At 48.2% G+C, this 72089-nt stretch overlaps 1 protein-coding gene and 1 non-coding gene across 2 annotated transcripts; one reads left to right on the top strand and one right to left on the bottom strand.

The window, feature by feature from the left end:
* Positions 1-34385: 34385 nt before the first annotated feature.
* Trnas-gga lies at positions 34386-34458 on the bottom strand. The gene has a single exon. It is a non-coding gene; the product is annotated as a tRNA-Ser (tRNA).
* Positions 34459-65028: 30570 nt separating this feature from the next.
* Positions 65029-69136, top strand: LOC8039638 (proclotting enzyme-like). Its single transcript, XM_029979126.2, has 2 exons — positions 65029-65166; positions 68963-69136. Exons 1-2 carry the CDS (start codon positions 65029-65031, stop codon positions 69134-69136), a joined length of 312 nt encoding a protein of 103 aa, XP_029834986.2.
* The last annotated feature ends 2953 nt before the right edge of the window (positions 69137-72089 follow it).

The raw sequence follows: 72089 nt of genomic DNA, 5'->3' as shown, positions 1-72089 counted from the left end.
GTCTGCATTGAGGCCGATACGATGAATCCGAAAGTACAGTGACATTTTCAGGAGGTCTAGATTCAGGTTTGGCCCTGGCTCTAGTGCGTCATTCAGAGACAGACAGCCTGGTTCTCTTGATGACGCATCAAACACGACTCTGACCTTGGTCGAGAGGCTGTCAGGTCGTAACACAGCACGGTGAGGCATGTAGTACACTCGGTTCTCTGCCTTGTCTGCACTCTGTGAAATTTTTTCTGCAAATCCTTGCTGGAGAAACTTGCGAATTGTCTTATCATACTCAGTCAGCATCACATCGTCTTTAAGCAACTTCTTTGTGAGGCTCACTACACGCTTCCTTGCAACTCCTTCATTGTCTGCCAGCTGAATGTTCATTGGCTTCCTAGGTAAACCACCTCGTACCGTCCGGTAGTTAGCTTGATGGATGATGTAAACCCTCGGACAACTTCATTCTCCTTTTGTGGGAGGTTAGGATCGGAATGCCCATGCTTTCCAGCTCCCAAAATGACCGGAGCTCGGTAGACAATGAGCATGTGCTTCCACCCACATTGGCTTTCAGAACTGCCGCAGTAGAACAGGAGGCAGTCAAACCGCTGTGGACACCAGGTCCTTTAAGTGTCCATCCAAAGTCTGTTTTGACAGCGACTTACACTTTTTGGACCTCACCAGAGACGACAGTCCAATAGTAGTCAGCACCGATAAGAATGTCAATGCCATGTCTTGTTAACTGGGCTTGTGGCAAGGTGACGTCTGCCAGCTCAGCTATCTGTACTTGGACTCCTTGCACTACACTCTCAGGTAGAAGAAGATGATCGGAGCAAATCTCTGATATCTCCAGAGCTTCTAGGCAGTGCTTCTTTTGGCTGTACTGTCTCCTTAGCCAGACTCGTACCCTTCTGTGTTTTTTTTTTTATGTTGCTTCCTGCTCCTCCAAAAGGGTAGATAGTAATGTCTTCTTCACCAACAACCTCGAGCTGCAGCTTACCTGAACGTTCTTCCATAACAAAGATTCGTTGGCTTCCTTCATCAAAAAGGATGCGCGTGAGAGCTCTTTGCTGTTTCCCTTCTGCCCAGACCTGAGCTGTTTGAAGTAGTACAGCAGGTGTTTTATCGCTCTTCCTGCCAGTCGAGGAGTGTAACTTTGCTGCGGTGTTCTTATTTTTCTTCCAGGATGGGTCACACATTTGAGTTATGTGCCTTCGACCGCATGTTTCCCACATGATTCTTTTGTTGCGGCATTCTTTGGAGGTGTGTCCCTTGATCGAACACCGGAAACATCGTCCTGATTCTCGAAATCTTCGATTCTTCTCCTCCAGAGAAATTGGTGTCTGACAATCTCGTGTAGCGGGGTTCTTCGTGGCACAGAATGCGCACGCTTCAGTCTGCTTGGAGGGACTAGTTGAGGAAAGAGAAGCGGCTGATCCCTTAAGGCTGCGGTCCCACGGCAGCCATCTTGAACAAGGCGTTAGTTCAACCAATAGATGGCGACACGTACCCGTGGGGTGGCCGAAACATTGGTTAACAGTGGGATGGCTCGAGCACCATCACGTTCCCCTCGTGGCCTTGCTCGCGCCGCTGCCAGCTGTGCTCAGCTATACTTCGTTTCAGCTTCGGTCCAGACGCAGCCAAAGCTACAAGCGCGAGCTCCGGGCTTTCAGCATCCCTGCCAAGCACGCGCGCTCGTGCAGTGCAAGCACTGTTCTGGGCCACATGCTCACGCTTGTAGCATCGGCTGCGTCTGGACCGAAGCTGAAACGAAGTATAGCTCAAGTAGCGTGGCCCAGCAAACGGATGTATGCGAGAATGTCAGGCTGGGTATAAATTGTTCTCTGATATAGGAAGATGCGGTTCGGCGGTTGTAACGGGCTTTCGCAATAAATCTTACCAAGAAGGAATCAAATGTTGATTGACGTGTCAATATTCTATCAATGAAAATTTCTTCTGCAGGAATGCACGCTCGGTTGACTCAATCTTCCAAGACTACAGTGGAAGCGGACGTCTAGTGAACGGCTTCGCGATTTACGGTACTTACCTCACCATTTTAATGACGACTAAAATAACGTCACGATATATTGTGTTTCATGGGATTCGGCAGATGTTGTAAAGGTTGTTACATTACAGGGGGGGGGGGGGGGGTTCCCAGAAAACAAACGCCGTTGCAATATGTTCGGAAGTACCGACACACATAATGTTGTAAGTACAGTTTAGGAGGAATATGATGAAAACCATCAGAAGAAATAGGGAGGCGTTTATTTGCAATGATGACGCTATGAATGAATGGCGTTTAGCGACGGCAAGTTATGAGCGTTCGGGAATTTATAAACTCACGTGATTGCTAACTATGGACATGCGTTTTTGTCGGGAGATGGTGTTGCGGTGATGACCTGATATCGGAGGACTCGTGGCAGACGAACAAGCACGTTTCGTCTCAGCGAATGGTAAGTGTACAGTGCCAAGCACAACACGTGACTACCGACGTTGTCGACGTTTTCGAACACTTGCCGCTTTCGACAAAAGTCCGGGCACCTGGGCTAACTTTGTGGAAAGACTCGAAGTCTTCCTTGAATCCAACGCCATCATGAACAGTAACTGAAAACGATCCACTATTCAGTCGGTGGGTGGCGAAACGTATCCCTCTACGGAGTCATGGGCGATGCGTGCTCTAAGTGGCTGAAGTTTACACGATGCCTGCCACGACGTCCAAACACGTCATTGACGTTCTACGGTCTCTTTTACCTACTTTGGCCCTACCGAAAATACTTTTCTCTGATAACGCGCCAAATCTTGCTTCAAACAAAATAAACAAGTTTTTGAAGAAAAAAACCGGCATCAGGCATCACATTAGTGCACCATACCATCCTGCAACTAACGGGCATGCAGAACAGATGGTGTGCGAAACAAAAAAAGCCCTTTCGAAGCTTACGGAACAAGCAGTTCAGTGAATAATCGCCAGGTTGTTGTTCCAGCAGCACGCGACGGTCTCCTCTTACACGGTAAAAACACCCGCCGAAGAAATATTCGGTGGACGAAGAGCCACACCCCTCGATCTCATGATACTATGGCTTACAAACGAAGATCGAGAGATTCCCAGAATCGGGAGTAATTGCAGTTTATTCGGTCGGACAACTCGTCTACGTAAGGAATTTCAGCGGAAGTCGGGCCTTCCATGTAAAACTTGAGTAGAAAAGGCTCTATGTTGGTTGACCAGAAGGTGTCATCTCTCTGTATACGTTGGATATCAACGTCCTTGAGTGTAAATATAACTAAATCACAAAACTCTCTTTGTGTATTGTGTAACCGCCCTTGTATTTGATAGTAGAAGCCATGGTGGGTGATTTGGACCTTTCACACCAGGCTCCTTTTTACTATTTTTCGCCTCATACTTCTTTGCGGTTTAAGTATGCTTCAAGAATCTTTTGTAACGGGGACACTTTACATCAATGAGGCCATTTGTTCCAAGTAATCAATCAGGGAATGCTGCTAGAAATCTGTCCCTCTTATTAACGAATTAGCCGCACTTCTGCACAGTGCAGTTTTCCTGTTCCACGTGCAGTTGTAAAGTAGCATCCTCATTGATTCTACTATATTCTGTTGCGGGAGAAGAAAGTCTTTGGGTACACGATACTTGAAACAAGTATGGCACTGTACGTTGTGGTTCGACACTCACTAATGTCGTCGTCCTTATAGAGCCTCATCATTTAATCATTACCTCGTCACCTCATATTGCTCTTCATCAACAGCAAGTACAATAGGCTACGGCCATATTACAATCCAAGAATTAAAAAATTGAGTCGTTGAGTCCTTCAACAAGTTTATTATTTATATAATGTTATTTCGTTACATTACCTCGAGACGATCGACGTCCATCGTCGATCTGCAAATACTTATACATTTATATAAATTAGACGCACAAGGGGTGGGGGGGGGGGGGGGGGGGGGGTCGGTGGCCGAGTGCATAGTCTAGCGCACACGCTCGGAGCACTTGGAGCGAAAGCTCGCGCTGCAGAAGCCACCCCGCACCTGCCCGTCTCGATCTGGAAGACCATCTTTCCGGCTTGCGGTCGTGTATCACTACTGCGTGGTGCACGTTAAAGACCCCAGGTTTGCGGTTGTACCGCACTGGCTAAATTGCTCATCTACAGCTGAGAGTCAGACGCCCACTGAGGCGGAATAACTTCCGGCTGTATAAACATACACACAACAATTTGCAATTAGACGCATAATAACAAAGAGCACAGCGTGCCGCCTCTTTTCTTTGGATGCCTTTTTTTTTAAACCAGCGCAAGCTCGCGCGTTCTCTCTTTCGAGACGGTGAGAACGGTCGCACATAAAACCCGCGTTTCTCCTACCTGGCCGCTTCCTCCTCTTGTGCAGAGCAGGCGCAACAGCCGATCGTCATGATTCAAAAGTGCGACATCCTCAGCATTAGATTCGGTGTTAGGAAACTCATGTAATGTTGCTTCGCTTTGTCGCACACTGTTTAAAGTGGAAGACGGAAAAGCGTTTCTTGTGATTTCAGATAAAGCTTCAAATAACTGGCAACCATGATTTTAAGCCACAATATGGCCAAGTGTCGCTACTCTGACGCGTAGCTTATTTAATGACACTATTCATGCTCTTGTTCAAGAGGCTTCTAATACCTGGAGGGGCCGAGACGTAAGCCCCGTAGATTCCACAAGCCACTACGTTTTGACACCTGCCTCTTCTTCATTGTTCCCGCTTGTGCCAGTAAATTAGCTACGGTTCAGAGTAACGACACGTGGCCATATTGTGGCTTAAAATCATGGTTGCCAGTTACCTGAAGCTTTATTTAAAATCACAGGAAACGCTTTTCCGTCCCCCACAAATGTTTAAACTACCCGCGACAGAGCATTGCAATATTGCATCAGATTCCTAGCACCGCATCTAATGCTGAGGAAGTCGTGCTTTTGGATCATGACGATCGGCAGTTGCGTTTGCACTGAATAGGACCCAAAATGGTGGCGCCCAAAACAATTTTGGGGAACGGAGTGCCGATACTTTAAAGCTCATTCAGTGACTCTAGGCATGAAGTCCTATGTTCCGCGCTGTTCCATTTAGGCATGAAGTGAACTCGGGTGTATTATTTTCCTCTTCGTCTTTATTGTTTATTGATTTCAATCATATCGAATAATTAACACATTATATCACGCTACGCGTGTGTAATTATTTGTCTTAGATTTATTAACCTGACCCAGTACTTAAACCATTCATTTATCGATAGTAAATCTTCCAATATATTTTTTAAATTTTAAGGTAAAAAGACACGGCGATTGATGATGATACAGACGCCAACGCCGCCCTCGGAAATTTTTCGAACACTAGAAATCAGCACTTTGTCAGCCATCCGCCCGGTAGCGCAACAAAACACCCAAACAGTTTTTAATTGTTTTTAAAATTACCTAAGCTCTACACCTATTATGAAATCAAAGCAAGATCATTATGAAAATTTAATACATCGCAATGTATGTCTATTCCAAAGAATAAATGTTATTAGATGCCAATAAATCTGTTTGATGTCCAAAAAGATATGCGTCAAAAACAGGTAAGTTTGAAGGGCTCCTGGAGCGTTATGACTTTGAAAATGAAAAAAAGCCATCGTCCACCTCTTGGGCAACCATTGTAGCTCTAAATGTTATAAAATATTTCATCATAGTTTAAATATTTCCTCAGCGGCATTTGAAGTACGATGACTCAAAGCACAAAAAAGTGCTACGCTTCATATAAAATATCTAAACAAAAACTTTTTACACAACATTAAATTTTTTTTCTGCATATTACCAATTATAAGCACTACATCTGTAGCTAATTTCATTGCCCTAGCGCTTGTCATTAAAAACATATTTGTGCTGAAAAATGTCAATTTTAGGGCAATATTTGGAGGTATGAAAAAAACAAAGTAGTGCAAATATCAAAAAAGTGTATCGTTACATTCTGCTCCGACATCATCTTAACAAAACTGCTATATTGGAACCGTGTTATCTTTAATAGATCGTTCATAAAACATGAACTAGCGGAGCAAGTGAGGGTCCGCGCCATCATATTCGCAACGCTACAAACGCGCATGAACAGTAAAGTCCAACACATACATAATATTAAATGAAAGAGGATTGCATTACCTTTCGAATGACATCAATCCCACAAAACAGTATTTATAAGGAGATGAGTAATGACCTGCCAAAAAGTACCTAAACTGCCACATTCAGTGGGACCGTGGCCTTAAGAGAAGCCTTTCCGCCTTCCGTTATCTTGGTATGGCTCATACTCGTGGCTTCTCGCTGACGAACTTCGTGAGCCTCTTCACGGCTCTCCACTTGGAGCTTCAGGAAGCGTTGTAGGCTCTCTATTTTGATGCCGCTGTTTTCCTTGTCCGTAGGACGTCGACACCTGTGGTAGTCAATGACGAACTCTCCTGACAGCATTCTCAGCAGCGCAGAGCAGAGCATAGCTCCGTATGAGAGCGGCCATATTACGTTGCAAGTGGTCATAGAGATGTCGCAGTTCGCTCACCTCGCTCGAGTGTCGTACTGCTGGCAAATCAAGTAGCTGGGAGAGGTGTTCTTGAATAAGAACGTCAGTGCGACCGAAGCGCTCCCTGAGAAGCTCAACGACGTTATCGTAGTTTTCTCCCGTTGCTTGAATGCCGGCTATCGCTGATGCTGCCCTTCCCGTAAAAGCCGACCGCAGGTACAAGAACTTCTCAGCGTTAGAAAGGCTGTCGTTGTCATGTATTGCTTGCGTGTACTGTTCCTAGAAGGGTTGCCAATCGGTAGCTGCACCGCCAAACCGCTGAAGCTCCAGTTTCGGCAGCATTACCTTCGAGGGTGCAACGTGTCAGTCGCTGTCGTTGTGAATCCGCGTTGTACCGGCGTGGGGCCTCTCGGCGGGGTTCCTCTACCTCCTGTGCGATGGTGGCGATGTACGTGACGATCTTATCGCCATATTCAATCGCGCGGGCGTAGTTTTGCTCAACGTCTCCATCAGGTACCAGTGGTTCGATAGATGCGTTCACGTTGCTCAGCTGTATTCGCAACTCACTGAGCCTCACCGATAATACGTTGAGGCTTTGCTCGTCGGAGTGGCTTGCGATAGCTGCGTCGATGTCTCAGGCTCAGTCTCGTTACTTGAGACCTCAGAGCCGTCCGCTTCTGCTTTAATCGTTCCATGGCGTCTCTGGGTCTCGCGGCGTTGTTGGCGTTGCGGCGTCAATAGGCCTCATTGAGCGATAACGTCGGTAGCGTCGTTGGGGCTCGCTCCCTTGCGGCGTCCCTTGGCTCGTTTCGTTGCGGCGGCACTAGGCCTCGTTGAGTGATAATGTCGCTAGCGTCGTTGGAGCTCGCTCTCTTGCGGCGTCCCTTGGCTCGTTGAGTGATAAGGTCGGTAGCGTCGTTGGAGCTCGTTCTCTTTCGGCGTCCCTTGGCGCGTTTTCTTGGCGCGTTTCGTTGCGACGTCACTAGGCCTCGTTGAGTGATACCGTCGGTAGCGTCGTTGGGGCTCGCTCTCTTGCGGCGTCCCTTGGCTCGTTTCGTTGCGGCGGCACTAGGCCTCGTTGAGTGATAATGTCGCTAGCGTCGTTGGAGCTCGCTCTCTTGCGGCGTCCCTTGGCTCGTTGAGTGATAAGGTCGGTAGCGTCGTTGGAGCTCGTTCTCTTTCGGCGTCCCTTGGCGCGTTTTCTTGGCGCGTTTCGTTGCGACGTCACTAGGCCTCATTGAGCGATAACGTCGGTAGCGTCGTTGGGGCTCGCTCTCTTGCGGCGTCCCTTGGCTCGTTTCGTTGCGGCGGCACTAGGCCTCGTTGAGTGATAATGTCGCTAGCGTCGTTGGAGCTCGCTCTCTTGCGGCGTCCCTTGGCTCGTTGAGTGATAAGGTCGGTAGCGTCGTTGGAGCTCGTTCTCTTTCGGCGTCCCTTGGCGCGTTTTCTTGGCGCGTTTCGTTGCGACGTCACTAGGCCTCGTTGAGCGATAACGTCGGTAGCGTCGTTGGGGCTCGCTCTCTTGCGGCGTCCCTTGGCTCGTTTCGTTGCGGCGGCACTAGGCCTCGTTGAGTGATAATGTCGCTAGCGTCGTTGGAGCTCGCTCTCTTGCGGCGTCCCTTGGCTCGTTGAGTGATAAGGTCGGTAGCGTCGTTGGAGCTCGTTCTCTTTCGGCGTCCCTTGGCGCGTTTTCTTGGCGCGTTTCGTTGCGACGTCACTAGGCCTCATTGAGCGATAACGTCGGTAGCGTCGTTGGGGCTCGCTCTCTTGCGGCGTCCCTTGGCTCGTTTCGTTGCGGCGGCACTAGGCCTCGTTGAGTGATAATGTCGCTAGCGTCGTTGGAGCTCGCTCTCTTGCGGCGTCCCTTGGCTCGTTGAGTGATAAGGTCGGTAGCGTCGTTGGAGCTCGTTCTCTTTCGGCGTCCCTTGGCGCGTTTTCTTGGCGCGTTTCGTTGCGACGTCACTAGGCCTCGTTGAGCGATAACGTCGGTAGCGTCGTTGGGGCTCGCTCTCTTGCGGCGTCCCTTGGCTCGTTTCGTTGCGGCGGCACTAGGCCTCGTTGAGTGATAATGTCGCTAGCGTCGTTGGAGCTCGCTCTCTTGCGGCGTCCCTTGGCTCGTTGAGTGATAAGGTCGGTAGCGTCGTTGGAGCTCGTTCTCTTTCGGCGTCCCTTGGCGCGTTTTCTTGGCGCGTTTCGTTGCGACGTCACTAGGCCTCATTGAGCGATAACGTCGGTAGCGTCGTTGGGGCTCGCTCTCTTGCGGCGTCCCTTGGCTCGTTTCGTTGCGGCGGCACTAGGCCTCGTTGAGTGATAATGTCGCTAGCGTCGTTGGAGCTCGCTCTCTTGCGGCGTCCCTTGGCTCGTTGAGTGATAAGGTCGGTAGCGTCGTTGGAGCTCGTTCTCTTTCGGCGTCCCTTGGCGCGTTTTCTTGGCGCGTTTCGTTGCGACGTCACTAGGCCTCGTTGAGTGATACCGTCGGTAGCGTCGTTGGGGCTCGCTCTCTTGCGGCGTCCCTTGGCTCGTTTCGTTGCGGCGGCACTAGGCCTCGTTGAGTGATAATGTCGCTAGCGTCGTTGGAGCTCGCTCTCTTGCGGCGTCCCTTGGCTCGTTGAGTGATAAGGTCGGTAGCGTCGTTGGAGCTCGTTCTCTTTCGGCGTCCCTTGGCGCGTTTTCTTGGCGCGTTTCGTTGCGACGTCACTAGGCCTCATTGAGTGATACCGTCGGTAGCGTCGTTGGGGCTCGCTCTCTTGCGGCGTCCCTTGGCTCGTTTCGTTGCGGCGGCACTAGGCCTCGTTGAGTGATAATGTCGCTAGCGTCGTTGGAGCTCGCTCTCTTGCGGCGTCCCTTGGCTCGTTGAGTGATAAGGTCGGTAGCGTCGTTGGAGCTCGTTCTCTTTCGGCGTCCCTTGGCGCGTTTTCTTGGCGCGTTTCGTTGCGACGTCACTAGGCCTCGTTGAGTGATACCGTCGGTAGCGTCGTTGGGGCTCGCTCTCTTGCGGCGTCCCTTGGCTCGTTTCGTTGCGGCGGCACTAGGCCTCGTTGAGTGATAATGTCGCTAGCGTCGTTGGAGCTCGCTCTCTTGCGGCGTCCCTTGGCTCGTTGAGTGATAAGGTCGGTAGCGTCGTTGGAGCTCGTTCTCTTTCGGCGTCCCTTGGCGCGTTTTCTTGGCGCGTTTCGTTGCGACGTCACTAGGCCTCATTGAGCGATAACGTCGGTAGCGTCGTTGGGGCTCGCTCTCTTGCGGCGTCCCTTGGCTCGTTTCGTTGCGGCGGCACTAGGCCTCGTTGAGTGATAATGTCGCTAGCGTCGTTGGAGCTCGCTCTCTTGCGGCGTCCCTTGGCTCGTTGAGTGATAAGGTCGGTAGCGTCGTTGGAGCTCGTTCTCTTTCGGCGTCCCTTGGCGCGTTTTCTTGGCGCGTTTCGTTGCGACGTCACTAGGCCTCGTTGAGTGATACCGTCGGTAGCGTCGTTGGGGCTCGCTCTCTTGCGGCGTCCCTTGGCTCGTTTCGTTGCGGCGGCACTAGGCCTCGTTGAGTGATAATGTCGCTAGCGTCGTTGGAGCTCGCTCTCTTGCGGCGTCCCTTGGCTCGTTGAGTGATAAGGTCGGTAGCGTCGTTGGAGCTCGTTCTCTTTCGGCGTCCCTTGGCGCGTTTTCTTGGCGCGTTTCGTTGCGACGTCACTAGGCCTCGTTGAGTGATACCGTCGGTAGCGTCGTTGGGGCTCGCTCTCTTGCGGCGTCCCTTGGCTCGTTTCGTTGCGGCGGCACTAGGCCTCGTTGAGTGATAATGTCGCTAGCGTCGTTGGAGCTCGCTCTCTTGCGGCGTCCCTTGGCTCGTTGAGTGATAAGGTCGGTAGCGTCGTTGGAGCTCGTTCTCTTTCGGCGTCCCTTGGCGCGTTTTCTTGGCGCGTTTCGTTGCGACGTCACTAGGCCTCATTGAGCGATAACGTCGGTAGCGTCGTTGGGGCTCGCTCTCTTGCGGCGTCCCTTGGCTCGTTTCGTTGCGGCGGCACTAGGCCTCGTTGAGTGATAATGTCGCTAGCGTCGTTGGAGCTCGCTCTCTTGCGGCGTCCCTTGGCTCGTTGAGTGATAAGGTCGGTAGCGTCGTTGGAGCTCGTTCTCTTTCGGCGTCCCTTGGCGCGTTTTCTTGGCGCGTTTCGTTGCGACGTCACTAGGCCTCGTTGAGTGATACCGTCGGTAGCGTCGCTGGGGGCTCGTTCTCTTGTGGCGTCCCTTGGCTCGTTTCGTTGCGGGTGGATGCCCCGTCGTCATTCCGTCGTGACTATATCATTGTCATCCCGGGTTTCCGCACCAAGATGTTAGAACTCCACCGAGAGGGACGAGCCTTACGCCATGTTTTGACAAAAACCAAAACCGAAGATGACGATGTTTATTGGGATTGCGTAATGTGCGATGGCTGTACAAGAAAAACGAAAATTGAGTTTCTTCATGTTACATATGGGACAAGGGGTGTACCCCTATACATTTCCTATATCTGAGAATGTAAACGCTGCTGTCACTGCCAGCTGTCAATGACGGCAGTGGCAGCGCCGTTCTGCATTTGCGTGGCAACAGCACCAAGACCAACCGCAGATGCATCGCTGGTCAACGTAGTGAGCACTAGAGGTACAAAGTACGCCAAGGTCGGTGCTGAGGTGAGCTGAGGCTGTGACGAATCGCTTGGAACGCTGACTCGCACGCGGGTGTCCAATAGAAGAGCCCCGAACGCATAATCAGCTGAATAGGGGCGGTGACTTTGAAAAGAATCACTGATGAAGCGGCAATAAAATTATGCTGTTTGGACCCATAATAAGACACGCTTCGGTGTTTGAGGCGTACGGATCCGGTTTAGAGCCTCCACTTTTGCAGAATCTGACAGCTTTCCTTGCTAAGACAGTATGAACCCTAAGAATCTGATCGACTCAGCTCTAAACTTGCACTTGGGGCGGGACACTTTAAGTCCTTTGCTTCATTGAGCAGATTGAAGAATTCATCAAAGGTCATTGCAAAAGGCAGGACGTCGTTGAGGTAGACTCTCGCTCCGCATTTTGGGTGGCGTGGTTTCAGGCTTTCAAAGATGGTGTTCATAGTCCTTCAGAAAGTGGCGGGGGCATTTTTTAACACAAATTGAATTCTTGTTAATTTTTAGTCTCCTTAACAAGTCAAAAATAGTTTTTTTTTAAATCTTTTGGGCGGAGGTTTATTTGCCAGTAGGCGCACTTGAGATGTAAGAACGCAAACAAGCGACCTCCTGCGACGTCGTTCATGAGATTGTCAGCGACTGGAAGGGGCTGGATGACACTGATGGTCATTTTGTTGAGCGGGATATAATTGGCACAAAGGCGCTTTTTCTTTCCGCGAGTCACAACAACAATGGGGAATCCCCAGGGGCCAAGCAATGGTACGATGCTTCCCTTATTAAGAATCTGCGCTGTTTGCTCTTCGGTGAAGGAACGGTCGCCGGAGGTACAGCGGTATGGCTGACGCCCGTAAGTCTGCGCTCCTTACACATGATCGATTGCGTGCTGCACGTTGCCGCAGAGTTCGAGGTCATCGTCACCCACTTCAAAGAGGGGAACGTGTTAGCCCTACAATTTCTCGAATCTTGTCTCGTCCTGTGGCGAGGAGTTGCGTGTTGATTATCACGGCCTGCAGTAGTAGGTCCTACATTGTAGTGGGAACTGGATGTTGGTCTTAATATGGGGCACTGCGGAGTGCGGGCATGACTAATTGCTTCCATGCTGACTGCTCCTCGGGAAGGCTCGGGGAGGTTTGAAGCGCGTCAGGAAGACATGGCGCGGTAAGCGTACTGAGCATGGAGTTCTGGAGCGGCACTGCGCAAGCCATTAGCGGCAAGTGCTTTTGTTGTTGTTGTTGTTTTTTTCAGTGAATATGGAGGACGGACGAAAAACTCTACCTGTGCTACAGATAACCATCTTTCACCCAAGATCAACGGCAAGGCATTTCGGCTCAACACCGCTGCGTCCACCAGGTCGAACGTTTCTCCGACTTAGATGCGCAGGCAAACGAAGCCAATCGCGGTTACCGAAGTCCGTCCAACTACCACGATAGATTGTTTGCCCAGTGGGAATAGATTCAGATAAATGGCAAGGCGCGATGATATGATGGTAATTTTTAAACCGATTTCCGGAAATGCGTTCACCGCTCCGACACCAGCGATCGTGGCGGGGATGACCGTGCAGGTGAATTTAGATCCTGGGAGTTCTTCCCAAGAATGGCTGCTAAAAGATGTTGTGTTAGGCTGTTGGCTTGACTGTGTTTTGAGTTCGTGTGTACCAGTAGTTGAACATCAGCAGAATCCATCTCCTCTAACTACATCAGGAATAACTCCGTCTATAAATGTACGTTCTGCACCTCCAATTCTTTCAGGTTTGTCATTGTTAGCTTCTGTTCAAGTTTCTGTTCGTTCTTCATTAATACTGTCAGCTGGTTCATCACTTCCACAGGTTCTATTTCTCCCTTATTTATGCCGGTTGTCGGTCCGTCGCCTCTGCGAGCATGTTCATATGCTCGATGGACTGATGCTGCCTTAGCAGCATTGGCGAGAATCAAGCTCACTATTCCTGAATACGTCACAAACATCCGTGTAGTCATCCATACAATATATACATCGAGAACCAGAGCTACTATGACCCAGGCAAGGAAGACCATAAGATATAAAGAAATTTTAGATAGATAAAGGTAGACCCCTCGTGATCAACCAGTTGATGATGAAAACAGTCCACCTCCTTCACCTATGTAGTTATCCATAGATGCAGTCTATAGATAACTACACCGAGAAGGGAGGCTGACTTGGCACCAAAGTTCCTGACCATTAGTGGAAATGAATTTTACATTTTGACTATCACGTATTGCAAAACGGAGTTGTAAATTTCTAGCTGTGCAGACATATCGTTTTTAAGCCTATCGAATCAGTTCAGAACCGGGCTACAGGAATCATCCTATCTGACTACAACCGCAACTTCAGCGTCGCCGCCCTAAAAAAAAAAGCAGCTAAACCTGCCGTCATTGCAAAGTCACCACAAAATTGCTCGCCTTTCAGTTATTCGCGATATTTACTACTATTATCCAACGCTCTGCATCCTCCCATCGCGTCGTCTGCCCGGCTCGGCGAATCCCGAACAATCGTCCGTTTATCTGGTAGCATTGCACATTCAACCGCTCCTTGACTGGAACGATCTTCCCTACTCCCTTGCTTCACAAGAAAGCTCTGATGTCTTTCGCTCAACCCAAACAGCTGATTTTCATTAAATCAGAAGGTGAAATCCCACTTATCCGCACACTGTTGTTTATATATATATATATATATATATATATATATATATATATATATATATATATATATATATATATATATATATGTATATATATACAGGGTGTCTTTTTTTAAGCTTAACAGATTTGTTCAAAAAAGGCCGTGAAAGTTACACCTATGCCACTTGTGAAGGTGAGTTATACGGCCAGGGGAATATATTATAGGTGGCTAATCGTAACAATCAGTCGACTAATTAACTAAAATTGGTTAATTAATTTTTAATTAATGAAAATAGACATATGGTTCCAATTAGAAACTTGCTCAGCGTCATCGAAAACCCCTAAATCAGTAATTTTCAGAAAGACTTTGAGCGCGTGAGAAGCGTAGTAGTGCACTAAAGTTACCACTCGTGGAGCAGGCAAAAAGCTAGCGGTTGCGATAAGGCGCCCGCGCGACTTTTCTGACTCTTATCTAGCCCCAGCCTTGTACCTGCTCCACGAGTGGTAACTTTAGTACAATACTACGCTTCTCACGCGCCGAAAGTCTTTCTAAAAATGACTGATTTAGTGGTTTTCGATGACGCTGAGCAAGTTTCTAATTGGAACCATATGTCTAATTTTCATTATTTAAAAAGTTAATTAACGAATTTTAATTAATTAGGTGACTGATCATTACTGACGTTTCGGCCAGAGTCCGGCCAGAGTCCTGACGCTTCCTGACGAAGGCCGGACTCCGGCCGAAACGTCGAAGATTAAATCGTCCGTTGGTGCTGTTTTCACTGAGGGTTTTTTCTTCTCAGTTATATATATATATATATATATATATATATACACATATATATATATATATATATATACACATATATATATATATATATGCATATATATATATATATATATATATATATATATATATATATATATATATATATATATATATATATATATATATATATATACACATTTCAAGTGTATATCCCCGCTTACTCTATTTCGGTTTTTATCGTTTTATCTTTTATTTATGGAGAGAGAAATATATAAAACTAAAACGTGTCATAATTCTACAATGGCCATCTGTCTGTCTGCTGTTCATATATATGTATACATATATATATATATATATATATATATATATATATATATATATATAAAACTGAGAAGAAAAAACCCTTAGTGAAAAACAGCAACAACGGACGATTTAATCTTCGACGTTTCGGCCGGAGTCCGGCCTTCGTCAGGAAGAACTTTTACAGATGAACGCGGGTGGTATTTATACAATGCTACGGTCGAGTCCAAATTTCGGAGGGGTGACGGTTGAAGCTTTCGAGAGAGGGAAGCGGAGGGCAGTTCTTATCCGGGTGAAGAAGCTTGACGGTCGGTGCCAAGTTTCAAGGACGGCGGGATGACGGTTGTAGCTTCTTGAGAGGGGGCGCAGGGTGACTTTGTGTCCGGGCCGGCAGCGGTGACCTAAGAACTGCCCTCCGCTTCCCTCTCTCGAAAGCTTCAACCGTCACCCCTCCGAAATTTGGACTCGACCGTAGCATTGTATAAATACCACCCGCGTTCATCTGAAGTTCTTCCTGACGAAGGCCGGACTCCGGCCGAAACGTCGAAGATTAAATCGTCCGTTGTTGCTGTTTATCACTAAGGGTTTTTTCTTCTCAGTTTTATACCCACGCCTTCGGCCTCCCGCCACCATGCCCGTTATATATATATATATATATATATATATGTGTATATTGTCCTAGTTACTACGTTTTCCCTGTCAGTCCTTACGTAGAATTTTACTGTATGCATTTTTACTCAACTTAACAGTGTTGTATTGACTGTACGCCTACACTGCAGCCCCCCCTTATGTAAAGCACTTCTGCGAGCCTTTGAGGGAAAATTTATAAACAAAAATAAAAGAGAGCTAACGGCTTATGTCTTGGGGTATTCCAATGTGATTTTTAGGAGATTGATTGTTTTAAATGTCTGTGTGACATCAACAACGGACAGTAGACACGCAAAGTGAAACCCAGACCAGCGTTTGCAAGAGGTTTGTTTAATCCTTAATGCCTGTAGTCACCGCCAAAACAAGACACGCACAGCGCGTCTTTTGTTGCCCACTGCCAGACGTTGGTCCCGCGTGCACACTCGAAACTCACGAGACAACAAGATGGATCAACATCAGGAAGTTGCGTTGGAGGCAGGACAACTGAAGGAGCTCCCTGTCTTTCTTATCTTATCAATGACTTTACTCTATCATGGACTTTGGTGTTTTCTATCAGAGGAAGGTTAAGCCAATAAACTACACCTACCTCTTCCGTGACCTTTTAGCTCACGGGAGAGGTTGGCTTGTCTTGTTACTAAGTAAACAAAAATACTATGGCAATTAAACGAAGTCCAGAGGTCTACTTCAGTCTCGTATATTTACGCATCATTTGGCGTAATCAAAGTCTGTCAATGTGCTTCGTTTGCAGGGCATCAACTGCAGCGCTTTCCTGTGCTCTTCTCCTGCTTACGGCTCCTGAGCTTGCAACACCAAAGACGTTATCCCGTGAGTAATTAATTATTTAAACAAAAATCAAATATTTCTTTCTGCTTACCAAGTTCGCGTATTTTCTTTCTTAACTTCAGGGAAGAAGCAACCACCACAGCTTTTCTTCAAAAGATGTATGCCTCCTTCAATACTTTACGCCTCTCTAAATTAGACAGTCGTTTGCCGGTTGTCGGTGGTTGTGCTCCCTCCCGGTTGGACGTATCTTTAAAACGACCCGTACTCGTCTGTTTGCCAGAATATAAAAATAGGTGTGAATTTTTATTCTGTCTTTCCGTCCCAGATGGCGCGGTGAATGGGCGTTTTAGAGCGCAGCTCTTACCCCCCCTTCACACTGGAAGCGGATCCGCGTTCGCGAAGCGGTTGCGAAAGCGGTTGTATAAAGATCCAGTGCAATTGCACGCGCATTTGATGTCATCGTGTGCGCGTGCAATTGTACTGAATCCTTATACAACCGCGTTCGCAACCGCTTTGCGAACGCGGATCCGCTTCCAGTGTGAATGAGCCCTTAGGGGCCCGTTCCCGGCTTGAGCGGCGTCGCCGTCGCCGTCGCCGTCGCCGTCGGCGTAACTAAGGTCATCCCAAGGTCACTTGACCCCCAAGGTCATCCCAAGGTCACGTGACCCCAAGGTCACCCCAAGGTCACGTGACCCCTCCCCAAGGGTCATCGGGGTCACGTGACCCCCAAGGTCATCCCAAGGTCACGTGACCCCTTCCCCAGGGTCGCGTGACACCCAAAGTCACGTGGCTCCCCAAGTCACGTGACCCCCGGGGTCACGTGACCCCCGATGACGTCATCAGTGACGTAACTGATAACGTCACCGGCATCCGCATCGTCATCGTCATCATCACTGATGACGTCACCGGCATCCACATCGTCATTGTCATCATCACTGATGACGTCATCAGTGACGTCACTGATGACGTCACCGGCATCCGCATCGTCATCGTCATCATCACTGATGACGCCACCAGCATCCGCATCGTCATCGTCATCATCGCTGATGACGTCACCGGCATCCGCATCGTCATCGTCATCATCGCTGATGACGTCACCGGCATCCACATCGTCATCGTCATCATCGCTGATGACGTCATCAGTGACGTCACTGATAACGTCACTGGCATCCGCATCGTCATAGTCATCATCACTGATGACGTCACCGGCATCCGCATCGTCATCGTCATCATCACTGATGACGTCACCGGCATCCGCATCGTCATCGTCATCATCGCTGATGACGTCATCAGTGACGTCACTGATGACGTCGGCGGCATCCGCATCGTCATCGTCATCATCACTGATAACGTCACCGGCATCCGCATCGTCATTGTCATCATCACTGATGACGTCATTGGTATCCGCATCGTCATCGTTACTGATGACGTCATCGGCATCGTCATCGTCACGTGACCCCCCTAGGTCACGTGACCCCCACCCAAGGTCACTTGACCCCCCCCAGTACCCTTCCCTCCTCCTCCTCAAGAGCTGCGCTCCAATTCGGCGTTACAGGGAGTTGTAAACGGCTTTCACTTTTTTTATGTATTGAAATTAGTGAAGAAAATACACTCGATATTTTATTTGCGCACATCAGTTTGTGCTGCCTGTTTGATATCGGATGGACAAGACGAACGCACCCCACAGAGGGAGCTACCATAGCCAAGGTACTATGTGGACACGTCCGAAACTGTAATACACTTCCTTAGCCCTCTCTCACTTTTGGATGGATTGCACCATGGTACCGGAGTCAGCCCTGTCGCTAATGACAAGGAAATTGATGCCCCGTGCACATGCAAAACGAGCTTTCTCAAAATGACTCGTTTCCTTTGCTCAGTTCGCTTTTTTTTAATCCTAAACAATATTATTATACAAGAAACATTTTGCCAAATTATTTTTAGATCAAGCTGCTCTCGCAACAATGTAAACGAGACCAAAACAATATCTTGACTTCTCTAAGTGTGGGACCAAAGTAAGCACAGTTCAAAAAGCACAGGCGATAGGAATGTGTAAGTTCATTCATGCGTGATTGAACCATGCATTTCTTATGGCCAACTATAGTAAAATTTATTTTATTTAAAACTAGTGTACTATCGCGGACATTATGCCCTGAAACACTCTTTCGCGCTTTCTTTGAGTACGGACCAGTTTTTGAGAGCTATGGTCAGAACTAGAAATGGTACGCGAAGGTTTGGTCCCATGTTTTGGACAATTTAACATATCGAGAGATAATAGAGGTTTGTGGGGTTGGAAGATGCAACAAAAGTCTGGATCGGGTGTTTCAGCGCATATTTTTTGCGGGGTTACATGGCAATAAAAACGACATCGACAAATTAATCAATGTAAATGCAGTAGGTAAAGCAGCTGTGTCTTTTTCGTTCCCGATCTCTAAAATGCTACCTCACGCGCACCTCGCTTCTTAGAATCGTATTAAAAAGATACGCACACATAAAAACGCGGAGCACTAAAAAGCGGTTTTCTATGAAGTGTGCTTCGCCAAGATTCTTATAAAATAATCCGGGAATAAAAAGGCTCGTTGATTAGCTATCACCGATTTTACGAAGTTTCTCAATGCAGTCAAACAGATTGGAATACCGAATATAATTTCAATAAGAAATGCTGGCAGTGAGGAGGTAACGAAAAAATAATAATATTTTGATTCGTTTTTAACTTCTTGCTACAAAAGTTGTTTTCATTTTGACGCCAGCACAAAAACATTCGAGTTAATAAAGCAAAAATTAATAAAATAGCACCGCAATTTTACCATTTCCTTAACCGTTCGCCTGCAGGGTTGCTTTCTTAGCCCATTGACTTTATCGTAGAGTGGGCTAGCTATGTTGACAAGTGCTGTAACAAACGAACGACTGACAATAAAAAGTGACATGTAAGTGGTGTCTTCCTTATAAAGTGACGTCACGCAACCAAATTTCGTTAAATTTGTAAGAAAACCTCTCCCCGGCCCACTTAACGTATTTTGTTGACGTACATTTTGAAGCTTGGTGAATATCGCAGTAGGCTTAAGCTGCCGTACACTCATTGTGCAAAATACAGTGTTCTCTTAAGACATGACGGCAGAATTATTTGTGCGCACGATCCTTATACATATTTCTGCAGATGTCTGACTAATGCGACCGCCAAAAAGAAAGAATCCAACAGCTGCACAGTGTCTTTTGAATAGTTGATTAGCAGTTTGACCGCGGTTTAACCACCATTTCGGATACCGCCTGACTCCCACTGACCGGTTTAAGCGATCGTGTTACCCTAGCGATAACCAGGGATATTATCGTATTAAGTTACGGTATGAGTCTTGGTACATCAAAAATTGCGCAGTTTTACGGACTCAAAAAGGGTATTTGATTTACAATATATTTGTGGCGGTACTTTGGTCACAAATGACAGTGTGACCTAATTGCTACCATTAATTTTTTCTTTCTGCACTTGACTCCCACTCGGGGTCAAAAAAAAAAAAACCCACATCACCGAAAAAAAAAATAAAATGGGCGAGATATTGTTCCGAACTTTCAATCTGCAGAAAAGCATATTACTTTCTGGTTTTGGCTGCGACAAACAAGACAAAAATCAAATTAAGTGCAATAGTTGGGTAAAAACATCATTACGATAACGAATAAACTTCGCAACTGTATGGTAACACATAAAAGAGAAATGCTATGAGTACAAAACGGGCTAGTCCGGGGACGGATTTATTCGGCAGGTTGCTCTCAGAAAAATCACAGGACAGACGCGAACGCTCGTCTGGGTAAGAAGTGGATAAAAAGTAAATGAGGACGAGAGTGATGATGATCATGGTAAAGATTAAACGAGCGTTGTCCATGAGCGCCCTAAGATTATCCTCCCCGGGTCGGTGAAATGTGGCTTCCTGGCCACTGTGTAGCGATTTCCCTGCACACACCCTAGGGGGTGTATACACCCCTTGTTTTTCTGAAGGCACCCCACTAATTCGCAACGACTCCTCCATTCTCAATGCCCTCACCCCCAACCCTACCTCCTAAAAATTTAGGCACCCCCCTCCCCTAATTTTAATTCCTGGGGAAACCCCTGCCACTCAGTATTGCTTACGGTGTCAGTCAGCGAAAGCTGAATGCTTTGACTCGGCCAACGTGTACAACTCGCAAAGGCGACGTCAGCGATCCAAGGGAACTTGTATCGGGTCGACGAGGTAGTTCACCTGGGATACCTGGGCGAGTACGTTGTAGGTGTCGATGTGGAAACTTTTTCACAACTGCCGGGTTGCCGTGTGGGCAACGAGACCAGCACGAGGTGTCCAGGCTGGAAGGTGGTAGTTTTGTGTGTGGAATCATGACGCAGTTTACGGTGCGTCTGATGCATTGTCGTGCCAAGTTGTGCGAGTTAACGGGTGTCTTCTGCTTGGACGTATACGCTAATCTAAGTCAGCGTTGTGTTGCGCCGCGGGTGGAGGAGGGAATACAATATCCAGCGTAAATGTAGCATCATAACCTCCTCTATACGGAGATAGCCTGCGACGTCGCGAGAAGAGACGGCCGCCGAAAATGGGAAAGGAGGGGCGGGGAAACGGGAGCGGAGGAAAGATTGCCTGCTAGTGCCACACAAGAGCGAGCGGCCAAACGCAGAAACACTCTTTTTTTTTATTATTATAATGCAATTAAATGCAAAGGTGCAAGCGAGCTGGACAGCAATGATGAAAATAATCCCTGGAGAAGGGGAACAAGAGGGACAAAGGACAATCACAAACCTGCAAACACAGCTAGGTGACCTGTGCGCGACCGAAAAAATCCGCCTGGTCCGGGTATCGAACCCGCGACCTCTCCATTACAGGTGGAGCGCTCTACCAACTGAGCTAACCATGGGTTAGACGTCACTAGAGCAAACGGGTTTTATCAGCCGCCACCAGTCTAACACCAACAAGGGTGAAGCCCGTTTGCTCTACTGACGTCTAACCCCTGGTTAGCTCAGTTGGTAGAGCGCTCCACCTGTAATGGAGAGGTCTTTTTTCGGATTTTTTCGGTCGCGCACAGGTCACCTAGCTGTGTTTCGAGGTTTGTGTTTGCCCTTTGTCCCTCTTGCTCCCCTCCTCCAGGGATTATTTTCATCACTCTTTTTTTTCCTCTTTTCTTTTCGATATCGTGAAGTGGAGAAACTCAACATCAATCCTTTCCCGTTTCTCCCTGCGTCCGCATCTCCGCAGCGGTCCATGAACGCGAAACCGACGATCGCGGCCGTCGGTTTCGTTTAGTCAAAACTGCATGGTTCTTCCGCGGCACGATACGATGGTCCGACGACGACGCACTCCGCTGGCACGCCGACAACTCCACCGACGCCAGTGGCATGGTGCATTGTTGCCCGCGCCCTTTCGAATCGCCGCAGGCGTTGCTCCCAGATTACGAAAACGACGGTGACAAAAGCAGGACAACAAACGTGGTTCAGGGAGCGGCCGCTCATGACCCAAGCGCTCGCGGACTATCTCTGCCCTTTCTGCTCTGCGCTACCACATTGGTCACCGTTCCGCGCGCTCCTCCTCTCATTTTTACTGCGGCCGCGCGCCCTATCGCTCCTTTGTCGATGTGCCAGGCTTTCTCCGTATAGAGGAGGCTATGGTAGCATATACTTTACAACGGGAAGTACATCTCACTCCGGGAAAGTACATTAGCTTTGGCGAGGGACAGGTTTCTCGTAGTTAAGACGGCTGGATGCGCCGCAGTGTTGGAGTGGTCCCCTTTGAATTGGTAGTGGTGGCGAGCGTCATCTATTGCCGGGGACGTGGCGCTCAAGGCACTTGACTAGGCGCTCTTTGGTGCCTAGTGAATGCTCCATGATCCGTTCTGTCGACGTGTTGCGGCATGTTTCAAAAGCGTGAGATAGAACGAATTTTTTTTATTAAAGTTGCGGGCATCTTCTAGCTCCGATTCCCACAAACCCTGTCTCCGGATGAATATGACACTTCAATGCTTCGCTCTCGGCAAAAGGGTTTATTCACTCACTCATTGCCTTGGGGGGGATCGGGATCGGGGGACGGTCAACAGCGAGGCCGGGGGAGAGTCCGCTGCCACCGCAGCTTCTCTGAGTCCCAGCGGTGGTCGTCGACACCGCGTCATGGGAACATCGTCGTCCAGGGTCGCTGTCCGGTCCGCTCGTCGAGTCCGCCACTCGACGTAGTGCCCGCACTCCCTGCGCCAGCGTCCAGCGCCGTCCGAGCTCGCCTCCATGACCGGTCCCTTGTCTAGTCGGCAGCCCAAGCCCAAGACCCCTTCCTTTGTCTTCGTTCCCCTTTTAAGACCTTCCCAAGTCCTTGTCCCGCCGACCGTCCAATCGGGAACCTTGCTGCGACCGACCCTCCGACGTCAGCGCTGGGTGAGGGGGCGCTTGCCCCATCCCTCCCGGAGAGCTCGGACGTTCCGCGACCGGGCGGCGACGTGAAACGGGAAGGTCACGGGGAACGAAGGAGCGCCCGGCAGCACGGCGACAGGGACCGGCGAGGTCACGGAGCGCGGAGGAGCCAGGGAGAGGGTCCCCACACCTCCCCTCCCTCAAGGCTCGGACCCCGGGGGGCTTGAGGTTGCGTGGTCCCCAGGACCCTGGGCAGGGAGCTCGTTCAGCTGAATGTCGCCGATGACGACGAGCACCCTCGATAATGATGATGATGGCATCAAACCAAGCAGGTCAGCGGTGAACGTCCATTCACTGGGAAGCTCGTCACCGACGGAGCACGGTCCACGAACTGGTCCGGAGCACCACAGCTCACAACACGGACGGGCACTCAGGCACACACAACACGCCGGCACCTAAAGTTCGCTTCCGTCCCTAATGTAACAGACAGCGAATCGCGCAAAAACGAATAGTGTCACGCTATATCAGACAGCGCGACGAAACCAAAATCTTTCGATCGTTGAACATGCCACGAAATAAAAACGAAACTCTTCATCTCAATACTAACGCGCAGGCAATCATCAAGAACATCACGCTGCGCGTTCATGAGGTACTTAAGTGGAAAACCATTCCTTAACTAAGAAGTATGAGCACTCGTTGTATACTCAAATCATACACACGCCCACTATACAACATTTGCTCCTATCAAACTCAACCGCATTCTTTTAAAACAGTAAGCAATCTACCAGAGCGTCAGAACCGCACACCTCTGACAACAATATTAATCTCCAACACATTCGCGAAGAACGTACAAAACCTCGAGAACTAACAATAACCTCCCGTAAAACAGAAACGGCCACAAATCCAGTCCCGTTCGCGAGGTGCGACTCGGAAAAACACGCTGGCAACAACCCATGACGGGCACTCATGCACTCGGCGTTCACGCTACCCGAGCTACAAACACGCTACAGCCAAGCTACGCAGCACGCCTTCATCAGAAGGGGTAATCGCCTTACTGAGAGGCCGTTGTTCCGTGGTACCGGCCACTTACACCAGTACAAAGGGAACAGTACCTGGATCGTGCGAACAGCAGATCTCATTGGACAGCCTATTTACACGGCTATGTCCGTAACGTCTGGGCATGTACCAGACGTTACCGCTTCACCGCTCGGAGGTAACCACCCAACAGGAGCGACGAGCGCGTAACGGCGGTCCGCACCCAACCCCGCACGGGCTCGACAACCGCGACAAGCGCATCGACGCACGTTAGAGTTCTTCCCCGGCCAAACCCCGACACCGCATAACTAAAAAGTCTTCCAGCTGATGTCAAGGCCGGCCGGGATCGAGCAATAAAGGTACGCCGTCAACGCGTCTCGCGACTCTTCGACGTTCTCGAATCGAGCAACGTGTCCACATACAAACGCAGTAGGTTACGCACAAAGCTCGCCCCCAGCCAAGTCAACACGCCGCATGACTGAAAAGTCTTCTTGCGACTGTGAGGACAGGCAGGGTTCGAACAATGTAAGCATCCCACACGCGCACCTCTCAACTTCCGCGCAACGAGCGCGATACCGAAATGCCAAATTATCTAACCGGCCAGTCTTGGAGATGGACGAGCTAATAAACTATATTTGCTCTGCATAAACAGTTTCCGCAGCGTCGAAGTGTCTACAGCATTTACCGCCGCATTCCAACACCCGCTACCCATTCATGCAAAGGCTGCAGTTAGTACAGCGACGGGCTGACCCAACGCACAACAGTTATAGGCCACCGACGGCCATGCCGCTGCCATAATTTCTAGGCTTCCCGGGCACGTACCCGCCGACGTGAACCGTACGTTTTCCCGGGCCAACCGCGCATCTGTACAGGATAAAACTATGAACAACTCGTCACATCGTCGCGAGACCGCCCCTCCCCTCGTGCAGGTTTTCACTGCACGAGCCCAGCTCTTTCCCCACCTAGCTGTCTTTTCTGCCCTAAATTTATAATTTCACTCTAGTCCAGGTCTCTGCACGACCAATTACGCTCTCTACGCCCTCACGTCCCAACGCGAACCCAAGCACGGCCGAGAACCGGCACTGCTTCCGGCGGCAGCGCAAAGCGCGCGCTTGCCGCCGCTCCTCCGGAGGCGGAGAAAACATAATGAAAGAGTAACTCCCGCCGCGAGGCTCAACCTTCGATATAGCGGTGTGAGGATCCGGAACCAACTGTGCGCACAATTAAACGGAATCAACCTCACGACTCTACAACCAGAAACGCACGGGTCATGCCCATCGCGTCAGACTGGACTCCACGGAGCATTACACACGCACAGCCACTGATAAGTGAACACGGAAACTCGGTGGTTTTCTGGATTCCAATGTCTGCGCACCAGACATCGCGTATCCGGCACGATTTAGTGGGCTCAGCCCCTAAATGTAGCCTCTGGCCACAAGGTACTCGTTTAAAGCGATCTTGGTCGGAACCACAAGAGCGCATCCGTACCTTAAAACGCTGTCAAATAACGACGCTCAAAACCGCGCTGACAGCTCAAGCAAGGCCAACTGGGAGCTAGCATGCGGTCAAACCGAGACGCTAGTCTCCTCACGGACAAAATGCAATGCGGGAATAATTTCCAAACACAGTACATGCAACCGCCATCCGCAATGGGTGCGTTCTCCACCCGGAGCGATGCCTCTCTAACGCGTCTGATCGGCAACAAGGGTTACAAACCATTACATCGATACGCGAACAATGGCGGTTAGGCGCGTCACATCCCCCAAACCGTGAGCCGGCATCTTTCCCAGCGGACGCGGACGGCCGGAGGCGTAGGTGGGGTGACGCCCGACGCTACATGCCTCGAGGGGTGCGGTAATTTCGACGCACACAGCGCTCTTGCGTAGCAGGATCAACCTGCCAGCATCCAACGGTGCGCTGGACAGCAAAAGACTCATGGCGCTTCTCGTAACGGGGGATAAGTAAATTCCTGACAGGCTGGGCAAAAGGGTTAATCCCTTAAAACAACGGTCAAGATCCGCGCCTCCTCGTCAGGCAGGCGATCATGTCAGGGCCTCCGTGCGGCGCTCCCGCAACGAAACTTCGTGCGGCGCTCCCGCGACAAAGGTGACCCCCAAAAAGAGCGCGAAACAGTGCCCCAATTCAACCGGAAACAGGTTGGGAATCGAAATGCCTGCCTGATCGAAAATCAGGCCCCACGTTGCGGCGCCAGTTTATGCGGGCATCTTCTAGCTCCGATTCCCACAAACCCTGTCTCCGGATGAATATGACACTTCAATGCTTCGCTCTCGGCAAAAGGGTTTATTCACTCACTCATTGCCTTGGGGGGGATCGGGATCGGGGGACGGTCAACAGCGAGGCCGGGGGAGAGTCCGCTGCCACCGCAGCTTCTCTGAGTCCCAGCGGTGGTCGTCCACACCGCGTCATGGGAACATCGTCGTCCAGGGTCGCTGTCCGGTCCGCTCGTCGAGTCCGCCACTCGACGTAGTGCCCGCACTCCCTGCGCCAGCGTCCAGCGCCGTCCGAGCTCGCCTCCATGACCGGTCCCTTGTCTAGTCGGCAGCCCAAGCCCAAGACCCCTTCCTTTGTCTTCGTTCCCCTTTTAAGACCTTCCCAAGTCCTTGTCCCGCCGACCGTCCAATCGGGAACCTTGCTGCGACCGACCCTCCGACGTCAGCGCTGGGTGAGGGGGCGCTTGCCCCATCCCTCCCGGAGAGCTCGGACGTTCCGCGACCGGGCGGCGACGTGAAACGGGAAGGTCACGGGGAACGAAGGAGCGCCCGGCAGCACGGCGACAGGGACCGGCGAGGTCACGGAGCGCGGAGGAGCCAGGGAGAGGGTCCCCACAAAGTAAAGCTTCTTTGTACTAAATCTTTGTAGAAATTAAGTGGTACGAGCTCATTGGATATCATCAAATTTATTAATTGGGGATAAAGAATGACTAAAAGTAATATCGCCAGGAGACACCAAGTGTTACAAAACTTTGATACAGTAATCCTTCGGAGATACATTAATTTTGTACATAAAACCATCACCTAGAGAAAAACGGAGTAATTCTATGAAATCCTTATACATGCTTTATTTCTCAAACAACTTTTTTTCAGGAATTCCGCAAAACATTTGATTTTCCAATATACAATACTACACAGGTTTCAGAAGTCGCTCTTGTAAAAGTGATCGGAGCGCACACGTTTTTTATTGAGTCTCTGGTTCATGCTCCTTGAAAACAGCATCTCTTGCTACAGACTTGCATCAAACTATTCATTGCCAGCAATCGGAATGATACACCCCTTCATTTACTTGAAGGTCGTCGAGTCAAAACAAAATCAGGAAATCATAAAAGCTGTAGTCTTTCGTGTATGTATCCCAATGGAAAAGGAGGGACAGGTAATGTTCCTGCAAACCGCGGTACTTGCCGCCGGTAACGTGGCGCACAGTATTCCTCATTATCACACCTCCCTAGCCTTCTACGTCCACCTTCTGTAGAATCGTTAGGAGGACACTCCACGCCACCTAGAGAAAATATACGTAACGCCGTCAAGCTTGACTTTGAATTAACGGGTAGTGCAGGACCTTGGCGGGCGATGGGGGGAAGCCGATTCCTACAGCGCTTCGGCGCGGAACGTTGACGGAAGCAGGCGAGTAACCAGTCGTGCTCTGGGTAATGTGATATTAATTCAGGACCCGAGTGTCAAACCGATGACTTTTATATTGGTGAGTGTTCGGATCTTTGTTCAAGAATCGAGGTTAAGTGGTGGTATCTAGCACACGTCCGCACTCTTTTTCGCCATTGAGGCAACACCCCGCGTACGAGCGTTCGCTTCCATATATTTATGCCATTTACGATTAAAGAGGCTTAACTAGTACATTTATAACCTAAGCATTATGAACATTCGCAGATCACTGCTTTTCCGGAAACTGTTTTCGCGCGGGTTATTCAGGTTAGCACTGTTCACAACATCGCTAAAGTTGCGTGTTATGCTCGATTTGTGCGTACTTTTATCGTATACGATCACGAGGCTTGAAAGTTCGAGCACCGATAATGCCTACTGAAGTCACAATAATGTACTGCTCGTTTATATTTAAGTTATATTTTCGCTGTTGTTGTTTTCGCTGTAGCTCGTTTGGCTAAGAACACGGGATAGCAGACCTTGTGAAGCTAACAGCTATGAGATTTTTGTCTGCCTCCCGGTATCTGTACGTGTGCAGGTGCTAATAAAATGATTCATTGAAGCTTTGGCTTTCCCTTTAAGTTCTCCGAGCTGCGGTGCCTTAACACACTCGACTCCCATACCCCCCCCCCCCCCCCCCTTCCCAAACAAACACTGCTGATACATGTGTATTTGTACTCTATCGCCTAATACATGTATGAGGCGCATTCGCCAACGATTCTGTCAGACGTGCACGTCGCGAGCATTGTGCTCAATATACGATTTACGAGAAGTTTGACTGGCTTTGCAGAGCAGGACTGTGGACGTCGAGAGCCCTCCCGCTACCGGATCGTGGGTGGCGCGAAGGCAGGGCTGGGGTCATCACCCTGGATTGTGAGTCCAAGACGGACACGCGGCTTCTTCGGATCGGTGTGTCGCAAAGACCTCTAAGGGCGGGGAACCGCGCCACTGAGCGCGCCGGCACCGTCTTTTGCAGGCGCTGCTCATGCACGCACGACGCAAGCATCCCGGCTACGAACCTGTTTGCGGAGGAGCCCTGATCACGGCCAAGGTCGTGCTGACGGCCGCTCACTGCGTCGAGATCGGCCCGAACGAGTGAGAACAATTCCTTGGCCGACACTTCTTCGATAAGGAGGTCGTAGAGCTAAAGTTAATTTAGGTCCCCCAGGGGTCAGCGCGGGGAAAACAGCAGCACGGAGCGCAGGGAGCGACAGCTCGCGCTGTGCAACCCCGGGTGTTCAGTCCCCACCCGTCTCGATCTGGATGAGCATTCTAGCGGCGTGACGTCGTGTATTACTACTGCGTGACGCACGTTGGAACCCAGGCTAGCGGTGCTAATGACCCGGCGAACTCTTTTGTCTCCAGCGTAAACCAGCGTCACCGCACCTCAAAGGCAGACCTTATCCTGTTCCTGTCTGAGCACGAGCGTCAAATTTGGTTTCGTCTCGCGCACGAATCGTGCACCACGAGTGCTGCGTCGGTGGTCGGCTCGATCCTGCGTTTCACTTATTGAACCCGAGTCCCGGCTGTACGCTGACACGGCACTCTTGTCCAGTTTTTGCTCAGTCACGGCCATTTCATATCAGCGGAGCTTAAACCAGTATAGAGTAGCCCAGGGCTCACTCCCCTAGGGGACGTAGACAATTCAGCACCACGGCCTAGTTATATTTTTAGCTCCCTCCTGCACCTTGAAGTTGGAGTAAAACAAAAAATCGCTGCTTCCTTACTTGCGTCCTTAATTGGTTTGTGTACGAAGTTCCAGTGTTGACTTTATTTTCTTCCCGTGCACTTGATTCCTGGAAGCCCACAATTCTCTTCGTGCACCCAGGATATGACGCGGTGTACTGTCTGGCGACGGAGTCACCATCTTCGCCGTCAAACTGTTGTGAAACGACGGGTGTTTGAGCACTGCGGTCGTATTGCCTACTTTTCTCGATAACAAGGCCGGCCTGGGTATTTACGAACCACACGCTAAATTAATTCAGCAAATTGAGTGTTTTTGCTCGAGTAAAATTGTAGTCAATTTCTGGAACAAAAACGAGTAACTTAGTCCCGTTATTTTTTCTCCAAGTAGAACAAGTAATGACAGTTTCTTCGGGGAACTAGGCAAAAACAACGAAGGGCCAAAAGAATGCACTTGTCAAAATAACATGACGTCAAAATACCACGGTGCTAAGACAACACAGCCTGGAAAAAGGCGTGACAAAGAAGCACATACCAAAATAACATAACATCAGTGCAGCGCGCCAAAGCTGCAGTCATGTAGGTGACATCGCTAATATAGCGTCAACAACTACTTTCGCCAAAGAAGAGGTTTTACTCACCATAGTAGACTCATTTTAATATCGTTTTTAATGTAGCATGTTGTTTATAAAATGTTTTATTTCTTATTAATTCGCCGCTGCTAGCTTACTGAACGCAAATACCTCTCAAAGTGAGGAGAAGTTACAGAGCCTAGTATTTCATATTTGTCAAGTTTTTATTTGTATGAAAGCTTGAACAGCGAGAACTTATATTCGGCGTCTACATTTTTGTTCCGCGTTAGGTAGGCTAGCTTAAAGTCAATCCTGGGCAAGTAGCATTCCCCTGACGGTTGCCATCTTAATTCACGGAATGAGCAGTTTCTCCTGATCTCGTCATTCTTGGCGAGCCGGTCGAAATTCCCAGTGACAGGCTCCTTTATGAAGACATATTTGGAATACGGAAATTTTGCTATCCATACACCGAAGATACACGCGCACATCTTGGCGCTGCAACCATATGCGGCGTGGGTGCTTGGCGGGATTGAAAAATAATTTTCCTCTCTTGAAGCACGAAAAAAGAGCGATACCGTTGTTGAGATCTATGGAGGTAAGCATGACTGATCAGTTGATTGCATGCAGTGTTATTGACAAGGAACGTTTCAGTACGATGATGCTCCGTAGTCATATTGTCGCGACTGGTGCAGAACGTTCCTTCGGAAGCTTCGAAGGTTTGAATGGACCAAAATGGCCATTTCTATCGCAGCTCAGGCCGATCAGCCGATCACCTTGCGCGGTTTGGTCGTCTGCGTGTGTCCGGCTACAAACAGGAAGGTCAATGATGCAAGTGACTTCGGGAGGCTAGTGTAAGGTACATATGTGTGGACACCGCGCGTGTCGCTGCTACCGGACAAAGTCGTCGTCTCGCCTTGGTCGCAAACAGCGCAAGCAGACGACTCATCGATATGCGACTAATGTCAGCTTGTCGCGGCCCGGTTTCCCAAGCGCCTCCATGGGAGACATGCTTCTTTTTAAATCTGTTTTCTGGGTTCGCCACGTCACGTAGAACTTGGCACTTGCGCTACGTGTGTTGTTTAGGCAGAGTTTCTTCACTGACCCTAGTTTCGTGCCTCAACGGCGGCGATAACAGTTTTATGAGCGCGTTGAAGCGGAAAGATTTCTGTCGTGGTGTTCAAGCCAGCGTCCGTCAAAGTCAGAGCTAGGGTGACCACCCGTCCCGCGACCCGCGGGACTGTCCCGCATTGAGGGCTCGTGTCCCGTGTCCCCCAAGAAATTTTAAAATTTTCAAAATGTCCCGCATTTCACATTGCCGTGTCATTCACTACACGAATTATGGCGCTTCCGAACAACGGGCCACGGGGAAGCGCGGAGGTCGCTGATAAACGTGCGAATTTCGATGGAATGCCGTTTTCTATCCAAGCACTGCGGGAAGCAACCATCGTTCTTGCAGGTGACCGACGCGCATGCGCCGTTGTGCCTCTCCCCTTGATGGCAAATTATTCCAAGCAAAACTTGCTCGCCAAAAGTTGAGAAATAAACTATTGTAATTATTTGAAAATCATACTGTATCATGTAAAAGGGTTCTGTGGAAAGATTTTTTTTTTTTGTGTGTGTGTGTGAAGACGGCCACAAAAGGCAAAAAGCCTGCAACTCACAACAGTCGAACAAACACCAACTAAAGGTTATATTTTTAAGGAGCATGTTAGTATAAGAGTAAGTATCGGCAGGAAACAATAAGCCGAAAAATATTTACTGTTTCCAATTTCCTTCTGTGCATTGGGGTCTGGTGCAGTGGATTTTTATGTTTTCAACTTAAAAATTTCTGCACTTTTAATAAAATATTTATCATTACAATCACTGGGAGTGAAACTTATCTTAGTTTATTTGCTGCGTACAATTTTCACGTGTATAATATGCTTTCGGACAGCACAAGATTTCTGGGTGTACACGTTGGTGAATTTACTGTAATATTTATTTCTTGAGTCGTGAAAATACCGCCCTCCTCTTACTCTCCCCGCCCCCCCCCCCCCCCCCCCCCCCCCCGGTCAAGCTGTCCCGCATTTCGCCGGCAGAAAGGGGGTCACCCTAGTCAGAGCTGAAGCTCCGAAAGGAAAGTGGAAAGTTGGGCCAGTTGTTTCATATTTCATATTCAAATAAATAAAAGCGCCAAAAACGACAGGGACAAAGAAAGCTGAAAACAACACAAGCCGTCTTCTGTTGTATACGCTCTTCTTTGTCTCCGAAAAGAACGAACGCACGCCTGCGTTCCACGGGAGCGAGACACTTTGTTTTATCTCGATTACGCCGTTCGGAAGCCGCAGACGCTGTCGACTGAGGCTAATAAGGTGCACGCCAAAAGGACTTTATCTGGTTGATCACGTCGCAGCGCTCGCCGTGCTGTGTGGCCTCACCAAGATATTGTCACGAGTCACAAAGGATGAGGCGGCGAATAACTCAAGAAGCTAAACGTTTAATGGGGCTAACTTCTGCCCGAGACAAAATAGAAGAGGGTTAGCCTTGCAGGCGTCGATGTCGGCGAAACAGCAGGATCGAGCGCTGGGGCGAAACTGACTCCGGCTCGCCATGCGTAGCCCCTTTTGTAGACGGAGAGTGCTTCTGGAACAATCGAGATTGAAGTTTCAGCGCATAAAACATTCTAACCTCGAATAAGCAACAGGGTTCTCAAATTTACCAGAAAGCGACATATACAAAAATAACAAAAAGGTACCTCCGCTACCAGGAATCAAACCGTGGTCCTCTGCGTGGGAGCAAAGCGCGATAACCGTCCGACCACGAACGCGCTTGCTCGAAGACGCGCGTGGTTATATATTGTACAGCGTGCTTGTGTCTCACACCAACGCGCTTCAATTCCGAGGAGATACCAAACAAAGCCACGTGTTCTCGCGAGTGGCTTTCACGGCGTTGGAGCGCTATGTGAGTTACTCTTGCCTTAAGAACTTGTCACAAGCAAGTTAGCTGTTCGCTTTAAATTGGCGTCTGCTCTCTCCGCTGTGGGACGAATTGGCCCTCTCGTCACGACTGTGAAACTGAGCATTTTTCTGAGTGATTCAAGCATTAGTGGTTCATTTAGCCATAGCGGTAGATTGCTTGTTCGTATCGAAACCGGCAGGGGTGCCTGCTGAGCTTACTATCTCTGGGTTCAGCAGTGCCAGCTCAGATTTTTTAGTACTTTTTGTTATTATAGAACTGCTGATTTCTTTTATAGAAACTATAATCTTCAGAGTGGCTTTCTTTTTATTATAGTTATATTTATAAAGTCACCTCGCACATACGCTAGAGATAATTGAAGAATGAGCCCCACCCCTGCCCGTTTCGATCTGGATGAGCATCGTACCGGCGTGCGGTCGTGTATCACTACTGCGTGGTGCACGTTAAAGACCCCAGGCTAGCGGTTGTACCGCACTGCCTAAATTTCTCATCTACAGCTGGGAGACTCGTCGCCCCTGTGAGACAGACCAAGTTCTAGGCTGTATAAACATACACACAACCCAATTTTTGAAGAATGAGGAACAATACAAGCCGTTCTTCAAGTTTCACTGAAGTGAGACGCCGGTTAGGTTGGACCCATCTTAAACAAAATGTTAGTGCTTCACCAGTTCACTTATTCCTACTATATATCATGAAGATACAGGTTTTGAAAAGGGTATCAAGATCCCGTCACCACATTGCCAAGAATGAAGGTGACGACAAGGCGAACGGTGAACTGGAAACAAAGGTTAAATAGGCAAACTCATGCCAAACAAAATAAAGAACGAGCGTCGAGGCAGCAGAAAAATGGGCGGCGATTTTGCGGCGTAGCAGCAAGCGGGAGCGAGACTGACTCGACAACGCCTCGCGCAGCTCTTTATATGGTGTGCGTGACTATCTTGAATACTCAGCAAAGAAGCTTCGAGCGTCGCACGCTCGGGGCGAGACTGAACAGTCACTTTCAAGAACAAGGAACAAGGACGAAATGATGAAGGCTACGTCCCGAGTAAGAATAAACGCGAGTCTTCTAAAGTTTTGGGACCGAGCGTTGCTTGTTCGCCCCTGCGCGCGACATTACCCCCCCCCCCCCCCCCATTTTAAAAGCGCATCGTACCGTTGCAACTTGAAAGAAAAACGAACATGGCTAAAACAATCGGAGTGTGACGACCTAAAAATGCAGAGTCACAATCCTAACGCGCGTAAAACGGCTTGAGTAGAACTACGTGAACCACTTCGGGTCGTGGCGGCTGGCGGCATCCTGTTGGTCGGGTTCCGTCGGGGAGCATCTCCAAGTTCAAGTCACCAAGGCGGCGAATGACCTTGTACGGTCCAAAGTAGTGTTTTAATAGTGTCTCACTGAGGCCGCGGCGACGAAGGGGCGTCCACTCCCACACCCTGTCTCCGGGCTGGAACTCCACGTCGCGGCGAGGAGGGTTGTACCGGATAGCGTCAGCACGTTGTTGGTCCTTTATGCAAAGGCGGGCTAGCTGGCGTACCTCTTCTGCCTGTTGAGTGACCAGCTGGGCGCCGTCGGTGTCGTCGTCCGTCGGATTGTGGGGCAGCATGGCGTCGAGCATCGTCGTCACTTTTCTGTCGTGCACCAGCTGAAAAGGTGGAATCCCAGTGGTTTCTTGAACCGCCATGTACGCAAACGTGATTTAGGGCAACACCACATCTTACTACTTATGTTCCACGTCCATGTACATCGAGATCATCAAAAATAATCCCTGGAGATGGGTAACAAGAGGGACGGGACCAACACAAATCTCCAAACACAGCTAGGTGACTGGAGCGCGACCGAAAAAAATTCGCCTGGTCCGGGTATCGAACCCGGGACCTCTCTATTTCCAGTGGAGCGCTCTACCAATTGAGCTAACCAGGAGTTAGACGTCAGTAGAGTGAACAGGTTTTATCAGCTACCACCAGCTTGACACCAACAAGGGTGAAAGGCTTGCATTTTAACCTTATGATTATAATGCAATTAAATGCAAAAGTTCAAGCGGGCTGGACAAGAATGACGAAAATAATCCCTGGTGAAGGGGATCAAGAGGGACAAAGGACAAACACAAATCTCCAAGCACATCTAGGTGACTGCTGCGGGACCGAAAAAACCCGCCTGGTCCGGGTTCCTTGTCCAGCTCGTTTGCACCTTCGCATTTAGTATCGATTATAATCATAACCTTAAATATCCTTATAATGATAACCTCCCAACAGACGTGATGAGGTGTCCTTCGGCGGTGCGTATTTGTGGACCTTTCCAAGGCATCAAGACTTTCCAAAGTCGGCGAGACAGCTTCCCACTCAAAACGAAGTAATCTGCTTCGGTGTCCACGAGTGCCGACGCGCTGTAGCCGTCGATGACAACTGGGACAAGCAGCGAGAGCGAAGGGTGGTAATCACCGAGCATGAAACAAGAAAGGTTCGACCTCGAAGGGAATGATGAAGAAATATTTACAGTGAATATTCTTTTCCATCATTAATCTAAATGCGCGGAGCATCCTGGTTAAACTGGTTGATTTAGAAACCGTCCTTGTCGAACATGACCCTTCTATTGTAATTACAACCGAGACGTGGTTGTGTGCTTCTGTTTTGGATGATGAAATTGTTCCACCGGGGATCAGTATCAGCAGAAAATATCGCGCGAATAGAGAAGGTGGAGTGGCCATTTTAGTGAAAAACTTTTCCTGTCTTCTGATAGACGACACTCCTGACATTGAGAGCGTTTGGTGCATACTAACACTGACAAAGTCGGAGATCATTATTGGCGCAGTTTATTGTCCAGCTGGTACGAATCTTGACTACGTTCAGAATCTATACGACTTTCTAATAAAACTGTGTATTGATTCAAAGAAAATAAAAATTGCAGGCGATTTCAATGTCAGCGAGGTTGATTGAGATGCATAGTTATCTGGTGCTCGTGATATTTTACTCTATTTGGCTTTGAATGATATGACGCTTTCGCATGGTTAGACTCAACTTGTTAAGGAATTTACAAAAATTCAAGGACGCAAATTCATGCACGATTTATTTTTCTTAAGCGACAGCATGCTGTTATATTCTTATGAATGTCGAGTCTTGCTATGTATATTGTATCACTATATGTTAATTTAGTCGCTAGATTTCAATGAAAATTGTTTTGGCGCGTTATGAAAACACTGCCTACGGATAGTTTAAACATGCGGATGACGTGGTAATTTTAGACATACTCGTTTCTTCATACGACTTCTTCAAGCATATTAGTTTGGGATTTAATCTAATGGTGAGCAACTGTGGTTTAAATTTAAAGAGATAGTTATCTACTACATTACTTAGTATGTCCCGGAAAAGGTGAGAAGAATCCACAATAATAATCCGTGGATCAGCAGAGAAATGATGTATAAAAACAAAAAGTTCTCCATATGGAAAATGATCGCTCGGTCACAGGGCGCGTCAGTGCGTGGTAATTTAAGGTGTCTGATTAAGGCTCGGAAAACAATGACACAAAAGTTCAAGTACCACTTTTGTAATGTAACCATGACAGGGTTACATTTCGCCACGAAAATCTAGAATGTCTAAACTTCCAGTAGATGACCCGGTTGTAGGTCGACATAGCAAACCCATTTAATGCATTTTTCCTGCGGTATTTTTTTAGCGAGGACGGCGCGGTACTCGAATTCGGTGAAGTCACCACGATAACACAAATTGCTTATGTGGAACAGTCCGAGGAAGAAATTTTCTCATTGCTTCTTGATGTAAGTCCAGCTAAAGTGTGAGGACCAGACAAAATTTCAAATTCATTCTTTAAAAAGCATGCTGAATGGTCGTCTGGTTTTGTTACCAATTGAAAGAACCGGCTGACACCAGAGCATGTGCAGATGCACCGCACTCCCCTACCTGGACTAGATTTCAAGCTTTGCTGGGTACCAAGCCATGTTGCTATCGTCAATAATGGGGAGGTGGTTAAGCTAGCCGCCTCTATCAAGGATAGCCTGAAGCTATCCCTTGGATTGCCAAATGAAGATTTTAAGCCAGTTTTTAAAGATCAATTTATTATGCTTGCCAGTCAGAATGGGATATGGAAACTGACAATAAGCTACGTGATATCGAACCTTCTTCAGGGGAGGAAAGAGAGCTTCATCACAGAAACCGTTTCCATGAAGTCTTCAGTTCCCGGTGAAAAATTGTTCACAAGTGCTTAACAGATCTGTATTTTCTTTGTGGTAAAGATACCCTTCAGTGCGAGCATTTCGGCAAAGTTGTGACTGTGTTGCACATTCTACAGCACTGCATGTAGTCAACAACGACGAGCGTGCTTCCGAGGTCCTTTTAGATATTCGTTTCACACTGCCTACCTTCTTGTTGATCAACCTCTTGTTCCTTTTCGGCGTGATTTAGGGTTTCTTAAATAGGCACTGAAGTCAAAATCCCAAAATGACAATCGTACGTAGTTTATTTCCTCGGTGAAAGCGTGTTAAAAGATCGCGACATGCAAATTTTAGGAAGAATTTTCTTCCGAGTGAAGTGGTCGACGAAGGGCGCTTGTCGGCGAGTTGCAAGCGACGGCTTTGCCCGCGGAGGGAAAGAGGAGTCTTATCCGAAGTGTACCTATCAGACTCTCTTCAAAACAAGTGATAACAAAATCAATCGGAATCTGCGCGTATTGTAGGGCTTCCATTGGTCAACACAATGTAGTCTGCGAGAAAAAAGAATTTACATGTTTTTCTCCTGCCCTCAGAGTTTTGTAACATAGGACGTGGTATGTGCACGAACTAACACATTTTAAACAATATAAGATTAAAAACGACCTTTTTCAAAAATGACTTCAGCGCTCCTTTAAATTAGGGGGGGGGGGGGAGGGGGAGGAGAGGTAGGAGGAAGGGAGGAGAATGAGAGAAGGAAGAGGGAGGAGGAGAAGGAAGGGAGGACGGAGGAGGAAGGGAGGGGGAGAGGGTACGGATTAGGAGGAAGGCATACCCTCCTCTTCATACCATCCCCTCTTTCTCCTCAACAGCTGCGCTCTAATTCGCCGTTGATATTTAGTGGTAAAAAGATGCCGGAATCTGCAGCCATAATAAATTTAGTGTGCTTGCCCTATTGAAAACCCGTCTATAGGGCCTACCAGGATTTCTTAAATGTTTTGACGTATCCTTCAAAACTTTTTGAGGGACTTAGATTTTTGTCTAAGTTTTCTAAGGGGCCTCACGTTCCCCTAAACATTTTCTGAGGGCTGTTGAAGACCATTAATGGCTGTTTTTAGAGGCCTGTAGGGTCTTTACCTATCTTTTCCATGAAAGGACGACACCCATCAAAAACGTTTTAACGGGTCTGTGGGAAAGATCGCGTGACCCTTCAGGATATATGCGTCCGGAACGCAGCTTGGCCATTTGTAACGGGCGACCGCAACGAGCGGACCCGCAGTGTCGCCTCCCCGTTTCGTAGGTGCTACCTGTCTTCGAGAGCAGCTTAGTGTGCGGATCAAAGAGAAGGTCTCTCAGTGCCCTGTTTCTTGCGCCTCTCCTTTCTTTCCGGCTTCAGAAGCTCACCAGCGAGCGAAAAGGACACTGGAGACGCCACCACGACGACACCAGGGACGGCGTCGTGACCGTGCTCAGGATTTCTTAACGGCGGAGGAAGTTAGTTTCGCGTTTGTTATTTTCACTAAACGTGCTACTGAGAGTGTGTATGTGTGCGTGTGGTGCACCTCGGACTTATTAGTTGAACTACCGTCTATCTCAAAACTTTACCCAGCAACATTGTGAGTAAATCGAGAGATATTTCTTTGCGACAAAGAACTCGGTCGTGCCTATTTGGTCTGATCGCTTTTCTCTGTAGCGGCTTGCAGTCTGGTTCGAGTACAGTGGACAGCGATATGAGCTGGAATGCCCGAGTGGCGAAAAAGCTGTGCAGCCCACGCTGCTTAGCAGGAAGCCTGCCAAGCGGCGGAGTGACAGCGACGGTGTTCAGATTCGTGCACGTAACCCCCGCGCCCGATATCTCCCTTCTCCACTGCACCCATGATAGCGTGCGCGTCAGATGCGCGCATCTGATGGCGCGCACATCGCTACCAAAACTAATTGTCGATGTCATAGGCGCGGCGGAAGGAGAGAAGGGAAATTCACCGCGCGCGCAGCTCAGGATCATCTGTTTGGCGTCGTACCATGTCGTTGGTGTTCACTGCGCCTAGGAAGCACTCGTCGTCATCGTCATCGGTGCTGCCGGGAGGTGTCTCGACAAGGTCTCTGGAAAGGGTCGGCGTCGCTGTGCTTGCGGCCTGACTTGTAGGCCACAGTCATGTTGAACTCCTGCAGTCGGAGGCTCCATCAAGTGAGGCGCCCGGAAGGGTCCTTGAGGTTCGTAAGCCAGCAGAGCGAGTGGTGGTCCGTGACAACGTGGAACGGACTCCCATACGAGTACCGGCTAAACTTTGTGATTGCCCAGATGACCGCAAGACATTATTTATCAGTCGTGGAGTAATTTATCTCCGCCTTGGACAGTGTCCGGCTTGCGTAAGAGATGACTCGCTTGGGGCCTTCTTGCACTTGAACCAGTACTGCGCCAAGTCCTGCGTTACTTCCATCTGTGTGAATCTTAGGTTCCGCATTATGATCTAAGTGTCCAAGAACAGGAGTTTGGAGTAGTCACTTCAGGTCATCGAATGTCTGCTGCTGCTCCTCTGCCCATTCAAACTTCTTGGCGTCCTTCGTAAGGTTTGTGAGCGGTGCTGAGATCCTTGCGAAATTGCGAACGAAGCCTAGATAGTACGGACATAGTCTAAGGAACCTTCGCACGGCTTTCTTGACTGTCGGCGCTGGAAATGCCGCGACGCGCGAGTCTTCTCTGGGCCTGGACGAACGTCATCGTTGCTAAACACGTGGCCTAGGAGCTTCAGCTCGTCATAGGCGAACCGGCACTTTGACGGCTTGAGGGTGAGTCCGGCGGTCTGTACAGATTTGAAACAGCTCGAAGCCGTCGCAAGTGTTCATCGAAGTCACTTGAAAACACTACGACATCGTCAAAGTAGACAAGACAGCTCTGTCACTTCAGTCCTGCCAGTACAGTGTCCATGACACGCTGGAAAGTTGCTGGCGCCGAGCATAATCCGAACGGCATCGCCTTAAACTCGTACAATTTATCCGGTGAGACGAAAACTGTATTCTCTCGGTTCAGTTCGTCGACTTCGAACTGCCAGTAGCAGCTCTTCGAGTCCATCGATGAAAAATATCAAGAGTGGTCCAGCCGTCCTAGCGTGTCATCGATGAGGCGGAGTGGATAGACGTCTTTCTTCGTTACCGCATTCAGCTGCTGGTAGTCCCACGCAGAACCTAAGCGTTCCGTCTTTTTTTTAACCAGCACGACTGGCGAGGCCCACGGACTGCTTGAAGGTTGGATTATATCGTCATTCAACATTTCTTGCACTTGTTCCTCGGGGACCTTCCTTTCTTTTACGAAGACTCTCTCGGCGATCGATTCACAGGGAGAGCGTCGTCCTCGGTAACGATGCGGTGCTACGTAACAGTGGTTTGGCGCACCTTCGACGACGTCGCGAAGCAGTTGCTGTATTCGGAGAGGAGGTTTAAGTTAGTGAGTAATATTTATTTTCAGAAATATTGTGCCGACGACACCAGGCGAAACGCTTCCATGAGGTAGCTGGTCCGGGTCTGGTGCCCTGCACTTACAGGGCATGGTAAAAACGACAACCACTACACACTACACTTTTTTCTAAATAAAACAAACGCGTACATCCTTTTTTGTTAAACAGTAAATATCATTCTGGTCTATATTGAACTTGTTAAGTTATGTAGGCAGGGTATGCGTACAAAAATGAGGCACATTCCACAACTCTTTGCTTCTGACTAGGATGGAAGATTCACGTTTCGTCAGGTGGGATACATTAGACAAAAATAAAAAAAAACTCATCGGTCGAAAATAAAGAAGAACATAGCAAACAGTACTCCTGTGCACTGGCAATCCTCATGACATTGAATTTAAGAAATAGTGGTTCCGTATGAGTGTAGTAAGGCACGTTTACAATAAAACGCAGCATTTTTTTTTGTAGGATCGTAAGTTTGTTAATATTAGATTTAATTGTTGTACTGTAAGCCAAATGACAATAGTCAATTTGTGAGCTAAGCAGGGCATAATAAATTTGCATTTTATTATTTACTTCACATACTATTCCAACAACTTTTGACAGTTTCTTAACAAAGTATTCGATGTGATTATCCCATTGCATATGTTCTGAAAAAAATGACACCTATTGTTCTTTGCTTTTGAAGTTTTTCAATCTGGTCGGTGCCAATCTCTAGAGCATAATTACCGATAACATGCTTATTTACAGGTCTAAACAAAATTGCTTTAGACTTTCCGTTGTGTATTTTATTGTTGACCACGAAAGAAACTTTTCCAGAACTAAGTTTCCCATGAGTATAAGTTCATCCATATTCCATGCAGATAGAACTACACTCGTGTCGTCTGCAAACATTATAAAACGTGCTTGGTTGCAAATATTGGCTAGATCATTTATATACAGATTGAACAGCAGAGGGCCAAGTATGCTGCCTTGGGGCACACTAAACTTCAAGCTTTGCAAAGAGGAAGCTTGGTCATTCACTGAGACGCATTGCTTAAGATGTTCTAAATAAGAATGAATAAGCATCAAAGGCGTGCCATGTATGCCATGACACGAACGTTTATCAAGGAGCGTTGAATGGTTAAGAAAATAAAACGCTTTACTAAGATCAATCAATATTTCCAGTGTCAGTCGTTTGCATTTTATATTGTGTAATATTATTTATTTCTGTGATATCAAAGCGCTTTCCGTGAATTTTCCCTTGCGAAATCCAAACTGGGTGTCAGTTAGCACTAATTTCTGGGTAAAAAATGTGTCTAAACAATATAATATAATTTTTCCAGCCTTTTGGAAAATATTGGAAGAACCGAGATGGGTCTGTAATTGGTAACTAAATGTTTGTCTTCATCTTTATGCAAAACTTAAACTTTCGCAAGTTTCATGTTATTCGCAAATTGGCCACTCGACAATGTTAAGTTACGTATATATTCCAAGAGTGGGGCCACCACATCGATTACAAATCTAACGGGCTTTATTTGTATATCGTCTATGTCATGGCTTTTACTGTTCTTCAATCCCATAAATAACCGGATCACTTCCGATTCGTCTGTCGGTTGTAGGAAAATTCTGTCTGCTACACGGTGCAAGATAAACGAGGAAGCATGCTCGGTGTGCGCGCTAGAAGACAGGTTAGTTAATTGTCTGTTAAAGAGCTCAGATAGCTGTATTGTGGACACGCTTTCACCAGAAAGTGAAAGTTCATCTGTTGATTTTTCTGCTTGGTGCGTTTAAGCACTTCGTTTATCGACTGCCAAGCAATTGCAGGACGTTCCTTGTGAGCGTCATGAAAAAGACGTTTGTGATATTCTGTTTTTTTTGTTGTTTTTTTATTTAGTGCAGATGTGGGTTGATTGCGATACTTTTTTGAGACTGCATGGTAACCGTCAACTTTTCAACAAAGGTACGCCTGATATAAGCGATGTTTTTTTTTTTCTTATCCTTGTTAAAATAGGTGGCGTGACCCATGGTTTTATTTATTTTTTAGCAATAACCGTCTTATATGGAAACGATGCGATGTATATTGTCTTAAAAATAGTTTTGAAACAATCATATCCTTCGTTCACGCATTGCTTTGAGAAGACCGAAGTCCAGTCTGTTTGCATGACTGTGCTTCGAAAAGGCCGCAGTTGGCAGTTGGTTATTGTTTGAAAAGCTAAGCGTCTATCGATGCTCCACGATAAATCACGGGTTTGAAAACAAAAAAGAATTGGTAAATGATCGCTTATGTCACTACTAATGGTACCTGCCCTGCGAACTATAGTATTTATACTGGTACTAACCACGTCGATACAACTTGCCGAAGACCGGGTAATTCAGGTGGGGGACACAATCAGATTGCGTAAACCACTACTACTGAGTGTACTACTGAGTCGTGACGAAAGAGAAGAGTTTTCTGAACTATTTACATTTAAGTCCCCACCCAGAACAAGTGATTTCAGTTCAAGGATCTGAAATAAAGATACCTCTTAAGAAAAGACAAAATATTATTAAAGTTACCAGCTGGCGGTCGATACATAACAGAAAGCAGCTGACGTCTGTGTTTCACCGTTACGATGTCATAGTCGTCTGTAATTTCGGTAAAGGCATCGAGTACTTCGCATCTAATATCCTGTCTGCCATAAATACAAACACCTCCCCCTCGTTTTCCGCTTCGATTCAAAAAGAAGCGATTGTAACCCGTCACGATAAGAACATCGTGATCTGTTATGTACCATGTTTCGGCAAGCCTCACCACTTGAAACGTAACACAGAGTTCACCTAAAAGAGTAATGAAATTATCACTTTGACATTCATCAGCTGCCATCATTTTGGGCCTGGAAGCTTGGGCTTAACGTCGAGCTGCTTTGGCGGCGCACTGTCTTGCTGAGGTGGCGAAAATTTTTCAGCGATCACGGCGATTTCGGCGGAGTTTCTGAGTTCCTCAACGTGGCCCACAGCTGCACCTTTCGTGACGTGTTGCCTTTCTTGTCAGAAGTTCATCATGAGGACCACAGTGCGCCCATCCTGAATTTCAGCTACTCCTCTTGCGACGCTTATTCCTCTTCCTAGGAGCGATTGAAGATTGCCTTCCAGAAGAACTTCGTCGCAGGTCGCTGCATCAGCAAGGACGGGTACAACACTTGATCGCGGCGGCAGGTTCACGTGGCCAGCAGCGACTCGGACGGCGGCTGACGCCGTTTGGGATTTCTCTGAAGGCGAGGTGTTCGCAGGGCCAATCTGTTTTCTTCAAGGTCCATGACGGCGACGTATGCACACAGAAAGTTTATGCCGAGAATGACGTCTCTGAAACAGTCTTGTAGAACGACGACTTTCACAGGACACGTCTCGCCGTAATTTCGACGCGAGCAATGCACCTTCAGACAGGCATGATCAAGTGTTTTAAAGCGGTTCGTATCTGCAGCCCATCCCATGGCGTCGTCACTTTTCGAAGGCGGCGAGAGCGCCTCCCATTCAAGACTGAGTAGTCTGCTCCGGTGTCCACGACTGCCGGTGCGTCATGGCCGTCGATAACAACATTTAAGTTGTCGGGCACCATTGCAGGAGCGTTGTTGCGATGCGTGACGTCGGAAGGGTGGGGACGCTTGGGCGTTCGTGGAGGCTCTTTACGTCGCCGTTCTAAGGCAATTCCACCTCCAGGGGTTGCCGCGCTTAGTTTTCCCCGCGCGACGAGGGCGACAGGCTCTCACGGCGGGGTCGGTGCATCGGCGAAGCTGGACGTCATGGTGACGGCGACCGGGACCCGCGACGAGGTGCAGGCAGGGGGACTGAGGTCGTCGGAGGTACTCTTTAACCTGTTGTGGTCGATCACTGTAGCGTGGGCGTGGGTCGTTTGGGTGGAAGCCGCGCAGCCCTATCTGCCAGTAGGGCAACGGCTGTAGATACGGTCGGCCTTCCCGCAGTGGTAGCAAAACGGACGTCCATCGGCCGTCCTCCACACTACGGTCTTCCTCGGCGAGAGTTGCTCCGGAAGGACGTACTGGACTTGTCCTTCTTGGCGTCGAGGACAGTGCGGCATCGGAAGGTGACGTCTGGGTGGTGCCGTGACCTGGCGGTTAGCTTGCGGCGGTCGTCGGGCCATCGCGGCGTAGCTAAACGTTGGTTCTTCTGGCGTCGTCGTGTTCATGAGAACTTTGTTGGAAGGCCTGGTGAACCTCCTATCGGATGACCTCGGCGAGCGAGAACCAGGCCGGGCGTCCAGCAGAGTTTGCAGCAGCTTTTTTAGCTCTCCCCGTACGACGTCACAAATCATCTCCCGAATTCCAGTCAGGATGTAGCCGCGGACGAATGCCGATGTCGAGGGGGCAAAGACGCCGGGGTGCCGCTGGTAGTGGGTTGCCCTTGCCCGGATGCCACGCTTGACGTTCGTCGCCTCGGTTACAGATCCTTGAACGGTCGTCGGTGGGTTGCGTTCGAATCCACCGAAGATGTCGTCCTTCACTCCACACGTTAGAATAAGCAGCTTCTTTTCCTCGGTGGCCTTAGGGTCGGCGCTGGAGCACAGGCGCAAGACGTCTTCCACAGAGATCGTGATGCTCTCATTGGGGCCTTGGGTCCTCGATGACAGCAGATGGTCGACACTCTCTCTTCGGTGTTGACTGGGGAACGTTCGCGTCAGCTAATTCTTGCAAAGCCCCCCCCCCCCTTGCACCCCCCTAAAGTGAGGGAAGCTTTGTGGTTTTCGAAGCAGCGCCTTGCAGTACCTTCCAGCGATAAATAGTGGTTCTGCAGGCGCTCTTCGTAATTCAACCCGTTGTGGCGGGCCACGCGATCGCACTGGTTGATCCAGTCTTCGGCGTCCTCATAGATCTCGCTGAGAAAAGGAGCAGGTGTCCGTAAAGCGACGGGCAGGACGACGACAGGCTGTTCTTCAAACCATGCAGACCGCCAGACTCCCCTCAAGCCATCGAAGTGCCGGTTCGCCTATGAAAAACTGAAGTTCCTAGGCCACGTGGTTAGCGACGATGGCGTTCGTCCAGACCAAGAGAAGACTCGCGCCGTCGCGGCATTTCCAACGCCGACAGACAAGAAAGCCTTGCGAAGGTTCCTTGCACTATGTGCGTACTACCGGCTTTTTTTTCGCGATTTCGCAAGGCTTTCAGTCGTCTTGCCGCTACAACCTTCGTCTTCTGGACGTTCACTTCCAGCCAGGATACCGGAAGGGGGTGTGGACACCGATACGACGTCGTGGCCTCTGCGAGAAGCTTTTAAAGTGCTACTTTGAACCATACAAAGTCCTTCGACGCCTGTGAGATCTCAACTAAGAAGTCATGCTCCACAGAACGCATGCGTCATCGCGGCGCCGACAGCGACCCGAGGTGGTTACAGGCCCGTTAACACTCTTGCGACCTCTCAGAACTTGGTGTTTTGAAACTTCTTTCAACGGGAGGACACACTGGCGCCATCTATTGGGTAGCAATGTAAACTTGGCGGTCCGGCATATTTTCTATATCTCTCGCGCATTGTCCTTTCTTCCTTGGCTCGAAAAACTTCTGTCAACGTTATAAACGAGCCTTTCTTATAGGTATTACGCACATTTGGCCTCGGAGATCCCGCAAAATCTTTGCTCTTGTGAAATGCAGTTCCAGGGTCATCGCATAGATGGCGCCAGAATACCAGTGTGTTCCCTCGTCCTAAGAAATTTTAAGAGGCTTCAACAGATCTCGTCTCTCTCTGTCGTACTCGGTTGCGAGAGTGAACGGGCTTTAAGTCGTTCGACTCAAGAGATCCTATGCTCGATAGGAATCGGTATCAAAAGACTCTTTAGTTTACCGTCTTTATATTTCCTTTGTTTCGGTTTAGTTTCGTATGTTTTGTGTTACATCGGGGCAATGCGCTTTTTAAAAGGGGGAGTACTGCCGCGCACGCAGCTCGCCAAGTAGGCAACGTGCCCGTGGTCTAACGGTTATCATGCTTTTCTCCCACGCAAAACGCCGATGTTTGATGCCTGGCCACAGAAACACCTTTTTGTTGCTTCTGTAATGTCGCGTTCTGGTAAATTCGAGAACCTTGTTGCTAATTTAAAGTTAGAACGGTCTAAGCACCGAAGCTTTTACGCGTATTGTTCCAGAAGTCCACGCGTCTACATAAGGGGCTGCGCGTGGCAAGCCGAAGTCAGGCTCGCCATAGCTCTCGATCCTGCTGTTTCGCCAACATCGACGCCTGTGACGCCAACCTTCTTCTATTTTGTTTTTGGCACAAGTTCGCCCCATTAAAGGTTTAGTTTCTCTAGTTATTCGCCACCTCATCATGTGTCGTGTGTGACAATATCGCGCGGTGGTGCGTTCACGAATCTAAAGACCGCCGTTGCCGCTCCGCCGCTTGCCTCGCTGCCCGCTACACTGCGTGGGATGTACTGCTTGGTCGTCGCTGCCGTGTTCCAGCTCATATCGCTAGCCACCGTACACGTTGGTTTTTATCGTCTTTTTGAGTTACAACGTGCAAGTAAAACTCGATGTCTGACATAAAATTTCAATAACGTTTTAAACGGCGTTTTAGGAGCGAAGCTCCTTAGGGTCTAGCCTTGTCCGTCCGGTGTCCGTGCTCACATCGATTGCTATCCCATGTCTTCTTAAAAAAATTAAAAGTTTGCGCAGTCGAGAGGATTCGAACCTGTACGGGGAGACCCCAATGGATTTCTAGTCCATCGCCTTAACCACTCGGCCACGACTGCGGGACGAGTTGGGGGCTCTGAGATGTGGTAGTAACTCAAGAGCTGGCGATGTTATGGATGAAACGTTGCATGTAGCCGCTCAACGTCTATACAGGAGACGGCGCTGCGGTCAAATGTTCAAATGCGTATATAACCACGTTCCATACCACACATTCTCTTTCTGACATGGATGAAAATGAACGAAAAGCTCGGCATGCTGCGGCTCAGCGTCTAAGCAGACAGCAAGCTGCTCTGGAAACCAGGGCGCAAGAAGCTGCTGCAAAGCGCCAAAAACGCCAAGCGGACTAAAAAATCAGCACCATCAGCACTACCTATGAACAAAATCAGTATCATCAGCACCACCAGAGCTTCGCCCCAATCAACATCATTCAGCACGTGGAGATGCGGTAATTTTTGGTCTATGGTTCACAGTCCTTCGGGCGTCTAAAGGATCGAAGGGCTGAAGATGTTTGAAAGGCTGAAGGGCTTTAAGGGCTAAAGTGTCTGAAAGGTTGAAGGGGCTTAAAGGGCTGAAAGGGGTTTGAAATTCTGAAGGATTTGATGAGCTGAACGGTTTAAGGGCTAAGAGGATCCAATAACACATCAGGACTGAAGTGTTATTTTAATATGGTGGCTGGTTCTGTTGACTGCGCAATAAAAAAATGAAAGCCGTTTACAACTCCCTGTAACGCCGAATTAGAGCGCAGCTCTTGAGGAGGAGGAGGAGGGAAGGGTACTGGGGGTGGGTCAAGTGACCTCGGGTGGCGGGGGGGTCACGTGACCTTGTGGGTGTCACGTGACCTTGGGGTGTCACGTGAAGTCGGGGGGTCACGTGACCTGTGGGTTCACGTGACTATGCCGATGACGTCATCAGTGATGTCACTGATGGCGTCATCAGTGGCGATGCCGATGTGGATACCGATGACGTCATCAGTGATGATGCCGATGTGGATACCGATGACGTCATCAGTGACGTCACTGATGACGTCAGCAGTGATGATGACGATGACGATGCGGATGCCAGTGACGTCATCAGGGATGACGACGATGACGATGCGGTTGCCGGTAACGTCATCAGTGACGTCACTCATGTCTTCAGTGATGATGACGATGACGATGCGGATGTGGGTGACGTCATTAGTGACGTCACTGATGTCGTCATCAGTGGCAATGACGTCAACGGGTGGGTTACCCGTTGACGTCATCGCCTCGGTTACCGAGGTCACGTGACCCCCCCCCCCGGGGTCACGTTACCTCGGTAACCGTCGTGACTCTCGTGAGGGTGACCCTAGTAACCCCTCTGAGGGCAACTCTTGTGACCCTCGTGACAGAAACTCTCATAACCCTCGTGAGGGTAACTCTTATAACCCTCGTGACCCTCGTGAGTGTAACCCTTTTGAGGGTAACTAACCCTCGTGAGGGTTACGAGGGTTAGTAACCCTCGTAGCCCTCGTGAGAGTAACCCTCGTAACCCCTCACGAGGGTTACGAGGGTTACTCGCGGTTACGCCGACGGCGACGCCGCTCAAGCCGGGAATGGGTGCCTAAGAGCTGCGCTCTAAAACAGAAGCACTGTCGCGCTCAACGCACAGCCACCATTGAATTATGTGGCTTCATCTGTATTACATTCAAAGACAATATAAGCAAAGATTATATTTTATTGTGCTGTAGCGGCGAAAATCAACTTCATGTGACCCGATGTCACGTGAACAATGCACTTCAGTTTCTTCGTTAAAATTAGCGGGAAAATGAGCGTCGCATGACAAGTCTATTTTCTCTCCTTATCCCTCCCCCAATCCAATACGGTGCCCTCCCTCCCACCTCCCTGATCACGTGACACAGTAATTCAGTCCCCCACTAAATATAATAGAGAAATTTGCGTCATCTGGGAAACTCATTCTCTATTCACCATCCCTCCCTTTCCAATTCCCTCCCCTCTCCACTTGCCTTCCCTCCCATTTCTCGCTCCCCACATTGCCCACCCTTCCTCTTTCCGTGGGACCCCGATTGGCGTTCCCCTAAATTGATAAACATATATAGGGTCTTCGCTCCCGCAACGACTGTCTTCCAAACAATATATTCTTTTCAAAAGTCCACTAAAGAGACGCTGACATCTAGCCCCCCCCCCCCCTCTCCCGCCATTGTTTTTTTTTCTTTTTTTTTTCTTTTTTACAGCGCAGCTTTTAGGCGCCCGTTTTTGGCTTGAGCGGCGTCGCCGTCACCGTCGGCGTACCCGCGTGGTGCATTATGAGTAGGGTGTGTACTTTCCGGTGTTTATTTCTGGGAAAAATCGGCGGATGTTTTTCGGTGTTTATTTATTTTCGAAACACCGGAGTATTTCGGTGGAACGTCTCACGACAAGGCTAAAATCTGTGATTATCGGTGGAAAAAAAAATGCGATTGATCACGCACAGAGAGTTCCAATTTTATTCACATATTTTATACACTTATTGTCGAGGAAGCATCTATTTCTCACGCTTGGTTATTAAAGTAGATGCAAGCATACTTCGAGAGGCTTGCATCCGTCATGGCAGCACGTTCCTTGCGGTTCACAACCCGCAATTTTGAAAACGCACGTTCCACATTTGCGCCGGACACAGGAAATCCCAAAATGTCCAGCGAGGCTTGGGACAGTAGTGGCCAGTCAGGTAAATGAAGTTTTCAAAATAACACTGGATCAACGGTGCTAGTCACAGCCTACTGGCGGTAACAAAGAAACTCTGATTTTAGGTCACTCAGCTTGCGCTCGTCTCGGAGGACCAGCCGATAGATACTCATAGGGCACAAATCCCTCTGGCAGCTCCACTTTTATGCACGGATTAACAATTTGCACGTGGAACCAGAACGACGATTCCTCCATGATGAATGATGAAAAACCCCACGCCAACAAAACCTTTTTTCCGTTTCGCCAAAAGCCCATGGAAACTAAACAGATAACAATGAACGCATCTCAGTTCTCAAAGGTCAGTAGCCCTGTACGACACGGATGTTGGCAGTGTCTTCCAGGAACCAGAGCAACCTCTGAATACATGGCTTGCACCGACATCACTTGGCCAAACGCAATGGGGAAAGGTCACGTGAGAGCGTACCCTCCACTGCGTTAATTTTTCCACAAAAGGGGGCCATGGGAGACACAATGGGGGAAAGGCGTGTGAAAGCTTAACTTCCACTGCGTTAACTAGACGCTTTTGAGCCCCAGAAAGGAGGGCGGACTGACACTGGAAGAATGCAGGATCCACGAGATAACACGTTTGACGAATCTCTACGAAGAAAGGGTTTCGCTAGGTCGGTGTTTTTCGACCGGTGTTTTTCGGTTTTTTCCAGGACGAAAATATCCAACCACCGGTGTTTTTCGGTTTTAACCGATTTTGTATTTTCGTCACCGACGGATGTTTATCGGTGTTTTTCGGTTAAAACCGGAAAATACACACCCTAATTATGAGTAAATTTTCCCGCAGGAACGTGAGGTCCTTCCGAAGGACCTCGGGTTCCTTCGGGAGGACCTCGGGAGGACCTTGGGTTTCTTCGGGAGAACCTCGGGAAGACCTCAGGTTCCTTCGGGAGGACCTCGAGAAGACCTCAGGTTCCTTCGGGAGGACCTCGGGAGGACCTCGGGCTCCTTCGGGAGGACCTCGGAAGGACCTCGGGTTCCTTCGGGAGGACCTCGGGTTCCTTTGGGAGGACCTCGGGTTCCTTTTGGAGGACCTCGGGTTCCTTCGGGAGGCCCTCGGGTTCATTCGGGAGGACCTCGGGAAAACCTCGCGTACCTTCGGTGACCTCGGGGAGGGGGGGGTCACGTAACCACGTGACCCTCCCTTCCAAGAGGTCACGTGACCCCCCTCCTCAGGTCACGTGACCCCCCCCCCCTCTGTACGCTTCCCTCCTCCTCCTCACGAGCTGCGCTCTAATTCGGCGTTACAGAGAGTGGTAAACGGCTTTCACTTTTTTTTTCTTTTTTACTTGTTGTCTCGCAAATTTGTATAATGTCAGAAGTCTATTCAAACAATATTTTGCTTCAGAGTCACGTATAGTTTTATTAAGTTAAAAAAAAAACTGGTCGAAACCGAAACCAAGAAATGTGCACTTAGTTTCGGAAAAAAGAGTTGTCCGAAGTCAAGTGGCTATCGCATCCCACCCAGTTGTTGTTTTTTTTTTTTCGTTCCTCCGCTTCTCGGACGTGTGAAGCAGACGACGACATTGAAGACGCTGCTTGAACTGTTTGACGTGCGATTGTTTCGCACTTATGTCCCTTCCCCTCGCTGTTCTGTGCTTGAAGATCGATTAGCCGGTCCCCCGAACCACAGTTTCGGAGTAGCCGTCCCAGGTTCGTCGCAACGTTGGTCCGTCATACGTTGCCACCGTTTCGTTCAGCGAGCGGTGTGTCGCCATTTTGAGGATGACGTGCATTTCTATTTCCTGTGATCTGTGCAACAACTTTTTTCGACCTCCAAATTTACAGCTTCTTGAAGCCACAAAAAATGGGGTTCGTATTCTTTTCTATTTTTAATATCGAGTGTGCGCTTTAGGTGGCCCACGACTTTGAGTGGATTTGGTATGCATCAGTTTGAACGGCACGTGACCGGAGAAAAGAAAGCGAGAGCGCCTGAAACCACCCAATTCTCGACCAGTGGTTTTTGGGCTGAAATATTACGAATTTCTAGCAGAAAATTCTGTCCTGGGTAGTTCAGCTCTTGTTGGTTAGGTTCAAATAAAAACCTCGGCGAGCATAAATAGCCTGTCAGTGTCCCTTCAAGCAACATTGGCGGTCGCCATTGCTGTGTACGAAGCACGTGATTGAATTTGAATCCTCGAGGAACAGTGACGCAGAACTCGGTTTCGACGCGTGCTGAAGCGATCTGACACCGAACACCGACGGAGCACTCGTGTCCAATAGATGGTAAGAGCACGTGATCACACAAAGGCTGACTCGGATGATTGGCACAGCTGCTAATAGATGGCACGCGCGTTTCAAAAGGGTATATAAAAGTAATGGTTCCTAACAAAATATATTTCATGCCTTAGAGAACTTTGAAGGTAAAGGTCACTGCTCATTTTTGACCCTAGTTAATCATCACAAACAGTGCGTGAAAATTACTATGATGTGCGACACCGCTCAACGAAACAATTTACTTGTATTGTGTTTGAGCCACCTCTTTTTGAACACCAATGTTATTAGTTTGTAACCGTGTTGCTTCGACGTCGTGCTGTAAGTGTGATAGCGTCGTCTGTATGTTTGTTTATCCGTTTGCTTTTATAACTTGTCGCCCTATGTACATAAAATGCCAGGTGTGCATTTTGGAACAGCGTAGAAACTTCACGGCGAGTACTCCATACTCTAATATGAGGTTTCGGCTGCCCGCCTTCCCCTTCGCAGTGCGTTGCGCTTAGGGCATAAAGAAAGTTTATCAGCACTGCCGATGAGACGCAGTTATAAACATTTTAGAGTATTTCAGATCCAAACTGGTATAGAATTGAAAGCAAATTGTGGCAGAAGTAGAAATGTTCGTTTTATTTATTTAGGGTTTTATGTTTATTAATTTATTTATTTATTTGAATACCTACATCGCTTAAAGGGCATTACAGTAAAAGGAAGGGGGCACACAAAAAAAATATACATGATCAAAACAGTATAACAAAACAAAAATGAAACGTCCGTTATACAGAGATAAAAACACAACTTTTCAAGACTCAGTGACACTAGTATATTACAGGTTTAAAGAAAGAACTGGATCTTCTAAAAGAAATGATCCGACATTGAAATTTCTACAACGTCACTGCCTAAATTATTCCAGACATCACTAGACCGTGGAAAAAAAGGATATTTAAAAACATCAGTTCCACATTTATAAGGACGAATCTTCTATTTGAATTTTCTATTCTGAGAGACACGTAAGAAGGCTGCAGGGGATAAGTTGATCTACAGATAAAAGTATTCTTAAGAAATTGTTTAAATATAAGTTTCAAACGGTGGCATTAACGCCTCTGACTCAGAGACAACTTAAGTTCAGTGGCACTTACTCCGAAATCATAACTTTCCGTAACAAACCTGGCAGCGCGATTCTGTATTTTTTCAATGTGACCTTTCAAATTAAGCCTACACGGGTCCCAGATTGTACTTGCGTAATCAAGAATGGATCGTACATGTGAAAAATACAAGGTTTCTTTTAGTGACGATGAGGCCAACAAAAATATTACGTTTAATAAGACCTAGTGACCGTCTAGCTTTTGCAGTGATATAATCAACATGTTTGTTCCAAGGTAGTTTTATGACCCACCAATATTGTATGATGAGGGAAAAAAATTTAAATTTTCCTGTGACCCTGATGTGAACACATTCCGATAGATTTAAGAACATGCTCTATTGGAAACACTAAGCCTTAATCTTATCTAAGTCGCTTTGGAGAGAAAATATATCAGCGTTACAAGAGACGTCACTGTATAACACACAGTCGTCGGCATAAAATCTTACGCTAGAAAAAAAATTTCAACTATAACATTAATATAAATTAAAACCAGGAGTGCTTCCAGCACCGATCCCTGCGGGACACCGGAAGTAACTTTTACACGCGGGGATCGGATTCCATTAACTACGACAGACTGTTTCCGAGAACTCAAATAATCAGCTATCTATCAAAAAATGTTGGGATCAGTGTTAAGCTTCAAAGTTTAAACATGAACAGAGCATGAGGAACCATACCGAACGCTTTTTTAAAGTCCAGAAAAATGCAGTCGACCTGCTTACTTTTAAGAAATGACAGTACTATATCATGATAGAATTCCGTTAATTGTGTGGTGCAGTGTGACCCCGAGCGGAAACAATGTTGAGTTGGAGCAAAAACAATTAGTTAGGGCTAGGTGATTCATAAGTTTGGTGTAAATTATGTGCTACATTGCTTTACAGGATTCGCTAGTGAGGTAGATAGGCCACTAATTCTCAGTCAGATTTTTAGGATAAGACTTATGGATCGGTACAACATTCGCACACTTCCAGTCAAGCAGGGAAAGAGCCAGAGTTTAAGGATACACTAAATATAATGACAAAGTAACAATAAATAATATCAGCACAAGGCTGCTTTGGATATCACCGGGACCAGTCGCTGAACCTTGTTTTATTTTGTTTAGCAGTTTAAGAATACTTTGCACGTTAAATTGAATTTCGGGCATGCACGCGATAAGATTAGCCGTAACATCCAAGTAAATATAGTTACACGTAGTGACATCCCAAAAAACTGACTTAAAGTAATCATTGAAGGATGCCTTTATAAACTGTCATCTGATACATGGTTACCATCTGGAATCAGAGACGGAACTCCTACAGTATCCTTGCGATAGAACCAAGTGAACATCCCTAACACCTTGGGGTTCTGATTTAGCTTGGTATTCAGCGTCGCGAAATAATTTGCTCGGGACGAAATGAGTGCACGTTTGAGAAGAGATCCTACCTTTATTAGTTTATTATATGACTTACAGTCATTCCGCAAGCGGTATTGTTTCAGTGCACGTATATTCGAACACAGCTCTTAGGCGGTCGTTCCCTCGTTTCGCGTCTTCGGCGTCGCCGTCCCCGTCGGCGTAGCCGCGCGTGTTGCATTATGAGACGCCATAGACCTATGCACCAATTCAATTCCTCGCTAAATTTAGCGAAGAAATTGAATTGGTGTGTAGGTCTGTGACGTCCCATAAAGCAACACTCCGCGTTCAGTTTCTCCGCTAAATTTAGCGGTAAAACTGACGTCACATGACCTCAACACCAATTCAGTTCACCCGCTAAATTTATCGGGAAATTGAAAGGCTGTTGAGGTCACATGAGGGCAATTTTCCCGCTAAATCTAACGGAGAAACTGAATTTGTTCATAGGTGACGTGACACAAACCTATGTGACGTAATTTTCGCCGCTAAATTTAGCGGGGGAACTGAGTTGGTGTTGAGGTCACGTGGCGTCGATTTTCCAGTTAAATTTAGCGGAGAAACTGGGGGAGAAGAGGAGGGTATGAATGAGGAGGAGGTGAAAGGGAGGAGGAGGAGGAGGTGAGGGTCCTCCGTACCCTCTCCTCTTCCGTACCCTCCCCTCCTCCTCCGACATACCCACCTCTCCTCATCCTTTTATAAATAATAGATAATATATATGTATATATATATTTATAGAGAGAGAGAGAGAGTGATGCTCTGTAACGGTGGAAAACAAACCAGGAGGATTTTATTCCACGTTTCGACCTGAGGCAGGTCTTCGTCAGGAATAGGGTTACAACAATTATGTGGTTCTACTTATACACTTCTTAAAGGGGAGAGAGTGTGCACGCAAAGAAACTAGGTAGGGAGAACAGCTCAGAGTACACAACCCAGAATCTCACACAAAAGAAGGGACGAACCCTAAGGAGGAGTTCAACATGACTGTGGTCTACAAGTCAGACCGCAGGTACAATGACGCCGACTGCCTGTCCATAGCCCCTGTCGAGACATCTCCCGGTAGCAGTGACGACGATGGCGACGAGTGCTTCCTAGGTGCGGTGGGAACCGACAACATGGCACGGCGTCAAAGAGACATATCCTGAGTTGCGCGCGCTAACCGAGCACCTCGAAGGACGACGGGGTATTCTCCCCCGTGTCTTCTCGAAAGCCCTGCCGACCTTCGTCATTCGGCAAGGTGTACTTTACATTAAGAACTTCAGAGACAACAGCTCGCCATGGCTGCTGGGAATTCTGCAGGAGTGCACTTTTTCAGATGACTCACATATGCTTCTCACGTTGAAATTTCAGCTCCGGGTCTGCCCGAGTATCGTTCTTAAAATATTTCTGATCATTAAAAGCCACGTATTGCGCTATTTCTTACGCATTGTCGCTAATATGCCTTCGAAAGAGCATACTTAAGGCGCATTCCCACCGGCGATGTAGGCAGTCGCGCGATGCGACTAGATCGCATCGCAAAACAAAAGTTAGATGGTCACACCGGCGTGCGCGATGAGCGTGTCCAACGCCTTCGTTGGCGAGCCGTTTCTCAAAAACTCTCGCTCCGAACGCCGTTGATTGGCTCAGCCGCTCCGCGACTAGATTGCATCGCAAAACAGTCGGGTCGAGTAGCGACTGCACAAATCGCGTCGCTTTTTACCCGAAATGGTCGCTTTTGCGATGAAACTTATCGCGCGACTAGATCGCATCGCCGGTGGGAACGCGTCTTTAAAGTCAACTTGATCGGCCGCTCTCTCAGCGCCCTCACCTGGATCCCCAACTTGTTTGCCCTCAGGACCGCGTCCGAAAAGCTCCGTGTCCGACTCGGAGAGCACGACACGAGCACTGCGTCCGAGTCTCCCCACGCCCACGTGGACCTGGTGCCTGACCGCGTCATCCCGCACGAGGGCTACGACGCCAGCCTGGTCAAGAACGACATCGCCCTCGTGGTGCTCCGCGGACGCGCGGCGCTAGGCAAGGGGATCGGCACAGCCTGCCTGCCCTCCGGGGACGGCGAGGCCAGGCGGCTGAACGGAAAGGCCGCCCTCGTCGCCGGATGGGGAGCTACCACAGCGGGTGCGTGCTTAGGTGGTCTACTGAACGCTGCTTCAGATATTTTATTTTATTTATTTCATTACCCTCAGGGCCCATCGGGCGTTACAGAGGGGGTGGGTACAATGGGTTTACAAGGTACAAATTTGATCATTTCACAGTACAAAGATTAGACAACAACAGAGCAAAAGAAAAAGTATAATTCACAAATTTCAGAGTTATGAAAGCAATCAATTATGGCTGCCTTGAAAGCAGAAACATCTTCAATCGCAGCGATGCGTGGGGAAGGTGGTTCCATTCTGAACAAGTTTTTGGCAAGAAAGAATCAAAAAAGATCTTAGTGCTGCAATAAGGTATGGCAACTTTGTATTTGTGATCAACCCGGGATGAAATGTATAAAGGCTGTAAAAAGATTTTTTGTTTGAGCACTTAATTATGAAAATATATTTTATAAAAAAAAATACGCGCAATTTTTTTTTTCGAAACATTAATTAAGGAATACCAGTATTAGACTTCATTAGTGACAGGCTAGCAAAACGGTAATAATTAAAGTTCATAAAAATGAACTGATCGATTTTGAACAGATTCAATGGCACCAATAAGATTACGTTGTGCTGGATCCCATATCGCAGAAGCATATTCGAATTTTGGGTGGATGAGTGTACAGTGTGCTCAACTGTTAAACATAACGCGGGAGCGGTGGCCGAAACTGATAGCAGAGCTGTCTAGCGATTAAATCAATGATGCGGCAGAGAATAAGCCGGCTCGTCTTGCGATTGTCGCCAGTCCCCGATACAATTATCGCACGACCTCCTCGTTCCTTTCTTTATCACCCACGCTTTAAATTTTTACCTGTTTGTTTTGTTGTTTTTTGCAGTCTGTTTAGTCACATCTACGCATTTACCATGCCGGGCTACCGTATCTCGGTGATCTTGCAGTTTCTCTAATAAAGGCCACCTTCTTTAAACAACAACAAAAACAATCAAAAAGCGATTTTTTTTTATCGCCGAGTCACGCATCGGTGATTGTTTCAGAGCTGGGGGTGTAACTCCAGAAAACACCAGCGGCATAAGCTTCCAGAGTGAGCCGGTAGATCGCGCATGCAGTCTCTCCGGCCACCGCTCCCGCGTTATGTTTAGCAGTTGAGTACACTGTACGGTAAAGTAGAAGCTTAAGAGAAAAAGGTGCTTGAGCAAAATTTTAACGTAAGTAGCCGAGGATGCGATTAGAATTATTAATACCATAGTTAACATGGATTTGCCATGATAAATCATTAGTGAAGTGAACTCCAAGGTATTTGTACGAAATGACGTGCTCAAGAGAATTATCGTTAATCATGTAATCAGATGATACAGAAGGGTTAACGTGGCGTGAGAATTTCGTGCTTTTAGATTTGTTAATGTTAAGGGTCATCAGCCATTTATTAGAGATAAAATAGTGACGGTGCAGGCGAGTTGGGGAATGTTAACCATGTTGAATATACCTGAGACTGGGGCAGAAATGAACATAAAAGTTGAAGGAACAGAATTGAGACGTCGTCCTGTCCCTTTCTGTTTCTTCGACTTTTATGTTCATTTCTGCCCCAGTCTCAGGTATATTCAACATGGTTAGCCATTTATTACGCCATGGAAGAGATATGGGGCCCTAAGCTGGACACTTGGCGAGAAACTCGACGAGAAATCTGGCGGGCGTGATTGGCCAACGCCGCGCTTGACCTTGGCGCCGGCCAATCATAGCCGCGGGATTTCTCGCCGACTTTTTCGCCAAGTGTCCAGATTAGGAGGGCCCATGGTCGAGATCAGATTGGAGAATAGATTGATCGGATAGGTCATTAATTTGGCGGTAAAGAACGCAGTCGTCAGCGAATAACTTTATAGAGGTCTCAATATCGTCAGGAAGGTCATTAATATATTTTAGGAAGAACAACGGGCCTAAAACAGAACCTTGAGGAACACTGGATTTTACCAAAGAAGAAGATAAAGCACAATCATTCGCTATTACAAATTGTGTGCGGTTCGTCAAAAGCATTCAACCCCTATTAAGATAGTGTCACGACTGACAAGTGATCAGGTGATAATAACTGGAGAAACTAAACGTTTAATGGGGCAAACTTGTGCCCAAAACTAAAAAGAGAACAGAATGAAGCAGAGCGTCGCGGGCGTCGAAGTCGGCGTGACAGCGGAATGGAACGCTGGGGCGAAAAACTGACTGCGGCTCGCCACGCGGAGCCTCTTATGTACCTGCGTGAGCTTCTGGAATAATCGGCGTAGAATGTTCAACGCGTAGAACATTCGGACCTCGAACACGCCAACAGGATTCTCGAATTCACCAGAAAACTAAATCGCAGGAATAACGAAAGATGCGTCGGTCCCAGGAACCGAACCCTGGCTTCTCGTGTGGGAGGCAGGCACGATAACCGCTAGGCCACGCGCGCGCTACCTACCGGGCCAGCTGCGCGGGCAGCAATAGTACGGTCAATATTTAAGGTTGCAATTTTAAGAAGAAGCAAGTGATGTAGAACTTTGTCGAATGCTTTTGCAAAATAAAGAAAGATGGAGTCGAAAAACTGACCACGATCCAGGCTCGACGTTATGTCATTTGTAAAAGAGAGCAGTTTCGTTTCACAGGAATAGTGTCTACGAAAACCGTGCTGGGAGGGGCTGAAAATTGAATTTGACTCTATAAATGTTACGAGGTTTGAATAAATTACATGTTTCAAAAGTTTACAAGAAATACTTGTTATAGAAGTTGGTCTAATTAAGAGCTGACTATGTCATTGCCGGACTTGAAAAGGGGGACCACCTTCGCCACCCTCCAGTCGCGTGGTACAGTCGAACACTCAATAAATTTCGTGAAGATATAAGATAAAATTATAGACGAGTATACTTCTGCGTTTTTTTTTTAACTTTAAGTTAATTTCGTCCACACCACAAGAGGATGAAAGTTGCAACTTCCAAATAAGGTTCCCGATTCCCAGATGCGCTACAGTACTAGAAGATGAAACTGAAAATGACCCAGCAAAAACATTGTTTTACACGTTACAACATTCCTCGCTGCGCATACCCTGGCCATCAGAAACAAGCGATATCATGCCCTTCTTCGTAGGTTTTATGATCTTCTAATACTGAGAGGGGTTACAAGATAAGATTGATGGGACCGTATTGTTAAGGAAGACGCGCTTGGCATCTTTCATAAAGATACGGTAAGCAGATAGCGTGTCCCGGTAGGCGGACCATCGAGTGGCATTGTTCGCGATTTTTGCAAAACGGAACAACCTTTTTTTTTCTTTTTTTTTTCTTGTTTTGTAGTCTTTTAAGAACAGTAGTAAACTAGGAGGAACGCTATTTGCCGGAAACTACGCGAAGTGGTATATATCCACGAATCAAAGACTCGACTTTGTTTCTTTGAATACATCCCTGTTGTGTTTGACAGAGCGATCAAAGAAACAAGGCGAATAGCTTTCCAGAAATGATCAAGCTCTTTGTTAATTGATATATTCTCCCCTTTTGTAATCTCTAATTGTCTTCGCACCAGACACTAGTCGAGTAACGTGCCCGGTTATACTGAAATGAATAGAACAGTGCTCACTTAAGCCAGGAGAATATGACAGAGATTGAACGAGATCTGGCGTTGTAGTAAGGACTAGGTCAGTGTATTAGCTGAAGTGGGACCAGTTCTAGTAGGTTGAGTAACAAGCGCTCAAAATTGTAGTCCAAACAAACGTTTATAAAAGACAGAGACTCTACTGACGTTGTAGAGAGAGTTAGTCAGGAACAAGGCCAATTGATTTCAGGCATATTAAAGTCGCCCATTAAAACTAAAGGACATCAGCTGGCTTCCTAAAGTGCTCATGCATCATACAAAATGTTGGCTGCAGACATACAAGCATGTAGGAAGCATAACACGCTTCCTGGATGCTTGGAACATGTATCTGTTCCCAATGGGGCAGGCAAGAAAGACTCCTTAGCGCAGTCTGAACGCGGCTCACGAGATGACCCAGGTAGCAGATACGCGTTAAAACGACGTTGAAAGATCGTCGATGACGTCAGGAACCACATGTCGAAAGAACGTCGAAAGTCTGAACGTCATGTCCCTTCGCCGTAATATGAAAAGGCTAATGAATGGAAAAAAGCGTTGATTTTACGTCGCCATAACGTCCCACTTAACGACCTTAGAACGTCGAGTGCACGTCTGAATTGGACGGGAAGTCAAGTGGTAACGTTATATCAACATTGACACCATGCCCCATTTAACGACCATAAAACGTGGAGTATACGTCTGGACTGAACGGAATGTCAATTGAGAACGTCATATTAACGATATCATAACGTCCCATTTAACGACATAAAATGTCGAGCGCACGTCTGTGATAACGTTATGTCAACGTCGTAATAACGTAATAAAAAAGCGCAATAATGAGCGGCCTTTAAAATGTCTGGTGCTCTCAAGACACCTATCATCCAAACTCCTGGCTTCATGTAAAAAAAAAAAAAAAAGTTTTTTTTTTCAATTATGTGACACTTCAAAAGCACTTTCTTTATCACAACATTGACCCCTCGTTATGACTCTACAAAGAGCCGTCACGTGATGATGATGAGTGATGACTCGAGGTCAACCGCGCAAGGATTAAACTCACGTGAGGCTCACTTCTAACCAGCATCCCAAACTACCTAGTTATTGGTCAGAGCCTAGCACCTCTAGTTAGGCAGCAAAACAGGCAAGGGTCGAAAGCCTTTCACTTGAAGAGACCATCCGGTGGTCCCGTTCGCTACAAGAAAAAAAAAAAAAAAGATAACTGGTTCCTTTCAATAACCTCACACCTTTTCAAAGGATAATTTTCACACTGGTGCACAATGAAATTCCTATTGAGTGATGTTCTTCAAGCAATAGGGCACCCTATTTTTCGAAAACCAGTGGCTTCGCTGTGTTTTTATAGGAGTTAAACATCTTTCTCTTTTTACTTTTTCTTCAAATGAGTTATCTCTTTGCAAATTCTATAAAAGAAATGCCCTTCTAGTGGGCCACGTCGTACAAAATCGTAGCGCGATAGGTTAAGAAACCGATTTTTGCTGTCTATTTAAAGAGCCTGCTTACTATTTGAGACATCCTGTATATACAGACAGTCCCACCTGGTAGTCAGCCTAGGAACCGCTCAGATTCTTATATACAAACCGAAACTAAGTTACAACAACGAGTTTAGTGGAACAGCTAAAGATATAGTTTATTTGACATAAAGTTTATTTTACGTAGAGATTGCGTGCAGTGAGAAAGGCAAGAGCACAAAAGTGTGTCAATGAAGGGCTGTGAGTCATACTGGGACGGGACGTTCCGTAGTCTTTTCGAGTTTTTTGAGTGGGACTTTGAATCCGATCGGGTGCATCCTCTTTGGCCGTCGATTATCTGCTGGGTGAAGCTCTGCTCTGTCTTCGTCGCCTCGATGAGCCCTTACGAATCAGGATGTTAAAACCCCAGCGACGACTGGATACTCCCATGTCATGCTTGAACGCTGTTGCTGGTGTAAAGCCGGGGTCACACTGGTCATACTTCATACAAAGGACAGTCTGCAAACAGGACTCACCGCAATATCCGTGGTTCGAATGCCCCCTGGAGAGTTTCTCCTTGAAATCATTGCCATGCGGCATCGGGATCACGGATCTCGCGGCGACTCGCGTTCGATTCTGTACGCAGACTGTCTTTTGTATGATACATCAGCCGTGTGAACCCGGCTTTAGGAAGCTCGTCTACAACGCGCTCATGGCAGCTCCAGAGCAACGGGGGAAATGGCGGCTCCTGCCAGGGGCGGTTTCTTTCGAAGGGTACGCCAATGTACTACCGGGGAAAAATGAAATGCGAACAGAGGAGCGCCTGGCTCGCGGTACAGGCTGCGCCACCTGGAAGTGAGCCTAGGGGCGAGGCTGCGTGGCCTACTCCGATGTGTTCACGCCCCTCGCTCAGCGCTCCCCAAGCTTCGGCAGCTCGCCTCTCAGTACGCTGCAAGCATCACCGCTATCTTTGCTGGCTCAGCGCGTGCGGTGCGAAGAAGCTCGCCGCACTCGCCGAGCGAGCAAAGATAGCGGCGACAGCTTTCAGCGCACTGAGAGGCGCACTGCCGAAGCTGGGGGAGAGCCAATCGAGGGGCGTGAACACATTGAAGTAGGCCACGCACCCTCGCTCCTAGGCTCACTTCCAGGCGGCGCAGCCTGTACCGCGAGCCACGCGCTCCTCTGTTCGCGTTTCATTTTTCCCCGATAGTACGTGCACTCGAAGTACTTAAACACCGATGACGTGCTGTCATTCTGGTTGCTGGCATGGTCCTGGATGTCTCCAAATCCTGCGGAAATCGAGCATTAGTTTTAACGCGACAGCGTTTAGGAGCTCGTGTCGGAGAAAATCCAACTTCGGCGTCGTCGTCGGTGAGACCAAACAATTTCGCCATGCACCTTGTGACGTCACACGTGACGTCACGGGGACGTCACAAGGATTAAAATTTCCGGCTAAATTTACCGAAAAATTTTTCTGCCAAAATTAGCGGAAATTTTTCTCATGAATTTAGCGGGACGATTTTCCTCTAAATTTAGCTGGTCGATAGGGTCATGACGTCACGTATGACGTCACATGCGACGTCACGCCACGCGATCTCACGCGGGAATTTCAAACAGCCCAAAACGCTCACGTGTGACGTCACGTGACTCGTGACGATACCGACTAGACCACACACACACACACACGCTTGCACGCCTAGGGAACGAGCGCGGGTTTATAGGAAAAGGCTTTGCGAACGGGACCTAATAGCGTTATCGCGCTCTACTCTTAAAGGCGAAGCTTAAGCGTCTCCCAAGTTTTATACATTCCACCGAATGAAAAGTGGCTTTACGAAAAGTTAAAACTGGGTAATAAAATATAACGTCGCCGGTACTAATAGGAACTTTTCGCAAAGCGTCACCGTGTTCCGCGAACCGCACTATCGGAGTCTTTGAAGCGTGCTTTTAAAGGGTACTAAACCGAAATTCGGAGCTCACAAAACAAGGCTAGACGGATAGGCCGGACGCCGCAAAACCCAAAAACATCTCTCGGGGAGCAATATCTCTAACGGATGGCCGTATTTTTGGTAATAAAATGCTCGATTGTACAAGGTCGACGAGGCCGACGACACATGGGACGTCACGATTGTCATTTACCTTCCCCTTCGCTTCGTCTCCTCGAGCTGGTGAAGCGGAGCGAGGAGGAGAAAACCGGGGCCGCTTCCCCGCATCCTCCACTGTTCCAGGAGGATCGTGACGTCATATTCCTCGATTGATCGTGGCCTTTTTTTCCATAAATACTGCCGATCGCTTGGGATATCGATGCATGAATGACGTTTTAGCGTTCGTAGAGTCCCGTTCAACGCTTCTGTGACCTTATTTTGCGCAGTCCAAATTTCGGTTCAGTATCCTTCTAAGCGCGCGCACGGGTCAAAGGCTCCGGAAGTGCGGTGCGCGGAACACGGTGAGGGTTTGCTAAAAGTCGCCAATATAAAGTCCTATTTCCGTAGATAATAAAATATAACGGCGATTCCCATGTTCTGCTGAACACGTTAGGAACAAGTACCTTTATTAGGCGAGCGTTCACGCAACAAGAGAGTTGTTCCATCGCAAAATGTGAGATTTATGATTGTGGGCCGGATGTGGTAACAAATTCTGCTCTTGTAATTTGGACGCGATTATCGAAATCGCCATTCGCGATGAGAAGCTCCCGAGGGGCGCTGCTGAAAACGAAAACATAACCACGTGGGTAGCAGGTGCTCATCTGCTGCCCACGCCGTTATGTTTTCATTTTCATTGCGTATAAAAACTTGGAATATACCTATTGCTTCATTACCCAAGCATCAAGGAGAAAGCAGGGATTGGTGTTCCACGCGCCGCACGGGCTTGCCTCAGCCAGTAGTAGCTTTTCTAAAACAAATACCTAAAACAAATGGCATCTTGCACGCGCGTTCGTCAACGCTTTATTTCCGTTATTTACTTCGAATCTTTTATACAGGGAAGCCGTGCCCGTGTGGCGCGTGGAACACCAATCCCTGCATTCTCCTTGATGCTCGGGTATAATAGCAAATTGTCTATTGTACTATTGATTGTACGCGCTTGCAGCAGCAGAGGAAGTTGAAGCCTCTTCACTCTTGGTTGTGAAAAAACTCCACCAGGCGGCGATAACCAAACTTCTCGCCGCGAATTTCCGCACGTCTCCCCGTGTGCATTTTGTCTGCGTGTATATCAATAAACCGATCTCACCAAGCGTTCGGCGCATGCGTGAAGCCGACATACTTTTGTTCACAATAGGGGGCATTCACTGGACGCCATATTTGAGGGCGATGTTTAGGGCGCATGCTGAGAACGAGCTTACATTATTAGCCAGCTAAGACCGGCAATCTTGATGGTGTAAAATGCACGTTGCAAAAGAACTGTGAAAGCTCGCCTTCAGCACGGGCTCAGCCACCACGCACACAGATATGGCCGCCAGTGAATGCTCCCTATAGGCAGGTGGCAGTGCTTGAGGTGGCTCGTGCCGTCTCTTGCTCTGCACACGCAGAACTTCAGCGAGGTTGGGACACGTGCAGAAAGACTAAAATTACCTCGATGCATTGTTGCCGCAGTGGCATAGCCAAACCGGTTAGATCGGTCTATTAGGGCTTAAAAAGTATGGTTCTTCTCAGGCGGCAACATGAGTCGAGTGCTGCTGGAGACTACCGTACCTATCCTAGCACACGAGGATTGCGCCAAATCCTACCAGGGGCTACTGGACATCGACGAAAACCACCTGTGTGCAGGCACCAGTGCGGGAGACAGAGACGCTTGCAAGGTCCGTGAATCGATTTAGTTTTGTTCGACGGTTTCATGACACAATATACAAGTGGATTCGGATTTTAAGAATACCACGATATCAGTTTGCACTCTTACATTGCTAACTTTAAACTGTTCAGTGAGTCAAACGAGACTTGCGCGCAAGAGTAGAAATACAAAAGCCTATTTTTCGGTATGACACTTAAAGAATAAAAAAGGGGTATTTCTTTTAAAAAATGACCCTTTTTTTTAGTTTCGCTTTTAGTTTCGTTTTTAGAGTACCGGTTCGTGCATAGCTCGTATTTTTAGTGGTGTATATTTAGCGCACTATGATACAGTACTTTGTGACTGCGATTCTTGCCGGAAGTTGGTGACAAGAAATACGGTACGCCCGTCCTGGAACTCGGTTACGTCTCTTGTAATCCCAATTCCTCGTCCAAAGAGTACTTGGATGCCTCCTTCCAACAGTGCTACATCAAAGGTGGCTTCTTCGGTCCCGATGGGCACAAAAACATTCGACAGCGGCGGCGAGTTTACTGGCTGGTAAGGACTCGCACTGCAGCTAACGTCGTTTGGGGATCTTCCGCCAATTGAAAAGGTTTCCGAAGCGTCAGCTTATTCTCCGCAAGGTCGATGATGGCGCCGTATTCACACACGAAGTCCATTCTGAGAATGACGTCCCTCGAACAGTCTTGCAGAACGGCGAACTCCACAGGGCAGGTTTCACCGTGAATCTCAACACGAGCAGTGCACCTGCCGACAGGTGTGATGAGATGTCCGCCGGCGGTTCGTATCTGCGGTCCGTCCCACGAAGTCGTAACTTTTCGAAGGCGACAAGAGAGTCTTCCACTCAAAATGGAGTAGTCTGCTTAGGTGTCGACGAGTGCCGTCGCGTCGTGGCCGTCGATGATAACTTTGAGGTTATTCGGCACTGTCGCAGAAACGTCGTTTTGTTTGCAGCGTTAAAGTGGGAGGGCTCCGACGGTTTTGGAGGATCTTGGCATCGTTCGTCTTCGGCAACACCACTTCCCAGCATTGCCGCGCCTAGTTTTCCCGATGGGAAGCGATGCGTGACAGGCGGTCTCGGCGACACCGGCGGAAGGGCAATGGCGAGCGCCGGTGACACGGCGAACGAAATCCTCGGCGGAGAGACGCCTCAGGAGATGAAGAGCGGCGGAGGTAGTCCTCGATGTCCCGAGGTCGCTCTCCAAGACGTAATCGACGGTCGTTGGGTGCAAACCCTCGTAGGCCCGGCTAGCGGTAGGGGCATCGTCGGCAGATGTGGTCCACTTCACCGCAGTGGTAGCACAGCGGGCGTCGATCGGCCGTTTGCCACACGTCGGTCTTCCTTGGCGCCGGTTGTTCTTGCTGGACGTACTGAGGTCCATCTTCGAGACGTCGGGGGTACGGCTGTGCTGGTGCGTCCCGTCGTCGTGGCGCAGGAGGTTGATGGGCAGCAGATTGCGGTCGACGGGTCATGGAGGCATAGTTCACCGTCGGTTGTTTCGGTAATGGCAGGTCGATGGGAGCCTTCGGCTGGAAGGCTCGCTGCACCTCCTCTCGCACTACTTCGGTCATGGAGAGCGTGGCAGGGCAATCGGCAGTTGACAGCACCTTCCTGATCTCCTCCCGAACGACGTCGCGGATGACGACAGGGAACGCTCGATGTTAGTTGCTTCGGCAGCAAATTTCATCGACAGTAGTTGGTGGGTTGCGAACAAGATTGCCGAAGATGTCGCTCTTCACGCCTCTTATCAGGATACGCAGCTTTTTTTCGTGGGTGGCCTGTGGGTCGGCGCGGCTGCTCAGGCGGAGGACGTCTTCAACGAAGCTGGTGACTGTTTCGTTGGGGCCATGCGTCCTTAAGGCCCGTTCACACTCTTGCGACTGCTTGCGACCTCTTAAACCCGGGTTCCTTAAAACTTCTTAAGCCAGAGAACACACTGGCGCCATCTATTGGGAAGCAGTGTAAACTCGGCGGTCCGGCATATTTTTTTTTATTTCTCGCGCAATATCCTTTCTTTTTTGGCTCGAAACACTTTTGTCAATGTTATAAACGAGCCTTTCTATGGGTATTACGCACATTTGACCTCGGAAATCCCGCAAAACCTTCGCTTTTGTGAAATGCAGTTCTAGGGTCACCGCATAGATGGCGCCACAATGTCAGTTTGTCCCCTCATTCTAGAAACATTTAAGAAGTTGTAAGAGATCTCGTCTCTCTCAGTCGTACTCGGTCGCAAGAGTGTGAACGGGCCTTTACTTGCAAGAGTTCTTCCGCTTGTTGTCGTCGGTGCTGGCTCGCGAAAGTCCCCTTGAGCTCGGCGTTGCAGGTATCCCAGGTATCACCGCTATCGTAGCACTACCGACGTGTGCGGCGCGGGGAAACTCGCCGCCAGTAGCAGCACTGGGCGCACGCTCTAGCTTCTACTAGCGGCGAGCTTCCTCTCGCCGCACGTGTCGCGCGAGCAATGATAGCGGTGATAGCTTTCAGCGCACCAAGGGGCGCAGTGCCGAAGCTTGGAAAGCGCCCAGCGAAGGGCGTATAGACGCTTTGCAGCAGTTGTGCATGGGCGCCGCCATAACCGACCTTCGGTTTCTGTTTCCTCTTATTCCGTTCGCTTCACTTCATTATTGCCACAGCCGGACAGGTTAGTGCCACTCTAGGTGCTACTGCCTCCTTCTCCACAGCATAGGCCTTTATGGAGGCTCGTCAACACCCGCTTCAGTGGCTCGGCATCTCAGTAAAACAAAAGGGGGTCGGCCATGGCGGCAAATCTGGCGCGTGTTTAAAGCGTCTATAAACATTGGAGTAGGGCACACGCACTCGCCCCTAAGCTCACTTCCAGACGGCGCAGCCTGTACCGCGAGCCACGCGCTCCTCAGTTCGTATTTTATTTTTCCCCGATAGTACGTTTCTACTCTTCGAGTGCCGGACGAGGTGTCGGTTTCCGATCACATATTTCCTCCCACTCTGTCTCGAAAGCGCGCCCAAATACTCTGCAAGAGGAATACAGGACACTCTCCTCATTTGCACGAGACCAAACGACGGCCGCGCCATAAACCACCCCTGGTGGAGAGGTGTATATGGCGATGCCTCTCTCCCCCTTCCTCTCGTCGCCAGAACACATGAAGGAAACGCCTCGGAATGCAGTGCGGTGGACGGGGTCGAGGATGCGAAAACGGTTCCGCTGCCGCAGTCACGCCTGTTTCCGCACATCTTCGTTATCGACTTTTTCTATGCATTCTCGGGGTGTGTCCTGTATTCCCCTAGTAAAGCATCTGGCGCGCCAGTGATAATATAGACTTCCTTTCTTCAGAGCACTCTGAAAGCACTGCAAGCCCGTTGTCACGTGATCTTTTGTTTCTTTCATATTTCCGTTTTTTTTTATATAATAAAAAGGAGCACTCAAAGCGTATCGTGTAGCAAACAACTTATTTTGATATTTCTTAACGCGCTCTACAAATTTCCAATTCACGCATACGCCCCTAAACGAATAATTAAAAAGTTAGCTTATTTATGTTAATTCATTAAATAACTAGGCGCACTAAAAAAAATAGTGTAATTTTCCAAGACGCCCGCTAACAACATAGAGTTGGTTTCACTCCCGCAGAGCGCTCTGTTCTAGTCAAAGGTTGGTACAAGTTATCTCAGACACCTTGCATGTTATATTTACTGTAGCGATACTTACTTTGTAACTAAAAGTATTCGCCAAATATTCTGCAAAAGTAGGACGCTCTTACTTAATAACAGGTTTATCCATGTCGAGAACCTCCCTCGATAATCACTGTTGACCGACGCAAGTGAAACCACGCAGGGAGACTCCGGGGGTCCGCTGATGCTCCCAGACGAAGACCAGAGGTTCTCTGTGATCGGAGTCACTTCCTTCGGGGTCCAGTGCGGAGACTCGGACTTCCCCGGAGTGTACACCAGGGTCAGCCGTTACCTGAAATGGATTACTTCTAAACTAGAAACACTGGGTGCCTCGTAGTGCTGTTTCCAACGAGCACCGCTTACTGTCAGGCCAAGCAACGCTGCAAGTCATGACAAGCCGCACGTGAATAAAACACCGCGACAAGGGACATTTTAAAAAGGGTGTAGTGGTTACACCCACCGGAGTGTAACGGGATTGTCCCATATAATGCACCCCAAATGACACCCGTACTAGTGGTGTATGCATACACCCATTTAGTGGTGCACATATGCTCTTTTCCCTACACCCCTAGGCGTTATACACATCATTCATGGGTGTATTAATATTCTTTCTTACGCCATCTCCACTTATTGCGAGTACAGATACACCCTATTCTAGGGTGCACAAATATTCTCTTCCCGACACCCTCACCACCTTGTGGGAGGGCATGCACACTACATTCATGGGTGTACAAATGTTCCGTTTCTTACACTATCGTTACTTATTGGGAGTACAGATACACCCTATTCTAATGTGCACAAATGTTCCCCTCCTTCCAATCTCATACGAGTACGTGCATGCTCCATTCATGGGTGTTCTATTGTTCCCTTTCTTCTACCATGATCACTTATCGGGAATATTGATACACCCCAATTTCGGGTCCATATATATTCCCCTCCTTACACCCTCACCATCTTATGGGAGTACATGCACACTCGATTCACGGGTGTACTATTGTTCCCTTTCGTACACCATGACCAATAATCGAGAATACCGGTACACCCCATTCTACACTGTTAGCGAAAATTTAATATTCACCCTGTTTACACCCCATTTTCACTCCTTAGCATGTTCTTACACGCTCTGCTAGTGATAAATCGTCATACAATTACTTGGGGTAGTAAAAATTGGTGTTTCAGTTTCGGTTTACACGACTAGGCGTGTAAGCAACACTGAAAACACCCCAGGCCAACACCCCAACGCTGCCCCAAAACGTCGAGCGCCATGTTGCTTTTGCCTCGAAGCGGTACGGCGGTCTTAGGAGTCAAAGGTGAGTGTTTGATTTTTTTTTTTCAAGTTTGTATAGAACGTAGCACGTCTCAAATTTTTATTCCGTGCTGTTCAAGGACGTCAGATTTGCTTTGAGCAAGCTGGCTCAGGTCTCTATCGTGTATCACGCAATATCGTTAGGCCCGATTCACGCAGCCGGCGTTCAGCCACCCCGACGATTGGAAACGACTTGACTGCTTGCCGGTTCTTTTGCGCGAGCTTTCGCTCGGGCGCTGAGAACCGTACAAACTGTGGTGCGCAAAGCTAGCACAATTAGGCACGGCAATCGTCCCGCTGGAAGATGCAGAGAGCGGAAACCGAAGACACCGTCGCATGAAAGTGACGAAGCCGCTATCCTGCGCTGATCGTTGTCCCGCCGCTCTCACCGGCACTATCGACACTTCGCTGCTGGGTGTCTCGTATTCCGACGTTGTAGAGAAACTTAAGCGCGAGGAGTCTCTATATTGTTTTCTGGCTTCCACCTGCGTGGAGGAAACACGATGGCAATAAAAACATACGCTGTCAGTCAGTCAACTTGGACAATCCCCCTATTGTCTCTCCATCCTATTGCATTCTTTCACTGCGTTTGTGGCAACAACGTTTCCCCAGTGTGAAAGCTTTCAGTCACAACGGGCTACAAACTGTGTTGTGCATTGCATGCAGCCCTGAGGGAATTCTTCACCGGAGACACCAGCACATTAGTTTTATTGGTAAGGTGACCGGCCACTAACGTGTTTGGCAAATGAAGCGATCACGGGTAAGTAGAAATGCAAACAATGTTGAATTAATATTAAGGTGGTTGTAGCCAGAGCCTGCCAGTTGAAATTTTTAAACAGCAAGCTTTAACAGTATAGTCTGCGGTAACTTCTTTTTGCACTTGGGATTGCAATTTTAAACACAAAGCCACTCCACAAAGCTGTCGAAAATCGTGTGAACAACAGCAGTCATCGTCCCCGGTTCGGTTGAGCGAAGCCTTAGCTTGATGAAAAGAATGGTGGTCTATACTTGGTTGTTTCAATCACAACCTCGCACAGCTGAACACACAAACAAATCGGGGAAATATATCCTTCACTGGCTTGCAAATCGTAGCACACAAGCAGGGTACATAGCAGAGCAGAAAACACTGGCAATGAGCACACGGAGGCATGCAACTTCCTTTCTTTTTTCCCTCGGCATATGATTGGTTTGCTGCAGCATTCCGTAAGCACGTCGACACTCGAAAGTTGAGCCTGATCTGTCTTGCAGTGCCTTGCGAAACGGCAAGTATCGCCCACCTTTCCGCAAGGCACTGCAGGGCTCGCAAATGTGTGAACAGTGCTTTGCAATGAAGGCCATGATCGGGCAGCAGGTGCCCATCTAAAGACATTTAATATTGATTGGCATTGAACTAAGCTTTGGGCTTCATCCCGTAGTAAGCATGGGTGAGGTGTAATTCAAAAAAATTTGATGTCCGACGAGTTTAATACTTTGTGGTGCTTTCCCATCTGTTTCGGTGTCACGGAGTGGGGTCAAATTAATAAAAATAAATCAATGATCCACTCTGAGGATAAACGAGAAATTACGGGAAAAGAGCAAAAGAGCTAAGTTCGACCAGTGACTAGCGCTAGGTCCACACCTGGTGTATAATCAGTAGAGAAAGACAATGACACAGGGAGGATAAGCAAACAAAAGATTAGATTTAATAAAGTGAAAAACTAAGCTGTACACAGCAATAGAGCACTCAGCAGAAACCACACTCCAGCTCAACGCTATGGAGCCCAGCGAGCCAGAAACTAATACTAAAAAGACTCGACGCTCATAAAACAGGAACAAGCCAACAAAACAGTGACGAAAACCCGAAACTAACTAACAACGAGAGCAAACCGAGATGGAACTCGAATGTTGCCGTTACACACATGGGATAATCCCCCAAAACAGTCGTGACAGAAAGTAACACTGCGTAAAAATCTTCCCAACGTTCAACAGTTCGTACTTCAGAGCC

Source organism: Ixodes scapularis, unplaced genomic scaffold (genome assembly GCF_016920785.2).
Source record: "Ixodes scapularis isolate PalLabHiFi unplaced genomic scaffold, ASM1692078v2 PGA_scaffold0__279_contigs__length_252992795, whole genome shotgun sequence".
Classification (NCBI taxonomy): Eukaryota; Metazoa; Arthropoda; class Arachnida; order Ixodida; family Ixodidae; genus Ixodes; species Ixodes scapularis.
The sequence above is the reverse complement of the archived record's forward strand: the minus strand, read 5'-3'. Positions and strand labels throughout refer to the sequence as shown.

Bases quoted from the DNA above. Each gene is read 5' to 3' on its own strand.
- LOC8039638 (XM_029979126.2), top strand. From the start codon at position 65,029: ATGAGTCGAGTGCTGCTGGAGACTACCGTACCTATCCTAGCACACGAG. The intron at 65,167-68,962 runs GTCCGTGAATCG...GAAACCACGCAG, and splicing joins GAGACAGAGACGCTTGCAAG to GGAGACTCCGGGGGTCCGCT.